This window comes from Hibiscus syriacus, unplaced genomic scaffold (assembly GCF_006381635.1).
Source record: "Hibiscus syriacus cultivar Baekdansim isolate YM2019G1 unplaced genomic scaffold, ASM638163v2 tig00000329_pilon, whole genome shotgun sequence".
NCBI classification, from domain to species: Eukaryota; Viridiplantae; Streptophyta; class Magnoliopsida; order Malvales; family Malvaceae; genus Hibiscus; species Hibiscus syriacus.
In genome coordinates, this window is record NW_024061782.1 from 2,997,039 (window position 1) to 3,069,127 (window position 72,089).

The following is a 72,089-nucleotide window of genomic DNA, read 5'->3' on the forward strand; positions in this document are numbered from 1 at the left end:
TTCTCCCCTCAAAGGATTGTTTCAAGTACCTAGGGTCTATGATACATAAAGATGGGAGTGTAGATAATGACGTTACACACCTTATACAGGTGGGATGGCTAAAGTGGAGGGCTACTACTGGAGTTTTGTGTGACAAGAAGGTGCCTCTAAAACTTAAGGGAAAATTTTATAGAATGGCAATAAGACCAGCGCTGCTGTATGGATCAGAATGTTGGGAAATCAATAAGGATCACGTAAGGAGGATGGAGGCCGCAGAAATGAGAATGCTTCGATGGGAATATGGTAGGACTCTGTGGGACATGACACCAAACTCTACTATTAGGATGTCCTTGGGGGTGGTGCCTATATCCAAAAAATTGAGGGAGGGAATATTACGGTGGTTTGGGCATGTCCTTAGGCGACAACCGTCGGATGCGGTCAGGAGGGTAGAGTCGATTACAATTGACGGTGTCAGAAGGAGAGGTCGACCAAGGCGGAAGTGGGAAGACTGCTTGAGATCTGATTTGAAGGATTTAGCCATAACCGGGGACATGACCTGTGATAGGAAAGTATGGAGACTTAAGATTAGGGTAGCTGAGTAGTACGGGCCACATCCATAGGGTGTATCATCTTTGTCTTCTTTTAATGCCTTTGTAGTAATTTCCATGACTTCTACTTTGTATACATTTCTGTCATTGGAATTTATGAAGGATTAGAACTAGGGTAGCGGAGTAGTGTAGCCTTAGTTTAGGTTTTAACCCACTGGACTTTATTCCTTCTCGTAGCTTGCTATCGTTGACTTCTATGCATCCTTCTCTTCATGTTTCCTCTTTTGAAATTTAGCCAGGTCTTACGTTTCTGCCTATATGCAGAGATTTGTACGTAGGGATTTATTTGCAGGGATTACTTCCCATTACAAACATTCATATGAACACTGGATATGAATATTGTTCAACTATGTATTTATTTATTTTTTTATACATGCATTGCATTTTATCTTTATTTTTAATTTTCTGACTGACGGAGGTCTTTCACGGAAGTTTCTTTCAACCTGGCGTTGGGGACAGCCTACTACCCTACCTCCCCTTACCCCATTGCATATGGGAATAGGGTTTTGTTATTGTTGTTGTTGTTGTATATATTGTCAAATCCCAAATTTTGGACTAAAAATTTTAATTGAGTGTCACTCTTGTTATTTTGTGCAGCTATAGAAGATAACAAATTTATTGACTCTAATGTGGATTGAACTCGAACAAAGTCTAATAGTTGATGCATATGTTATTTGTGTTTACCAATATTATAAGATTTAAAAGCATTGAGTACTCAAGTGTAACTTTTTGAGATAATTTTATTTATTCTTTTATAAATTTTATTAAAAATCAATTTTTTAAAAATATAACTAAATTTGACTGCAGGAATAGTTGAGTGTCAATATTTAACTTAATTTGTATATTCATATCAGTTTTGAATGAAAACTCTTTATTTGATATTTGAATTCAAAATTTATTTTCTTTTAAAACTAACTATAGTTAACTGTCTAAATAATGTGAATTAAAATTATTACATAAATTAAATTTTTTGTTTAATATTTTGAAAAAATTTAGAAGCTATTGAATCAGATATAGAGATTTTCTTTTAAGTATGGAAAGATTATATTGAACCATTAAACTATCACTAAAGTGGTAGTTAAATAGTAATATAATATAAAATGATAATACAATATACATCATTGTACTATTTATCAAATTTTTAAAAAGATAATAATAAATAAATAAACTATTTGTTCACTAAGACTCAATTATCAGGTTAAAATTAGGTCAAAGTTCGATTCAGATAGGATATGGACAAATTAAATTCGAGTTGCTTTCAGTTTAGGTTATTTTCGATTCGAGTTGATTTCGGTTCAATTTGCTTTTTGTCAAACTAAAATTCAGGTCGATTTTCATTCGGTTCGATTGATTTCAAGTTTCAAGTTAATTTTGAGTCATCATATTCGAATCTATATCAAATCTCAAATCAAATAAATCAATTCGAGTAATCAGATATATGTTAAATTTGCGAGGTCTAACATAAATATAAAAGAAATTACAAATAAAATTTTTAATCATGATCTTTCATAGAGATGGTGAGGAAGTTCCTGAAACAAGACAAAAAAAAGTCGCCCCGTTTCAAATTAGGTACCACTCAAAGATTGAAGGGATAGATACATATCTTTGTATAATATTTTTCTACTAAAAAATAAATAAATAAAATTTGGTAGTAGCTTTAATATTAATATAATTATTGGATAAAATAAGTTGGTTCGTGCTTGTTTACTTCGCACGAATGGAGCACTAAGGAAAGAAGGAATCTCTCTCTTTTTTTTTTTTTTTGGTAATATGGTGGTTTTATTAACACTGTTGGTAGCTGGTAAAATCTAATTCTTAGAGACAACCTGTCCTGGCTAAGGCTAAAGCACATCATTATCTAAATTTCGTTTGGAATCGGAACCCTAATTTGTCTTTATTTGGTGTCCCACCTCCTGTTTTGTTGGTAATTTTGCTGTGTTGTTGGGTGTCCAACACAAACAAAGGTCTCATCTTCAAACAAGGTTCCACCAGCTGCTGCAACAATTACATTTAATATTAAATTATTTAAAAAAATATAATTATTATAATATAATTTTTTTAATATTTATATTATTTGATTCATTTAATAAAAAATAAATATTATACTTTTTTATTTATAGAATATAACTTTTTTAAGAATATATTGTATTAAATTAAATTTGCGATAAATTTTATTAACATGTTTAGACCTTATGATAATATTATTTCTATTAGACTCTATTTAAATTTTATATTTATTATATTATTAATTTAATTGATATATATTAAATATTATTTAATTCAAATTTGCAACTGTAGAGGGCGGTTTGTGAGCTTCCCATTTTCCAGTGAAACCGGGGTTGAAAGGTCGGTGAGAGATAGTAATAAGATGCACCCATTTGTAGGCTAATTCAGTGTCTTGTGGATGCTATCTATGAGGTAGTTAGACGCGCCCCTTGGGGGATCTGTTTGGTCATAACCCTCTACTCTTAGAAGAAGATACAAGTTGAAGTTTCATGTTTTATATTTAAAAAAATACTAATTACATTTTACAATTCAGGTTATTTATTTGGGTCACCTCCTATTCGAATTCAAATTAATTTTAAGTTAAATTAATTTCAAATTCAGATTAATTTTGGGTTTGATCAATTTTGAATTCAGATTAATTGGGTCAAGGTTACGCACGGAACAAATCACATCCGACCTACCTTAAGTTACAGTGAAACGGATTACTTTTTAAAACTGATCACAACTGAACAAAATTTGTATCTATTCGTCTTTGCCCTATTTTTGCTTACACAATAATGAGCAAAGAGGGGATTAGATCAACTAGAATGATACATAAATACAAAATAACTATAGACAAACAAGTGCAATACAGAAGCACTGATCTAACGATCCCCAAAGGTGAATTTTGAACACATCTATAAAAGGCGGTTATTAGATACACAGGCTGAAAGGGGGTCACCAGTCTAAATCAAGGTACATGGAGAAATCTTTGTTATGATAATAGCAAATGGTCCAGAAAAAAAATGTATATTTCATTGGACAAGCAAGTTGACCTACACTTAAAATCGAAAATCGTTACCAGCGCCAACGTTAAACATACTGAACAGCGTATAGAAGCCAAGATCATTCCTTCTCCTGAGTCCAGATCCTCACAGTCTTATCGTTGCCAAGTGCAGCCGATGCAATCATGTTGCGGGTGGGGTGACATGCAACCGATATAACAGCATCGGTATGACCTTCCAATTTCTGAACTACCTTCCGGGACTGAAGTTCCCACAAGTATACACAGTTGTCTTCGGAGCCGCTAACGATATACTTCCCATTTGTAATAGAGAATGAAGATGAAATGCAAAACTTTGAATTCACATGGCCGGTGTAAGTTTTCAGAAACTTCCCTGTTTCAAAGTTCCAAAGCCTCTGCAGAGAGAATGTAATGGTAAGAAAAAGTAGTTGAGGACAAAAACACCATTCAAGAAACACACAAAAATCTAACAAGCTATTTTCAGAACATCAAAAAAAAAATACTTCAAAGCCATTTTAATCGGCAGATGAAAGAACTCAAAATAAGAAAACGTACAAGATAATCTTTTGCCTTTGAAACGGCATGTAAAAATAAATTCTATAAGATATAAGCAAAGTCGACTGATAAAGCAATCTAAGGTAAAGTTACTTCAGCTAATCGGGATGTTTACAAATGCAATAGCACTTCATATAAAAAAAATTGTAAACAACGAAACATATAGAAAGGGTGAAAGTGCATTGCAAGCGAGTCGAGTATGACAAATTAACAATCCCTATGGGGCACCCCGGCACTTGCTCTATCCATTTACGGTAATACCAATACATCACCTAACAATTTTCTGAGAAAGGGATCTTTTCCAGCAGCAGTAGTGAGATTTCAGACAAAACAACTGATTCACTGATTCCACAGATAAACAGGGTCGAAAATAAGCAAAATTCTATTAAATTGCCAATATTAAAGGTCATCTAATAAAGAATAAAAAGCCAAATTTACAGTCATCCCAAGATCAACTCTGTTCTTCACATACAACAAACATGAAAACTTACCAAAGTATTATCCAGAGTCCCAACCAGGATAAACTACATAAACTAAAGTAAGCTAAAAGATATAAGATATATGTATGTATATATGCATATATATATATATATATATATATATATATATATAGACATATATGCATACATACATATGTTGAAATGCCATTACATCATTGATACATGCATATATACATACATATGTTGAAAGAAAACATAAACTACAAAAGCATGTTAGATTGAGAACCCGAAACTATCTTGTTAGATTGAGGGTTAAAGTTGACGCAGAAGACAAAGTTGGTGTGGCCGTGAAGGGTTTTTATCAAAGAACCAGTGGGAACATCCCACAGACGGAGAGTTTTGTCGTCGGATGCAGAGACGAGGAACCGGGAGTCGTTGGAGAAGGCCACGTCGGAGACGCCTTGGTCGTGGCCAGAGTATTCATGGATAGGGGTGAGTGTGGCAGCGGTGGGGGAGAGAGAGTAGGTGCGGAGGGTTTTGTCAGCAGAGGAGGAGGCGAGGAGGCTGCCGTCGGAGGAGAATTTGACGGAGGAGATGGAGTTTTTATGTACGGATAGAGTCTGGGAGAGATTGTAGGGCTTGAAAGGCTCCGTTGCCGTCGCGGCCGCCGCCTCAGATGTGGCGGTTGTAGCTTCAGTCGCCATATTTTTAGGGGATTTTGAGGAAGAAAGTTTTGGGGTAGGGTTTAAGGTTTTGAAGTTATTTTTATCTGAATTTTCATTAACGGTAGGAATAAATACCGACGATTACTTTTTAGATTGCGTTTGGTTCACGGAATGTAAGATTATCAGTGTAAATAAAAGATTATCAGGGAATAAGATTACTGTGAATGTTACATTACTTGTTTGGTTGGTTTGACAGGAATGTAAGATTAAATGTTTGATTGAATGAATAAAAGATTACTAGAATGTATATTTTACTAAATTGTCCTTGTTCTATATTTTTTAACAAGTGAAATTTTAAATATTTAAATAAAAATTATTTATATAAAAATTTTATTTATTGATAATATGTTAATTGAGTATTTAAATATATTATGTAATATTTTAATTAAAATATTTTGACCGTTAGAAAGCAACGGTATCGATAACATCCAAGGAGTATCGATACTTCTATATATAGTTGATACTAGACAATAGTATCGGTATCATTTTGAGATTCTAAAAAATTTTAGAGTCAAAATCAAAGGAGTAGTATTGATACTACACTTGTAGTATGTTTTAACAATAATTGGGTGGACCCACTAGAAAGTAATCCTCCATGGATTTGGTTGCATATTGTAAAGTATGTTTTGACAATAATTTGCATCAAAGAACAGACCAATTGCAATACAAATACCTGTCGAAACAATCAAATGGGTATGTACAAAAGCCTTAATACTATTTGCAGCAACAAATTTACAAAAATATCAATCCAAAACCACATTCAAGAATTATTCTGCTTTGGTTCTTTATTTTTCTCATATGTACAGGGATGCGACACTCCATGTACCCTCCAAATACATATGAATACTTAAATATATCAAACATTATGAATTGGACACATCATCCATTTATGAAACTCACACCCGAACCCAAGTAAGATAGTTTATGAATGCACCTTAAGACATCAACATAAGAATACTATCAACAATGGCAATGGATCGATTATAAACCTGAACTTAAAAATAGATGTGAAAGAGGATTAATCAATTCAACCAACCCCTACCCAACGTAGGACCAAACAAACATCGTCAGGAGTTCTTATTCCGTGTACCTCCAAACTCTGGCAGATTTTGAGGTGTTCTAAAGTAAAATTGGAACCTAAAAAGATATTTTGATTAATCTGAAAAATAAACACTGTAATTTATCAAAGCCAGTAGTCTAATATTCCATAATATCTGACTATACTAATTGTTGCTAATAATACAAAAAGCAACCATCTCTCTGAAAACAGTAAAACAACATCTAATACTAAAGAGCTAGAAAAAGAAAAATGACAGTGTTCATACTAATAATTATTTTAAGCCTTAAATAAGTAGCAAATTAATGAAAAATATCCATGATTACTAATCAATGAAGAAGGTGACATTAATGATAAACCATACTGTTTCAATCACATCAAGTAAGAACATCAGTAAACCTCATCACCCAACAGCTTTAACCTGAAGCAAATATAAGATCGGCAAAAACAACTTACAGATTCAGAGCAGAGGGTGTTAACGAAGTTAATAATTGGACTAGGTCTAGGCAACAATAAAGACATTGGTTTGCGACATTCAATTTGATGATGCATACAAGTTTACAATAATTTAGTAATTTTTCTTTCAGTAACATAAGTCATTTCTTCAAGTTTCTACAGACTCACCTCATCCCCTGCAGTTCCGTCATCCGTATGCGGCAAATGAAAATTAGCAGCCATCATCACACTTCTAGAATCAGAAATCAGGAGATTCCCAAGTTTCACCTGACTATGAAAGGAATGTCACTATGCAAGGTATTCAAGAATCATGCTGCAAGGTGTTATGCTCCATGAATACCTTGCATTTCTTCATAGAACAAGGCGATAACTGTGGCTCTTTACGCTGTCCATTTAATAAAAGACCCCTCCTAGTATGACAACTTTTTTTCTCATTGATCATTATATCACTTGTAATTCAACCTTTTCATATATAAAGGATTGCAACCTGGGAGATAAGCAAGAAGAATATTTCCACACTGGCTAGAGTTGTTGCATCTTTTAACTGCTGGAAGAGAAGATAGTTTTCCTTTGGAGCAAGGACGAGGTTTGCCCCATTGACGTAGACTGCAAAATCTTACTTGTCTATAATAAAACTCTTATAAAAGGGAAAAAGACGAATCACAATTAAACAAAAAGATAAGTTTGTACATAGAAAAGTTGAGATAATGCATTATATATTGTAGTAGTCTCACTTGCACATGTCAAATAATTCCACTAATGATGGATATATAGAGATCAAAGTTGTGCATATTTTCATTATCTCTAGTATCTTTGAAGTGTTGATTTTCACTGAGAATTTTTAAGATTCTAAAGCAAGACAATTACTGTGGAAGAATTAAGCATTATTCGGTAGGGTCTTTTGCTCAAGATCAAGAAACAATGAAGTCTATTAATGGTTGTTGCATTACATTACTCGGCCAAATCAAATTTAAAACAAAAACAAATACAAAATTGTTCTGAAATTGTGAATTGTTGAGGTAATTTGCATCATTCTTACAACATAAAAAATTCACTTCCCACTGCTATTCTTTCTCCTCTCAGTGCATGCCTTCAAAGCCTAAACCTCTGCAAAATAAAAAATTAAGAGGAAAAAAACAGAAATTCGGTCAAAGAGCCAAGTTAATTAAGTGATTTTTAATAGAAGTGAGAGAATAAAAGGATTAAAAGCATACCCATTTGACAAGATTTCCAATTTCTATTGCTCACAATCCTGAAAAAAGGAGAAAAAAAGTAGTTGGGTATAACTAAGGTTTAGAGTATGGTTCAAAGAATAAAAAGAGAAGAGGGGATTTTATTAACTTACAAGGATAAGTACAGAGCAGAGCATTCCTTCAGCTGCTTCACGTTCTCATCGTCATCAGCTGCGACGTCTTCATGGAGCACTACAGAAGAAGAAGTTTGTTGGACAAGTGATGGAATCTCCTCGCAACAACTCTCACCAAATCGAAGAAAAGAAGATTTTGTTTCAGTCAGAAACAAGCGGGGAGAAGGGTAATTTAGGCAGTTGGGACGGGAATAAGCAAATACCTAAGGGAGATGAGGGATTAAGATTCTGGGGAAAACAGAAAAAAATAGCACTATTGGTATTGGTTTTTTACTGGCATTTGGGAATGTTACACATCTAAACGTGGATATCTTAATTCCGGGAAAAAACATTCCTCCTAGGAATGAAAGATTCCGTGAACCAAACGGGGTCTTATTGGATTAAAAACAACCTTTTAATACCAATTACAAATGAGACAAAATTATTAATATTTTTTTTATTAATAGTTATAAAAAATTAATATCACTAGTTTTTTATTATGAATTTTTCTTAGATTAAAATTAATATAAAATTAAAAATATGATAACTAAATTCAGATTTGAGTGGAGTAAAAGCGTTTTGAGAAGTATACAAAGACTTTAACTTTATAAATAAATTAATGATATTTTTTTCAGATAATTATAAATAATATTTATTCAAAATCTTTTTTTAATTATTAACAATATCATACACTTTACAAATGTATTTGTTTAAACTTAGGATCCTTGGGATGAGAAATCAATAGTATTTGTACTTCATACCTCAAAATATTTAACAATAAGATTCATCATCACCCACCTTTTCAGTTGAATTTAAAAACCTGGATTAATCCAAATCCAAATTGTTCCGATGAAACCAACTAACCCACATTTAGCAAGAAAAAACCTTTTCAAATAAAATAAATTTAAAGGTCCAACCCAAACCTAAAATATGATTCAACATCCATCTGCAAACTACCGGAGGGGGGGGGGGAAGAATCCAAATAGTGGGGAGAATGAGAGTTAACATGCACCCATGATCAAGTGTATGTCAACTAATGGATTAGTTGATGTATCTACAAATTGATTATATCCAATACCACCAAATTTTCTTTTTGCTTCAACTACTACTGATTTTAGAAGAGACTGCCTCAGAAAAGCTGACTTGAATAAGTTTGGACACTTATACCATGCAGGTCTGTACTTGGACTTCACAAAAAACTTTCATCCACGTTTCCATCAAGCAATGGTTTCGTTCTGGTTGTACATACTTGTTGACTTCCATCATTGGACTTGTCGACGCTATGTACGAAAACACCATTAACAGAAACAACAATTATAAAATCTTCTGTAAAATAACTGATATACAAATAGTAACAAGGTATCATGCAGCATCTGGATTTTTCAGTCTACCATATGAGACAATGTTTTATCCTAAACTAGTAATCCCCAGAAAAACTTCACCTGAAACCACATGGAAATTTCGTTTTTAGTATAATAACCGATATTTGATCCATTGGCTATTTAATCCGAATCGAATATTGCATAGACCGATAATGAGAATGACCCTCCCAACCCAGTTTGCACCATTTATAACCTTAGGATTCGAACCATGGATCTTGTTTACGAGACCTAGCACCTCATCCCACTAAACCATAGTTATAGATCACACGCAAATATAGTTGCACCACGCTGAATTTCTCTCAGAGAAGACGCAGCTTGACCATTGTACCACGGAGACAACTCTTAATCCAGTTATAAATAGGAACATTTTATTAGTCGTCGTCTTTGGACAAGAGATGCATTGTTAGTAGCTTACATAGTATGCTTTAAGGAGGCTTAATTACATAAAAAAAAAAAACAAAATAAAGAATCTATCATCAGATATCAGGGCCGGTCCAATGAGTTTTAATGCCCTGGGCGATATAATAATTTTATGCCCCTATAGCCAGTTTCTTTACCATATAGTTTCCGGGACAAGCTTTAAAGCTTGGGGCATGTACAAATCTTTTGAAGCTGACAAAATGGATTGCAGAAAGCAGAAAGGTCAATTGCAGTAATTTAGTATATCAGATATAATTAAGTTTTTTAATGCTGTATGTGGAAAAAAAATTTGTCAAAAGGGCACTAATTACACATACACCACCAAATCAATGTAACAGTAAAACCAAAACAAACAGTTTCCCTGTATATATATGCTTCTAATAAGAAAGCTTGAGTGACAAATCAACACAATTAGAAGCATTAGCATGAGAAGCTTCACCTCCCAGAGACAAAGAATCATCTTGTGGAGTGTTTGTCATTTTGCTCAGGGAAAAATTCATACTCCGTCACATAATTTCCAGTGCCAACCGAGTTTCCCTTCTTGTGAATAGCCAACACTTCCACAGTCTGCCCCCCAGAGAAAAAAACCCAGAAAAATGAAATTACATCAAAAGAGTTCCAGTAGAAAAGAAATGCGTTTGATTTGATTCAAAACACAATTTCATTTTTACCTCATTGACGTTGTTCATTTGGCCTCCTATTGCTGCTGCATAAGCATAAGCACTCCTTGCAGCTCTAGCACTGAATCCATTCATCTCTTCATTGATGTAATTTTGATTGTTTTCCAGGTTCCTTCCATGAAAATCAGCTTCTTTTCTGGGGGAAATTTGTCCAAATTGGTTAAATATCCCTCCAGTTTCTCCACTGCAACGCTTGATCTTCCGCAACATGTGTAAAAAATTTATCAGTAAGATAAGAATAAAGATGGCCAGGGCCAATACTGGCTAGTTTCTGGATTTGTTATATTTTCTAGCTAACCAAACACAGGACTCAACTCCAAACCAGAAACACAAGTCTACAAACAAAACGAAACCCAGAGCTAAAAAAACTTTGCAGATTAAGAAGAACTATACCTTGAAGCAACCATCACAACGATCAGGTTTACAATGCTGAAACTGATGCCCCTCAAACATGTTGCCCTGGGCTAAGGCCTATCTGGTACATGTATTGAGCCGGGCCTGTCAGATCTTTCCGGAAAACATTATTAAAAACTTATTATTACTCACCTATAACCCATATTCCAGCAGCAAGAAAGAAAATAGTGGTCAAAATAAGTGCAGTGTTCCTCCAATTGGTGATATGATCATGCCCAAAACATAACCGCCAATGATGCAATAAAAAATTGAGTCCATGGAAAAAGAAATAGACAGGTTGAAGTTGCATAGACATGTAATAATTCATAAGATCCCGAATTGAAAGAAATACGAGTATATTCAGATTCATGCATCAAGTATTTGTACGACAAGAGGGATTATAAATAGAAGATACACAACAAGGCAAACTATAAATGTTGTGTTAAGAAATATCCCAGGTAACAAGGCAAAGATAGGCTGAAAGAAGTTTGAAGTTTGAAATATTGTGTTCACAGTTGAAAGATCTATATTTTTCAGAGAAAAATACAAATCATGAAACAGCATATCGATGTAAATAAACAAGTTTACCGCTCTAAACCTGTGCCTAACAAGCTCCAGCGTAAATGAACTCACCTGGAGAATTCCAACAAGTGGTGAGAAAGGCACATCACCGAATATGTGAATTGAGACAGTAGAGATTGCCATAGATAATGGTCTCTGACTCGGCTTTGCACAGTGGAGGCATACATAATTGACAGGAACCTGTAAAATCAATATTCAGTGAGAAAATGACACTACTAGATCAGCAAAACTGCTCAAATATTTCATGATAATCCAAAATAATAAATGTTGCTCCTGTGCTGTTGTATTTACTACAGTGGCAAATATGAACCATAAAAGCTCTTTCTTTTACCAAAGGGGAAATATGATAATATGGTTCCATTTGTATAAACTAATAAGCTATAGGTAAGGGTGATTATTCGATCGAGTCGAGTTAAAAATTTTCGATTTAGTTGAGTTGACAATTCCTATTTTATAGCTCGAACTTTAATTGAAAATTTTTTGAGACGAGTTTTTATTTAAATTTAATTGTAAGAATTTATAATGTTATGGTACTAATAGATTCCAATTTAAAAAACTTTTTATAATCATATACAATATACATATATATTTCTTTATATTTTTTCATATGAGATATACATATCTCATGCAGAGTCGAAGGACTCGACTCGAACTTGAAAACTAATCCACTAATTACTAAAAATTTCAAGTTATTCGAGTTCTATTTTATAACTCAAACTTTATTTTAAATTTTTTCGAGTCGAGTTTTGCTTAACGTTAGGCGCTCTAAAACAAGTGTATAAGACTCATGGAATAGTATCTAACTAAATCTTAATTTTTTTTTTACCAATCTAATCTAATTGGAAAAGGGAAAGAGAGACTCTTTGCACCCGCAGAAATAATATAATGTCATTAATTGATTACGTATGAAAATATCATGTCAATAATATTTGTATTAATAATTAAATTTTAAAATGTTATACGAATAAAATAATTTCAATGGTAAATGAATTATTATTATTCTTTGAAATACCGAATTTAAACACTTAAAATATAATAGATGTGAGCATTTATTGTATTAGACGGTTAAAAGTTATCTTTAAGTACATAGGAAGAATCGTAGTATATATTTATTATAAAGAGAATGCATAAACAATAGGAAAATAAGTTACATGTGTTTGAAAATTAAAAGGATGCATTTATTGGCAAAGTTGCACTTTCAGTTCTAATTAAAAAAAATGATAACTGTATGATATTTCAGTAAATATTAAAATACTTGAATATTACAGACAGATCTTGGTGTTTAAATTGACTTTTGTTTAATAACCATCCCTACTTTCATATAAAATTAATAATCTGATTTATAAATCCTTAAATTCATTCATAATTTATTATTTTTTTAATTGAAAAGTGGAAGCTACAAAACTTTTGTAAAAAAGAACAGCAACAGAGTCTTGTTCCAACAGAGAGATCACTTCAGCTGAAGGGAGGGATAGGAAAATCACTCCAGGGAATGAGGCGTAGCAGTTCTGACAAGATAGTCTGCTAGTTTATTGCATTCTTGAGGGGTCCAAACAACGTCTATAGCCCAAGTGCTACATCTAATAGCAAAATCTGTATTAAGAAATAAAATTTAAAATGTTTAATGTCCCTATTTATAACAAAATTAAGGGAACAAAGAGAGTGGTAAACTGAAGAAATAAGAGGTCATTTGGTTCACTGATATAAGATTATCATTGAGAATAAAAAAAAGAATATTGTATTACCTTATATGGTTTATTTGGCAAGGATGTAATATAATAATGTTCGGTTGAAAGAATATAAAATATAAATGAAATATAATTTTATATTCTTTAATATATATATATATATATATATATATATATATATATTCCAATAAAATTTGTGCAAAAATAACTTAATATTTTTTTATTTTTTTGAAAATACAAAAACATACTTACACCAATATAATTATGTGTTTATTTTTAGGTACTAAGATATTGAGAGATGTATATACTTACACCGGTGTAAATATATGTTAATTGCTAAGATGTTGAGAAATGTACATGCTTAGACCGATGTAAATATTTGTTATTGTTACACATTTTTATTTTATTCATGCTATATGCATGAGTTGTACAACGAAATATTATATCAACTTATTTGACAAAATTAATAGAAAACATAAAAAATTATAATATAGAAAACCTTTTATGAAAATTAATAATAACAAATAATCGCAATAAAATACATATAAAAATAAAACTTGAATCAAACACATATATAATAAATACTTAAAAAACAAAAACATAAATTTAGTATTTTTTATTTTTTTTAATGTATGCATCGTAATATTTTATAATAAGTATTAAAATTTTAGAACCACGATAACAAAGCAAAAGAAATAAAATAAATTTATATCAATGCATGTATGCACAAAGGAATAATCATTTTTAAATAACCACATCGTTTCAAGGGCATTTTTGTCCTAAGTGGTAAAAATTGACTACTATCTAAGAAAACAATGGGAAAGACATTCCCGAAAAAACTTAAAAATACTATTGTAGATAATGTGTTATTATCCCATAGAGGGAATGCTCCTAAACCAAACATGAGAATGTGATTCTGGATAAGATTATTCCCTTGATAATGATTTTTTTCACGAACCAAACACCTCCTAAGTGATATGTGGTGGAGAGAGAGAGATAACATTTTCTTCTTAATCTTACTGAAGGAGTTCACATAATGATTCTTTCTTTCTTAGAGTTGATATTAAATCGAAAGTTATGATGATTACTTGTAAATTAATGGGACGAACAAATATAATTATTTAATAATAGATTTCCCGTGATGTATATAGCTATCAAATCTGCATCATTATTTAATTTTTGGTTAAACTATATTAGTGATCACCTAACTATAGTCCTTATTCATTTTTTACTACTAGTTTTCAATTTTTATCAATCAGGTCATTCAATAATTTAAATGACCGTTAAGTGTTTTAAATGAAATTTTAATTGAAATTCACATATCGTAAAAGAGGACGTGTATGCAAAATTTGTATTAAGAATTAAAATTTAAAATGTTTAATGTTCCTATTTATAACAAAATTTTTATAGACAAAATTACTTGGATATTGTGGTGGAAAAAATAAGCTCGTATGAAATGTTGAAAAATTATTTTCTCAGATGGTATGAATAGTGTATGGTTAAATATGTAGGGAGTGTATAGTATCTTTGGGAAGATGTCTAGATAATGCATTTTCCCCATAATTCCGCTGTTGGAATTTTAGATAAACAAAGAAGAAGCAGCATTGTCTTCCAGGCGTATCTTCAAATACGCTATGCATCCTCTGTTTTTCCACCATGTATGGTTTATACCACCCTAGCTGAGAAAATAATTCTATCCTATTATCATACTCCATCCAAGCAATTTTGTCCGTAATAAAAGCATATAATAATAAATCCGAAAAACATATTATGAAGTGAAATGCAGTTAGAGAGAAAATCCTCAGAATATCAATAAGAGGTAAGTAAGAAAAATTATCAAGACCAAATATGATTTAAAGGAATGATAATTTAAACAAATATGAAGAAACGTTGGATACATTTATTAAACAGAGTGCATAACAACAGAAAAGTAACTTAAAGTGTTGAAAACTAAAAGGATGCATTTAATGGCAAAGTTACACTGTCAGTTATAATTGATCTAGTGGTTGAAGAAGAAGGAAGATCATCCCAGGATTCTATAATCTCATCTACTTCAGATTCTTCATCACCACTTCGTTCAATAACATTATATTCTTCCGATGCTTGTATCAGCTCCAGCTCCATTGCTACTTGTTTCATGGTGGGTCTTCTCTTTCCATCAAGGTTCGAGCATCTTTTTGCTAGTTTAGCCACTGCTGTAATTTCTTTTTCTGGACCATCATTTTGTACAATTGAATCCAGAATGTCAAATAACGAACTCTCCTGCATTGAAAGTAGAAAGCACGCCACCAAGCTTCTCACTTCCTCAGTTTGTTTCGAGATTGGTTTTTGTCCTGTTAAAAGTTCAACAAGGACTACTCCGAAACTGTACACGTCACTTTTCTCTGTAAATTGACTTGATCGAAAGTACTCTGGATCCATGTAACCAAAAGTTCCTTGCACTCGAGTAGTTAAATGAGTTTGTTCAAGTGTAATAGATCTCGAAGTTCCGAAATCTGACACTTTCGCCCGGTACTTATCATCCAAAAGTATGTTGCTTGATTTGATGTCTCGATGAAAAATAGGAACAGAAGCAGCTGAATGCAAATAGAACAAAGCATTTGCAATATCAATTGCAATCCGTAAACGCATTTCCCATGTCACTGGAAATTCGTCATTTTGGTGATGAATGAGATCATACAGTGTTCCATTTGGGATGAACTCAAACACCAGCAAAGGGACTTCATCCTCTAAACAACATCCTAAAAGCTTAACCACATTCCTATGGTTGATTTGACATAAAATTATTACCTCATTGATGAACTGTTCAACCTTCTTTTCATCAAATTTCTGTCCCTTCACCACTTTAGATTTCTTAATAGCCACTATACTCCCATCTGTTAACATTCCTTTATAAACAGTTCCCTGGCCTCCTTGACCAAGGATTCGATTATCATTATAGTAATCCGTCGCCTTTTCCATCTCATTCGAAGTAAACAATTTTACTTTTTCAAAATTACTTTTATTGGTGGACAAATGTAGTTGCAGTAACAGACCTCCATTCTTTTTGAAATATTTCTGCCTCAACATGATGGCGTTTCTTCTTTTCACCACTTTGTAAATTAGCCATATTACAAGTAGCAGACATATTGTCCCAATACTAGTGCTGCAACCCATATACAATAAGAAACATAGTTTTATAAGCCAACCATAAATATATTTCAATGCAGTTTTGCTTATATCTTCTTCACAGAGACGTGACAAAAACAAAAAGAGTATTTCATAGTTGATGAAGATTCATTTGAATACAATGAAAGAATTTTCATTTGCATGCATTCAAATGAAATACGTCAGTGCTTGAACTTTTGATTTTATAAATCGTAATGCTTCCATATGTAGAAAAGAATGAATGAATGAATTCAAGTCATACCTATAATGATGCTTGTCCAGTTCCGAGTATTATGTGGTGGTACTAGTGAAGTAAATCTTCTGGGTTCACAACTAAATGCGGTGGTATTGTATTCATATCCAAGGGGGCAGTCCCGTGGTGAACAATAATTACCAGGAGTATTCAAACAAAGCATGTGACACCAAATATAAGCCCCGCAATTCTTTCCTGACGTTTAATAAAGGAATAAAAAAGGTTAAATTAATGTGAATAAGATATAAGCAGGCAGCTTTTAAAAATATATATATAAGCAGATTTGTTATTGAAACGATATGTTAAATTGTACCTTTGCATAACCTCGAAAAATCCCCGATATCGTAACCCTTGTTGCATACACAGAGATGAGTAGAGCCCAAACTTTGCCAGCAATATTCACGATCACGGCTACAAGTAGTGCTTAAACCTTGCTTCAAATGGCACGCTCCTGTTATCGGCGTGCTCCATTGCAGAGATATTGGAACATACGTCCAATTACTTAAATCAAAACCTTGTGCCTCAGAGGTCAAATCGTAGTAAACATTTGATCCGACTATGGAAGCAAATCCACAAGATCTTCTCCTGCTATAATCACTAGAATCAACCCTTCCACTCATGTTTACAAAGAAAGAAGTGAGACCCTGAGGAACTTTAGTAGGGCAGCCAGTAGCAGAGGAAGCCTCATCGCCATTCCTACAGCTTGGTTGCAAACAGCCACCTATAAAATTACTCGTTTCATTGCCGAAAACAGTCACCAAATTACCGCAACCTGCAGACCAAATTATGTTGTCGAAATCTGAGTAGTAAAAGGGGGTGGCTGTGAGGTTAAGACTCATTCCATTGTTCTTGCTATTGCGACAATTGAAATAAGATATTGTATGGTTCACCACAACGTTGCCGGACAAAAAATTAAAGTCTAGTATCCGCAGGTCCATGCCATTTATGTTTAAGAAAGGCATTGACCCCCCATTGGTTGTTTTCTTGCAGATGAATCTAAACCAGCTACCATTGGGATAATGTTGGTCTTTTATTTCAAATGGGTATTGAAACGTAACGTTCCCACATTGGATTTCACTGTTTAAGATGATCGGTCCTAGTCTTGGTCCTGGTTCGCAACCTGCGTCCTTAGCAAAACGGAGTAAATTGCACCAAGTTAACACCCCTTAAAATCCTATTTATGTACATTCATTCTTTCAGTAAAATAAAAATTTATAATGATATAAAATTGGAAAGTAAAATACCAAAGAAATCTAACTGATTTCTTTTCACGTGCCTGGGAACGCCATTGTTACTTGGCTTCCGATGTTGGATAGACTTTCGACTAAGAGTCATCCATTAGAATGGGGGATTGAAGATGATGACAGCTGTTGTTTCTGTCCGAGGAGATGAAATCAAGGAATCATTTTTTTTAGCTATGATTTCAATAAAGAGGTTTGGAGAAGGTGTTGAGGTTGTGTCGTGATAACTGTTTTATTTGGTTAATATTTTATTATCAATTAATTTGGGTTATCTTTTTATAGTGTTAATTTAAGTTATTTATATTAGATTATGCGTAGGACTCTACTTTTCAAAAAATAACAATTATAAAGCGAATTAAAACAGATTTATCCTGTTTTCTAGGAGTAGTGGTAGAAGACTAATCTAGGCGCCAACTCTAATTAAATAATCCAGTTAGCAAGATCAAAGGAGAAAAGCAAGACGAACTACAGTTCTTTAGGAATTAAAAAGTTGTAATTAAATTCAAACATTCTATATTTTATTATTTAATTAATTAGGATTCTAGTTTGGTAAGGATTTTAATTATTTATTATTAGGATTTTTAGTTTACTATTAATTAGGAATTAAGTGTTTTAATTTTCTTGAGAGTGAATATTTTATTCTCATTAGGATTATCTCAAAGCTATAAATATCCTCTAGGGGTGGAACTTGAGATGACAAGTTCAAAATTCAGTATGGTATTGATTTTGGCTTTTGCTTTGTTTTAGGATTTTATTTCAATAAAATAATTTTATCCTTCATGTTTTCTCTCTTCCACCTTCAAGTATGAATTCTATAATACTTGGCTAAACTTTTACTTAGCAAATAGCTAAGCTACGACTCAATTCGATCTCTGAGAATTGTATAATCGTTTCATATCTTCATATATGTTTCTTGATTTTAGGCAAACAAGTAGAGGCAATTGATCTTTCTTTAATCATCTTAATATTCAGTCCAAAGTGCGCAATTGGCTTGATTGACGTTTTGATCTACAGTTAGGGAGGAGAATTGATTTATAGAAAATTCAATTCCCTAAGAACAAACTTAGCGGCACTCCGCTAAGGGAAATCAAGATCGAGTTCGATTCTCATTTAGACACCATAATCCGAGCACAAACTTTTCCAGTTCCTGAACCAACATTGGCGTTAACATCGATAGCCACTGTTAATCCAAATAAGGGCCAGATTCCAAGGATTGGCTTTTGGAAATTAGATCATCAGAGAGAAGAGTAAGTTACAATGGTTGGACTTTGTAGACTGTAACCGACAATTATCCAAAGTAAAACATATTTCAGTGATCGAGACATATTGAGGCAACGAAGTTGGAGACCATCTCTCATCATAATTAATTTTCTACAATTTATTTTTCTTGCATTTACTGTTTTATTTTATTTTATTCAATTTATTCAATTGTTCTAAACCCCCTTTTCTATTTTTACTGTATTAAATTCTTCATGATCAAGATCAAACCAATTCGAAATTAGAATTTTCTAAATCCCTATGGACCGAGCCTTTCTTTTCTATTATACGTTTATAGCTTACTTATTTGAGAAAAATGACTTATTTATTTGACAATTATGACACTTGTAAAATTGGCACCATTGTCGGGGATCACAACAAATTTACTAATTATAATTTGTTTTGATTTATGACCAGAAAAATTCAGGCGAATTAGTAGATTGGATACCTAAGATCGAAACATTAGCTCGAAAAATACGCACACGTACACTACAAGAAAGGTGACAGTAACAACAAGAACAACAACGATCCAAATCAAATCCAAAACCTAAATCGAAAAAAACCTTTGACACCGAGACTTTCTCTGAAGCCAAAGAAGACTTCGAAGAACTGATTCCAATGGATCAACAGACAATATGAGAATTAGTTGTAGCACATGCCGAACAGCAACCATTATGCATCGGATTCCTTCATGGAGAAGCACCGTTTAAGTTAAAAATAGGTTTGATCCATCTTGTACCTACTTACCATGGATTACCTAGGGAAAGTCCTCACAAGCATCTTATTGAGTTTTATCTGGTTTACTCTAGCATGAAACCACATAAAGTATCTGATGATCAAATTAAACTCCGCGCTTTCCCTTTTTCTTTAATCGACTCAGCTAAAGATTTGTTATTCTATTTACCTCATAATTTTGTCAATACATGGGCTGATATGACTCGTATTTTCCTTGACAGGTTTTTCCCTGTACCAAAAGTGAGTGAATTAAGAAGGAAAATCTTAGAAATACAACAAACAAATGGAGAATCGTTATACGACTACTAGGAACGATTCAAGAAACTCTATGCTAGCTGTCCATAACATGGACTTTCAGACCAAAAGTGATTGGCACTGTCTCAAGAGAAGTTCTGAAATCGATCTGAAGAACATTTACAGGAATTAGATAAAAATGAGTCAGTTGGCTCAAATCGTGGGACGTATGGAATCACAGAGAAAACTACCATATCAAACTGAGGCAAACCCACGAGAAAACGTCAGTGTCATCACCTTTCAGAGTGGCACCGTAATTGTACCAATCCCTAAAGAAAATATCGCAGAATCCAATAAAGAAAAAGAAAAAAAAGAACCAAGATCTCAGAGAAATCAAGAAGATGATGATGCAAAAGAGAAAGAAAAAGAAACAAAAGAAAACTTTCAGGATGAAAAAGAGAAAATTAACACATAACCCAGAGGAAAAAGAAAGATTCAATGCCAAATCATCCTACAATATCTCCCTATGCCATGCCATCTCCCTTCCCCTCGAGGTTAGTAAAACACGAAAAACAAGCCGATGAAAAGAATATTCTTGATGTTTTTTGAAAGGTAAAAATTAATATACCGCTTCTTGAAGTAATCCAAAAAGTGTCACGTTATGCTAGATTTTTTAAAGATCTTTTCACAAACAAAAGGAGACTTACGAGCAATGAAAAAGGTAAATTTAGAAGAGAATGTCTCAGTTGTTTTTCAACGTAGACTTCTACCTAAACTAAAGGACCAACATATGTTTGATATACCGTGCAAAATTGGTAAGGTAGGAATTAAACGTGCTATATGTGATCTTGATGCTTCTATAAATGTTATGTCACTTTTCACTTACAATTTACCTAGTGCAAAGCCATTAAAGGAAACGAGAGTAACTAACCAGCTCACATATAGAACCGTCATTTACCCTGAATGATTTCTTAAAAATGTTTTGGTTAAGGTAAATGAACTGATTTTTCCGGTAGAATTCTATGTAATTAACATGGAAAATGACCGAACCAATTCTTTCTCTGAAATCCTTCTTGGTTGCCTTCCTAAGTACGACACACACCAAAATCGACATGAGAAGTGGAAATCCTACAATTGAGTTTGACGGTGAAGTGGTAAAATTTGATGTTTGCAAAGCGATGAAGCATCATGACTCTATGGCTAATGTTAACTTTGTCGATATAATTAAACCTTCCGTAAATTAATATGTTGAACATAATCTTTTTGATGATTTGTACAGGAATTCGATGGTTGGAACTGATATCGCTTATAACGTGGACTCGTAGACATGTAACGAATAACTAAATAAGAATTTAAATTTTATGCCTTCTCAATCTAATGTTTTTTCTTCTATTTTGAAAGCATTAAATTTGGAATTAAAATCTCTTCTGGAACATTTAAAGAACACATTTTTGGGTGAAGTAGATAATTTATCGATTTTGGATAAACTTTCAAAATTAAAAAGATTCGAAGAAAAGCCCATGAGAATGACAAAATCTATAAGGATAAAAGGAAAAATTCTATGATTGTAGAATTTCTCATAAGGAATTTCTCAATTGGGAAGAGCATATGAAGTAGAGGAAGCATCTCTCGTAGTACCTGTAGTCTGAACCAGGTCGTTGAGCTAAACGACGTTAAATAAAGCGCTTAATGGGAAGCAACCCATTTAATTTGATTTTTGTTTTGAATTTATTTTCAATTTTATTTGTTCCATAATTATTTATTTTTGTTTGAATTTTTTTAGGTACCCCAAATACTTTGATCAAGTTAAAAGTTGAAGCAAATCCGATGAATTTGATCATATCTCACGCGAAACACCACAACGACACACGTTAGCATTGACGACGCACGTTAGCACCCAAGGTGCAGGTTAGCAAAACCCTACCCTACTAATACCCTTTTACCGTCCACCCTCTAATTACCACAAATTCTAACATTTTTTTACCACCTTTTTAGCCAAAACAATCAAATCTTTTTAAACACTTTTTTTTAAATTTTATTATTATTAGTTATTTTATTTCTTTTCATTTCATTTCAAAAATCCTTAATCAACCAAAACCCTTTTTTCTTTTAATTCCCTTATATTAATTAAACTCCTACTCTAACTTAAACTCTCTTTTTTCTCCCCCATTTAAACCCTTTATTTCTTCTTCTTTTAATCTCACACGTCACTTATTTTCTTTAAACATTCAAAACCTTTAAACCTTTTTCTTGATTTCTTTTCTCATCTACACGAGCCCTCCATCGTCAATTACTAAACTCGATACCATCACCATCGCCGACCGTTGCGCATCACCATGTCCACATCGCCGATCACCATCGTTTGCCGATCAACACTCGTGCCACCATTTAGTAGTTCACCATCTTTCTTTCTTTTTTTCATCTTAATTCTTTGCTGCAAAATTTCAAGATGGTGAAAACAAGAAGTTAAAGATTCGCCGCTCTGGAATTCAATCTTAAACCAAGCGATTCCAACTTCTTTCAATCTTCTTGGCCACACAACGATGTTGGTCCTTCACATTCACGAGAACATCAACCCTCACTGGCATCATCATCACATTACCTTACTTTACCACCTAAAGAAGAATTGCAAGGGTACTTCAAAATCGACAATGATGAACAAATTTGATTCATCGATATTCGACTTCGAAACTTACAAGTTTGTAAGTACATTCTTATTCATACTTTAGATACTTTGAATTTGAGAAAATTCATTACACACTATATGAATGCTATTGGCTGGATTTTATATCTTGAAATTAAATGTGGAATGTACTATGAATTGGTATGACAGACTTTAGGATGTCAATTTTTAAATTTAATTTTATCATGGGGTTCATGACAGATGTCACAGACCAAAGCTATTTGACATCTTTGCTTGAGATTTCACAGGATTTTGACACCGACTACGCCTACTCTATATTGTCCGATTCATTAGGAAAAATCTTCAATTTACAAACGGGGAAAGGATGGCACATCTATGATCTCGTACTCCGATACATTTACTAGTTTCTTGTATTCAACTACTCAAGGTATAACAACAATACATCTAGCTTGAGCAAAGTTGAACTATTCATCCCTTGGTGCATGCTTATCGAAACTGAAGTTAACCTAGGATTTTTGGTTTGCACGAGCTTTCGAGCGCGTTGTACGCTCTAAATAACCACTGATTCTCGGCCCTTACATCACTCATCTCGCATATAGACTTTTCCTATCATCTTTTAATTTTGAACAATTTACTTATGCTTTTTCTATGAAAAGTTTAGATTTGCGATGCTTGGACACAATGAGATTACTTGTCAGCACACTCGATGCATCTTTCATTGTACCTTTCGGCACCACGACACCTTGCAGTGAGCGTGTCTTTCTTCGAAGACATAAACCACCACCTACGCCGACAGATGATCCGCGGTCGAACATACAACATCAACTTAACGAGATGCATGATCGTATCAACTCCCTCGAGTTCACTCTTGCTGAGATTTTATCCTATCTTCACCCGACTAACTCTCGTCGAGGTCATAGCCACGACCTTCACTAAACATGGGAATATCTTTATTCCTTCTCCTATGCTTTAATTTTACATATTGGGACAATATGCTTTAAGTGAGGGTAGAGAACACTTGCATCAAATTATCGCTAGCTTATTTACATACTTGAAATTGAGTAGCCTTGGTTTATTTGTTGAAATCCCTTGTTATTAATCTTGAATCTTGTTTTGTTTCATTGATTACCTTATGAGTTCGTGATCACACTTTTATCAAATTTAGAGTGCATGATAGTAAAAATGGCATGATTAGTATTTTTCTTGAAAAATTTATGTTTGATGTTCCATGAATCTGTTGGTTGATATGTTTCTTGATTCAATACACAATACACCTTCTTGTGAGATTTAAGCCTAAACGAGCATACTTGTTCATTCTTGCTCGTTTGTTTGACTAAGTGTGCCGAATTAATTTCGACATTCTAGAACTTCTGATTAAGTGCATATCGAGACCACACATTGAACTTGATGCTTTAAGATGATTAGGGCACTTAGGATTAATCCACATCACTACCCAAATTTCCTACCCATTTATACCAACTAGTAATTCAACTTTGTGCCTTTACCCTTTTCTTTGTTTTTACCACATTACAAAACCCGAAGCCTTTCAATTTTTATTTTTTCCCTCTTTTGTCACCCTTGTCGAGACAAGATATAGATTAGTTCCACGAACGAAAAATCAAGAGAAGAAAGAAGCATTCCAAAAAAATCGATTCGAACAAAGTGTTTGAAGAGAACAAAAAAATAGTTAAAAAAATAGCAAAAAAATTGAAAAAGAAAATGAATAAAGAAGGAAAATTTTGATTGTTTGATTATGTTTCTTCGAGTGTGCTTACATTGTTGAAACCGTAGGTTGAAACTCATATATTTTACATCTCTTGTCTTGACATCTAAACCTAATTTTTTCGGCCTTATCTCTACCCTAAACTAAGCCCCGTTACAATCTGATTAAAGAACCTTTGATTAAATGCATCTTGTTCATTCTAGTGGTGGAGATTTGATTTTCTTACAAGCATATGGTAATGTTTTTAATGATCCTGGATTTGAGCGATTTCTTTTACCCTAAACACTTTGAGTGATAATGAGTGAATTCTTGTGAGGTATTAAGTCTTGTTACATTGAAACTGATGAATTATTGAGATGTCTTGGCTTTTATCTAAACTTGTGCCTATTGTTTATTTGTTACCTTGTTTCAGATGATTGAAGTGATTGTTGACTTGATTGGTTTTCCTTGATATATTATGTTATGAAAGATTGATAATTTGATATTTTAATAATTGATTAAGGAATGCTTGAGGACAAACATTGAATAAGTGAAGGGGAATTTGATGAGTGTTTTATTTGGTTAATATTTTGTTATAAATTAATTTTTTATAATGTTAATTTGGGTTATTTACGTTAGATTCTGTGCATGACTCTACTTTCCAGAAAACAACAACCAAAGAGCGAATTAAAGCAGATGTCTCCTATTTTCTGGGAGTAGTCGTCGCCAACTCTAATTAGAAGATCAATCCAAGAGCCAACTCTAATTAAATAATCCAATCAGCAAGATCAAAGGAGAAAAGCAAGGCGAACCATAGTTCTTTAGGAATTAAACAATTGTAATTAAATTCAAACATTATAGATTTTATTTTTTAATTGATTAGGATTCTAGTTTACTTAGGATTTTAATTATTTATTAAGATTTTTAGTTTACTATTAATTAGGAATTAAGTGTTTAATTTTCTTGAGAGTTAGTATTTTATTCTTAATAGTGTTATCTCAAAACTATAAATACCCTCTAGGGGTGAAGCTTGAGAGGACAAGTTCAAAATTCAATATAGTACTGATTTTGGTTTTTTCTTTGTTTTAGTTTTTTAGTTCAATAAAATAATTTTCTTCTTTATGTTTTATCTCTTCCATACGTCAAGTATGAATTCTATCATACTTGGTTAAACTTTTACTTAGCGGATAGCTAAGATGCGACTCAATTCGATCCCGTGAGAATTACAGAATCGTTTCATATCTTCAGATATCTTTCTTGATTTTTGGCAGGCAAGGAGAGTCAATCGGCCTTTCTTTAAACAACTTAATAACTTTAGTCCAAAGTGCAGAATTGGCTTGATCGACGTTTTGATCTATAGTTGGGGAGGAGAATCGGCTTGTAGCAAAGAACAAACTTGGCAATGGTCCGCCAAGAAAAATCAAGATTGCGTTCGATTCTCATTGAAACACCATAATCTGAGCACGGATTTTTTCAGCTCCTGAACCAGCATTGACGTTAACAACGATAGATGTTGTTAATCCAAATAAGAGCTAGATTCCAAGGTTGGATTTGAGAAATTAGTTCATTAGAGAAAAGAGTAAGTTACAAGAGTTGGGCATCATATACTGTAACTGACAAGTATCCGAAGTAAAATATATTTCAGTGATCGAGACAGATTGAGACAAAGCGAAGCTGAAGGCTATATCTCATCGTAATTAATTTTTTTATAATTAATTTTTCTTGCTTTTACTATTTTATTTTATTTTTATTCAATTTATTTAATTGTTCTAAATCCTCTTTCTATTTTTATTGTTTTCAATTCTTCCTAATCAAGATCAAATCAATTCGAAATTAAAATTTTTTGAATCCATATAGATCAACTCCTTTTTTATTTTGCGTTTATAGCTTACTTATATTAAAAAAAAGATTTATCTATTTGATAATTACGACGCTTGTCATGTCATATGACGAGATACATTAGAATATGACGTCAAGGAGGTTTATTGAGTGATGTCTCGACTTAAGGATAAGTCTTTCTTTTCTACCTTGCTAAAAATTGTCTTGGAATGTTTTTATCTATCACAATTATATTTGATGGGAGAGGAACAACAGAATCTTTGCGCATGGGGGAGGGGTGTTGTTGACTTGGTTCGAGAAATTAAAGATTACGTTCGGTTGAGCCATAGTGGGACTCAAACAAGGATGCACTAATAATATCCTTTTGTTGAATGGAATATACTTTAAGAGGTTGGTAAGTAAATAGTTTTTAGGATAAACTACATATTTAGTACCTAAACTATTTATTTTAGTCTATTTTAGTATCTAAACTTTTAATTTTTCCAAAATCATACCTAACGTTTAGTTTTTATTTCATTTTAATATCGTACTGTTAAAAATTTTGAACGGGGTACTAAATGAAACAAAAACTTAAGTTTTTAAGGTGTGTACTAAAATGAAATAAAAAAAATTAAACTTTAGGTATGATTTTGAAAAAAATAAAAGTTTAAGTATTAAAATAGAACAAAATTAATAGTTTATGTATTAAAGACATAATTTTCCTTAATTTTATTGTTGGTAGTGGGAGTCCAAGGTGGTTTTTGCTGCTTAGCTCTCAAAAAATTGATTAGTTGTTAATTATATTATAGCAGACTTTCTTCTTTTTTGAGTAATAAAATTTCAATTATTTAAAAAAACCCAAAGAAATAAAGGCACTTGTCAAAATGTAATTCTTTAAAAAACCAAGGTAGCGAGTAACTGACCTCCATCAGCGCAATAGTTGAATCCCAGATGAGGGTTGTGGGGACATGCGTGGTGTCAATATTGATGCCACTGCCGATGGCTAATGGGTCATCTGCACGGAAATAGAACCTGGTAAAAAGGAAAGCAGATGCGCATCCCTTAGCACCAGGATACATTGCTGTCATGTTTACGACAGTTGAACTGAAGTTTCCAAAAACTTGATTAATGCAGCCTGATCCAGGTTCAGTTTCAGAAGCCCCGTCGTCACATCTCGGTTGAATGCAGCCGCCAAGGGGTTCACCATCATTACCGAAAATAGTAGCCAGATTCCCGCAACCCACGGACCCGAACATGTTGTAGTCCGTCGAGAAAAAGAATGGAGTGCCCGTCAGATTGACACTGACAGTAGCTTCCTTTTTATGATCACAGTTAACGAAAGTTACTGGTTTTTTTATTAGAATGGTGTCTGGTGAGAACAAGGAACCAAGTACCTCCAGATCCACGCCATTTATGCATATGAAAGGCTTTTCCCCATTGTGGGTTCGTTTGCAACTTATAATAAACCAGGAACGTCTATAGCAGCTTCTATGGATTCCAAATGGGAATGGAATTGTAACATTTCCACAGACTTCTTCCCCGCAATTAGCTTCTTGAGATTCTGCTGACTTTAACATTGAGCATAAAAAGATTAGGAGGATGAAGTAGAACCCTAGATGAAAACCCATTTGGATTGTTAATTTCTTTGATGTAGATTGGGTTAAGTGGATCAAGTTTTAAATATTTTTCTTTCTCACTTTACTTATTTTATTTATGGATGTGTGTGCATGGAAATTAAAGAATAACATCACATGGCATGGATGCTTTACAATTTTATAGTTCATAGTGGAAGTTGGAGATAATTGCATATAGTATTCAGCGCACCATGAAGTTTCAAAGAAATTTCTGGACTCTTACTTCCGGGTAGTTCTGCGGTGCGGCGCTTAAAAAACGGTTAATATACGGCGTGATCGGTTAAACAATTGATCGGTTAAAATTTATACCGATTATGTTATATTATTTAACCGGAAATATTATAAAGTACAATAACATACTAGGTAGCGCTTATATAATGTAATAGATAGCGCTTATATTTACCTATTTTATAAGTAAATCGGTATATTTATACCGATAGTATTACAAATTTACCTATTACATTATATTATATTGAAAGTGTCCATACTTTTTATAAAAAGGATCGATATTTCTTTTAAAGTTATGTAATTTATGTTTCAATTTTTTTTAATAGTGTTTCATGTTTTCCACCTACAATATTAATTTAATAATTTCATTTGCACAAAAAATTATTTGATTTTTTTGATATTTTATAAAATATTATTTAGAATTTTTAATTTAATAATAATATATATCGTAACGTAAAAAATAAATCATTAGACGCCTATAATTACTAAATTAATATCTTAAAACTCACTCAAAAGATAACCTTAAATTAATGTTTTCCACAGTGAAAAAAGTATGGACACTTTTATAAAAAGGATAGACACTTTATAATATAACTACTACCTATTACATTATATAAACGATACCTATTACATTATATAAGCGCTACCTATTACATCATATTTTTACCTATTATATTGAAAGTGTCCATACTTTTTATAAAAAGGATCGATACTTCTTTTAAAGTTATGTAATTTATGTTTCAATTTTTTATAATAGTGTTTCATGTTTTCCACCTACAATATTAATTTAATAATTTCATTTGCACAAAAAATTATTTGATTATTTGATATTTTATAAAATATTATTTAGAATTTTTAATTTAATAATAATATATATCGTAACGTAAAAAATAAATCATTAGACGCCTATAATTACTAAATTAATATCTTAAAACTCACTCAAAAGATAACCTTAAATTAATGTTTTCCACAGTGAAAAAAGTATGGACACTTTTATAAAAAGGATAGACATTTTACAATATAACCACTACCTATTACATTATATAAACGATATCTATTACATTATATAAGCGCTACCTATTACATCATATTTTTACCTATTATATTGAAAGTGTCCATACTTTTTATAAAAATGATCGATACTTCTTTTAAAGTTATGTAATTTATGTTTTAATTTTTTTTAACAGTGTTTCATGTTTTCCACCTACAATATTAATTTAATGATTTCATTTGCACAAAAAATTATTTGATTTTTTGATATTTTATAAAATATTATTTAGAATTTAAATTTAACAATATTAACCAAAGATAATAATAAATATATTTTCACAGTGAAATAAGTATGGATACTTTTATAAAAAGGATAGATACTTTACAATATAACATGTAAAAATATGACAAAACCAAATTCATTATGACAAAACCGGTCAAATTTGCTCCTGCAAAAAATTCGAGACCGTTGGACTTCCGTGTCGCCATCAACTTCACATTTTGAAGCAATTGGACTACACATATTTGCCCGGGACTTTGATTCAAAGTAGGTGGACTAATGATGCGAAGGCTTCTGCACCCAGCTATGTTGATTTGAATGTGTCTCCAGAAGTGATGCAAATGGCAAGGTTCGCTGCTCTACGTTCAACGTCAAGTAGGTTATGCTACATTGCATCAAAGACAGACGAGTCTTTCAAAACCGCAAGAGATGAGATGAAAAAACTAATAGAAGAATTAGAAAACTCGTTTGGTTTGAATCATTCAGTCAACCAGAGCATTGTAGTAAACAATGTTCGTGACCCTCAACGAAAACAACGCAAGCGAAAAGAAGTGCCGAAGAACAAGGTCGAGAAGAAAATTAGGCAATGTGGGTACTGCAACGGTGAGGGGCATAACAAACTAACATGTCCTCAAGTCAAACTCAGTTTGAGTACAAGCACACAGCCTACATCAACTGATTTTTTCGAAGACGGAATGGAATGACAACGATCTCCATATAATATATCGTAAGTATCAACATGACTCCTATTGTATGTACATATAAATATTTTGAATGAAGGAACAAAAACCGCGTTACTTAAAATTACCGACACTTTTTAAATGGTATCGACACATTTTTCTTCCAATCTGGACATAAAGTACCGACACAATATTATAAAGTGTCGATATAGGTTGTAGACCTATTCGCTCATAAAACCGGTATATTTATACCGGTTATATTACAAAATTATCTATTACATTATAAATCTGGGTTCCGATGTGTAAATGTCGATACTTTTTTAAATCGTATTGACACATTTTTCTTCCAATATGGACATAAAGTACCGACACAAGATTAAAAAGTGTCGATATAGGTTGTAGACCTATTCGCGCATAAAACCGGTATATTTATACCGATAGCATTGCAAATTTACCTATTTTATTATAATATGTTGAAAGTGTCCATACTTTTTATAAAAAGGATCGATACTTTTTTTAAAGATATGTAATTTATGTTTCAATTTTTTTTAAGTATGTTTCATGTTTTCCACCTACAATATTAATTTAATAATTTCATTTGCACAAAAAATTAGTTGATTGTTTTGATATTTTATAAAATAATATTAAGAATTTTTAATTTAATAATAATATATATCGTAACATAAAAAATAAATCATTAGACGCCTATAATTACTAAATTAATATCTTAAAACTCACTCAAAATATAATCACACCAAAATATAAATACACAAGAATGTTCAAATAATGTACCGACAAACAAAATTAATCCGATGAAAAAGGGTTGTTTCTAACGAAGTCCGGAACATTAGAGGCCTTCAACAAATTTTCCAAATACTCTCGTATGTTTCCGCCTTTTTCTGAGGACATACATAAATAATTTCAATTATCAAACTAATGAGGTGCAATTTTACTAACAATAAATTAAATTCGCATAAGCATGAATAAATTTGTGTCATACCTAGAGCTTTGTCGTTCGAATGGGAAACAGCGTCAAAGGTATGTGGACATATGTAATTGTATTTCTATATAAATACATAAGTTGTTAAAATAATCAATGTCTGAACACCTGTTCAACTGGAAAAACATATTGCATAAATGCAACTTACCGGATTATAAATCATTTTTTTCCGCTGAATCATCGACCAAAAGTGTATTTAGCTCGTTAAAATCTGGACACGCGTTCCAAACATCATTGAGATCTTTACAGTAGGTAACAGAATCGTATGTTTTGCATTTTTTTGATCATGTTCACAAACAGTCGAACATAAATATGTAGGAATCATATACTTTTGGGTTCGATGATTTTGGGATCGACACTTTTTATATATGGATCGACACTTTATGGTTGCACCCTGTTTTCCATTCATTCTGGAACAAAAATATCGACACAAATTAAATTAGTGTCGACACATTATTTAGACATATTCTCTCATAAAACCGGTAAAATTGTACCGGTTAGATTGAAAAATTAAATATTACATTATACTTTTGGGTTCGATGATTTTGGGATCGACATTTTTTATATATGGATCGACACTTTATGGTTGCACCCTGTTTTCCATTCATTATGGAACAAAAATATCGACACAAACTAAATTAGTGTCGACACATTATTTAGACATATTCTCTCATAAAACCGGTAAACTTGTACCGGTTAGATTGAAAAATTACATATTACATTATACTTTTGGGTTCGATGATTTTGGGATCGACACTTTTTATATATGGATCGACACTTTATGGTTGCGCCCTGTTTTCCATTCATTATGGAACAAAAATATCGACACAAACTAAATTAGTGTCGACACATTATTTAGACATATTCTCTCATAAAACCGGTAAATTTGTACCGGTTAGATTGAAAAATTACATATTACATTATACTTTTGGTTTTCGATGTTTTTGGGATCGACACTTTTATATATGGATCGACACTTTATGGGTGCACCCTGTTTTCCATTCATTCTGGAACAAAAATATCGACACAAACTAAATTAGTGTCGACACATTATTTAGACATATTCTCTCATAAAACCGGTAAACTTGTACCGGTTAGATTGAAAAATTACATATTACATTATACTTTTGGGTTCGTTGATTTTGGGATCGACACTTTTTATATATGGATCGACACTTTATGGTTGCACCCTGTTTTCCATTCATTCTGTAACAAAAATATCGACACAAACTAAATTAGTGTCGACATATTATTTAGACATATTCTCTCATAAAATCGGTAAAAGTGTACCGGTTAGATTGAAAAATTACATATTACATTATACTTTTGGGTTCGATGATTTTGGGATCGACACTTTTTATATATGGATCGACACTTTATGGTTGCACCCTGTTTTCCATTCATTCTGGAACAAAAATATCGACACATTATTTAGACATATTCTCTCATAAAACCGGTAAACTTGTACCGGTTAGATTGAAAAATTACATATTACATTATACTTTTGGTTTTCGATGTTTTTGGGATCGACACTTTTTATATATGGATCGACACTTTATGGGTGCACCCTGTTTTCCATTCATTCTGGAACAAAAATATCGACACAAACTAAATTAGTGTCGACACATTATTTAGACATATTCTCTCATAAAACCGGTAAACTTGTACCGGTTAGATTGAAAAATTACATATTACATTATACTTTTGGGATCGACACTTTTTATATATGGATCGACACTTTATGGTTGCACCCTGTTTTCCATTCATTCTGGAACAAAAATATCGACATAAACTAAATTAGTGTCGACACATTATTTAGACATATTCTCTCATAAAACCGGTAAAATTGTACCGGTTAGATTGAAAAATTACATATTACATTATACTTTTGGGTTCGATGATTTTGGGATCGACACTTTTTATATATGGATCGACACTTTATGGTTGCACCCTGTTTTCCATTCATTCTGGAACAAAAATATCGACACAAACTAAATTAGTGTCGACACATTATTTAGACATATTCTCTCATAAAACCGGTAAACTTGTACCGGTTAGATTGAAAAATTACATATTACATTATACTTGTACCGGTAAACTTTTTATATCTGTATGAATCATTAGGATTAATATGTTGTCATGAAATATTTAAATATCACTCACAAAACAATATATTTCACTTACTCCAATTCTAACTCGCTATTCCATAAATAATCACAAATTGCAGCTTCGATGTCATCAATTCCGCTTGGAATATCCGCTTTTTCAACCTACAATTTTGCATACAAATTTTTGTCACAACAACATAATAAAAATCAAATTAAGTTTTCTTTTATTCAACTTACCTTCTGCTTCTTCTTCTGGGGTGCAGGACATTCCGAATCCAAATATGCTGCTATAACACTCTCCGGTGTATAAATAACATTGACTTCCTTCCTCCTCACTTCTTCCATTTCTTCTTCTTCATCCTCCCTCTTTTCTTCTTCATATTTTTTCAGTTCATCGTATTTTTTTTTCTACATAGCTCTTCATCTCGTTTATTTCACCCTTCAATTGATCTCCTTCATCCAAGTATTTATCAACCACCCCCTTCACCCCCGTAAGTTCACTCCTCAATTCCACAACCTCCTTAACCACTCCCTCAAATTTTTCACCCGTCACCATCTTAATATCACCCCTTAACACCCCAACTTCTTTCACCACTTCACCCCTCAACACCTCTACTTCTTTCACTAATCCATCTATTTTTCCTTCCACTACCCCCTTATGCCTCTCAAGTGTATCTTCGACTCTCTCAAGTTTCTCTTCGACTCTTGATTGTCTCTGCATGATTTCAAATTGGATTTTTTTGATATCAGCCAATTCAGACATCAAAATGTCGAAGTTACTACGTTTTCCCTCACCGTCGTCCCACTCACCGTCATCCCCCAATACAACCATCCCTCCTTTCTTCTCCTCTGCCTTCTCTACATCCTTGCCAATAACCTTCAAAATTAAATTACAATATTAAGACATTGATTATATTCTTAATATTATTTAATTACATTTATTACCCTTTCTTGCTTCTTCGCTCTATCCAACTTCAACTTCACCATCACTCTAACCACCTCTTCCTTCCCCCCATGCACAGATGCGTGCCATTCCGGTTCTTTCATAAGCCGACACTGCCTCACAGCCCGACCAAAAATCGAACAGTGCAACCTGCATTTATAATAAAATTTATATTTTTATATAAAAACACAAAAAAGTTCTTCAACTCATTTACCTCTAAGATTGCTATGCACCCTTTGAGGTATCTCTGGCTGCCCTTTTTAAAGTTGATTATTGATTCAATCAATCTCGAATGGATATATTCAGCCCAATTGAATTCACCCTTCAAGCCTTCATCACAAATGAGCTTCATATGTTCTTTGTTCGTTGACGTATTACCCGTTGGACAAAGAAATATACCGACAAGGTATAATAGAACTCTGGCCTTCAGCTCATCCCCAACGTAAGATCCACTTTTTATTTCCTCTTCAATTTCAGCATATGTCACCTTATGCTTCAAACCATATTTGGAGGCAAGTGCTTTCCAGTCCTTACTCTGACAGACTTCTACAACACTTTTGCCTTCATTTTCTACCCCCAATACGGCTGCAGCACATGGGATCCCGAGAGGAAATGAAAAATCACCATATTTAGCAACACATTGCCTGACATCAAATTGCGCCATCAAGGATCGACACAATTCCCTCCGAATAGGTCGATCCCTTACTCCTACCAACGATCCAAAACCTATTTCTCCCAGCACATTCAACTGACCCTTCTCCTTAAGGTGTTTAATTAATAAATTCACCCTTTTAATGCTGCATCTTGTCGACACTTCCTACATTTTTTAACAATATATAATGTTATAGTTCTTATATATTTTGTATCAACGTATTTACAAGTTTAATGAATACCTTATTTTCATGTGCTTTCCTCCGTTCTTTGTATTCTTTACTATCATTCCTTGACTGTGTGATGTAAGGTTCCTTTTCAGCATCACTCATTGAATTCCATTTGGACCTCACATCTTTTGTCACCTAATATAAAACATAAACGTTTCTTAATCAATACATTAACACTAAATACTACTCAATGTCAATTTCATTTTACATACCGAACCGCTCTGTGTGCCATCTTCCTTCATCCTTTTGCATTCGGCCATACTGTCAACATTTAAAATTTGTAATCAATTTAAAGTTTATCGATACTTTAATCCAATTACCATTTCAACAATAATAACAAAAAGACATTAATACTTACTAGAAGTACATATATCCACCCTTGGGTTGCTTTCGAGTCTCGGCCTCAATTTCAAAGTCATCTGCTCCACCAACAATTTTCCAACCCATTGACTCCATTTTCCTTCATATATCAGTTTACGCAAATCAAATTATTTTGTTACATACACTTTATTCAATATACAAATATAGATAACTACTCTTGTGGTAAAACGGTTTTCTTCAAAAGAATTTGAATGGCCACACCAAAATGTGTCGGCACATTTATACAACCTATAGTATCATTTTCTACCTATAATATTTAATAAAAGTATCGACATTTATATTCTTCCTTGAATATCACTTTCTACCTGCAATCGTTCCCAAATGCTTCTTTACTCCAAAACCCCAAACAACACATAAAAACCCTATCGCGATTACTGTAATAATAAAAAATTAGGGTTTCGACAACATACTTTTCGATTAGACTGCAGCAACAAACAAACAAACTTCGCTTTAGAAACGCCTTCTGAAATGCAGCAACAATTACGCTTCGCTTTCAAAAACTCGTCCGTTCTATCTATTTTAAGAGGAGATTTAGCTTATATTTTGATCGGATATGTTATTTATATTTAATCGATACAAATACAAAAGTGTCGATACTTTTATGTCAGGTTTTATCATATTTTTGATACCGGTTTATCATTTTGATACCGGTTTTATCATATTTTACCTGTTATATCGTTGTGGATCGATATATTTTTTTAAAGTATCGACACATTATAAGCGCTAAAACTGCTTCTCTTTTAAATTCACAAAGTGTCGATCTTTATATAAAGTATCGACACTTTCAATATATCCGGTAACGTTTTACCGGTTTTATCATTTTGTTACCGGTTTTATCATATTTTTACCTGGTATATCGTTTTAATATTTCTTCATGACTTAGACCTACTTTTATACGTATGAACACTTTTATAAAAATGATATATACTTTTTTTAAAGTTATGTAATTTATGTTTCAATTTTTTTAATAGTGTTTCATGTTTTCCACCTACAATATTAATTTAATAATTTCATTTACACAAAAAATTATTTGATTATTTGATATTTTATAAAATATTATTTAGAATTTAAATTTAACAATATTAACCAAAGATAATAATAAATATGTTTTCCACAGTGAAATAAGTATGAACACTTTTATAAAAAATGATATATACTTTTTTTAAAGTTATGTAATTTATGTTTCAATTTTTTTTAATAGTGTTTCATGTTTTCCACCTACAATATTAATTTATTAATTTCATTTACACAAAAAATTATTTGATTATTTGATATTTTATAAAATATTATTTAGAATTTAAATTTAACAATATTAACCAAAGATAATAATAAATATGTTTTCCACAGTGAAATAAGTATGAACACTTTTATAAAAATGATATATATTTTTTTAAAGTTATGTAATTTATGTTTCAATTTTTTTTAATAGTGTTTCATGTTTTACACCTACAATATTAATTTAATAATTTCATTTACACACAAAATTATTTGATTATTTGATATTTTATAAAATATTATTTAGAATTTAAATTTAACAATATTAACCAAAGATAATAATAAATATATTTTCACAGTGAAATAAGTATGGACACTTTTATAAAAAGGATAGATACTTTACAATATAACATGTAAAAATATGACAAAACCGGTCAAATTTACTTGATATGTTAAAAGTATGGACACTTTTATAAAAATGATAGATACTTACCGATAACCAAAGTTTACCGGTTACCAAATTTTTTAATAGTTTTTCATATTTTCTACCTAAAACATTATTAGTTGTCAACATAATAGGTACCACTAAACCGAATTTATTAAATACATTTTAATGTATCCGATATTACCGTATATTAACCGTATATTAACCCGCCTTTCCTGAGACAATCCCTTACTTTCATTTCTCCCTATAATCTAATTGTTTAATTTACTGATTGAAAGGACAGAATTTGCAGAACAGACTTTGACCTTTGTCCATTCAGTAAGAAATTGTTTGCTAGTGGGAAGCAGCTGTCAATTCCAAGTACAGTACAGCTCGATTTTGAGTTGTCAAGTTGTTTTATATATTTATATACATAGAATGGGTGTCTCGTATTTTTGGTTCGCGTCACCTATAAAATGGACTAAAATTGATTCGAGTTAAAAATATTTTTAACTTATATTGTGGCGATTCGAAATAGATTAGAGTAAGAATTGGTGTTGACCTGAATTCGAGTTGAATTTTAAAATTATAGATTTGAACCTGATCTGCACTCGATCTCAGAACGATTTGAACCTGAATTAAACCAAAAATATGATATTCGAACCCAACCTACATCCGATTGATATGAACCCGAACCCGATATTGAGATGGAAAATAACTGATATTACCTGACCTGTTTTCAACCTAAACTGTTTTTAAACTGACCTGTAAATGATTTGAATTGTTATTGACCTAATTTGATATTTACCTAACTTGATATTTATTTAACTTATATATTACCATTAATGAAATTATAAGATTTTAATAAAATTGTGAGATTTTAATTTGTATAATAAAATCATACTAATTAATATGATTAATGTTTTAATGTTATAATAAAAGATTAATTATGATAATTAAATTAATAAATATATTAATTATATTAATTATGATTCTTATATTGTGATTCTTATGTTATAAATCTTCAATATAATTATTAATTTTATTTTATCAAGTAATTTATGTATTGAACATTATTAATTAAATTAATTATAATGATTACAAATTAGAATAATTTATTGGTATTGAACATGATTGATAAAATTATTTTAAATGTAAATTATATAATTTAATTTATGTAAAGAAAATTTATCTAACAATTATAACATATATAAAACATAATATAAAAGATGAATTTAATTGATATTGATAATGTAAATAACATTCGATCTAAAATTTGAATAACATTTAATTTATTACAATTGAATGCAAGAAAATCACAATACAATGAACAAAAACAAAGTATGTTTTTAAGCTCTCGGATCTTATAACAAAAGTTTTATAAGACTAAAAGCAACTTTGCTACCATAAATTTTTTCATCGAGCTTTTGTATCTGTCATCACCCATTTTATCAGAGTGGTGACACATGATGGTTTTAATATTATAATATAGTAATATAATAAATGTGTGGGCATGATTATAATATATAGTATGTATATAATATATAGTTGTCATATTAGATATATCATATATCATATAGTGTATAATTTTTGCTAGGTGATTGCATATTAAATAATAATTAGCATGTTATATAGTACATATTAAATAATAGTTGCATTGCATATCATAAAATTTCATATAAAATAATTGCATATTATAAATAATATTACATATTATATTAGATATTAAATAATTAGTATATTATATAGTTTATATTATATAGTTAGTATATACTATAAAGTTTGCATGTTAGAATAAATAGTCTATATTAGTATAGCCTATTTTAAATAATAAAAACTCAAAATAATAGTCCATTTCATTAGATAATAATCTATTTACATAATTTTTCCAAAGACCCAAATAAATAACCCACATTGTTACAAATATATACATAAATAAATAAATAATATAAAAACAAAAATCCTAAATTGCTTCGTACTTAGCCGCAAATTTTGGGTGCTTTCTAGGTTATAATTTTATTGCTTTGAAGAGTTAAAGATTAATCATTTATGATAGTGTGACTTTTTAGGTGATGACATCACCAATCCATGTGAAAAAAACACAAATTAATCTCCACCCTTGATTATCATTCATCCAAAAGTCACTATTATTTCAATCCATGTAAAAGAAACAAAAATCCATGTGAGCTATTAGATGAGAAACTAGATCCAATGGCTCCCATTAATCTACATCATCCATCCAAGTGAAAAAACAAGAATTAATCTTAACTATTGGATCCAATGGCTAAGATTTCATAATTGAAAGGAGGTGCACTCCCCCACCGATGCGTCCAAATGGGCCAGAAACCTCGTCGGCACATGGGTCACACGTGTCGATCCAATCATCTTCTTCGTCGAGTAGTCGTCGCACCGACACCGTTCCACCTTTGTCGTTGCTCATGTTTCGAGCATGTAAAAAATCAACTATATATTTTGAGTTTAGAGGATTTTGAGAGAATCATAGTACAGAGAGAGCAAAATGAGAAAATGAGAAAAGAATAATTTTTTTTTGAAGTTAGATAATTTTGGGTTTATATATTAGTTTAAATTCGGGTCGGTTGTTCCGTGTGTTTTTTAAGTTTAGTTAGCATTGTAGCGTCGTCCCTTGTTTTAAATTCGTTCAATTTAGTCCAAATGTATAACACAATTTATTAAATTTAAGCTTTATATTTTTTAATTCTTCCAATTTAATCCCTATATATTTTTCAATTCTTTCAATTAATATTATATGTATATAGACATTAATGTGTTCATCTATATAGTATTCGTACATATAGTATATATTTTTGAATTTATATAGTATAAATTATATAAATATAAACTATATTATATAGAGTATAAATATCATCTATAGTATATAATATATAAATATAAACTATAGGTTATATAATATATATATATATAATATATATTATACAAATAGTTTATATATTTCATTAATAAACTATATATATAATTCATATGTAAATTATATAGTTTATACACATAATTCATATATAATAATGTAAACTATATATTATACAATATATAAATATCAAATATAGTATATAGTTTATATATAAATTATAGTTTATATATAATATATAATAATATAAATATAAACTATATAGTTTATATATATATAATACATATACTTTGTATATAAACTATATAGTTTATATATGTTATATTATTATATAGTTTATTTATGTATTATAATTGTTTCATTTTTTTCTCAACTTTTGAAATAAATGCAATTTAGTCCATTTTACAAATTCTCTTCACATTTTACAATTATTTCGATTTGATCCCTTTGTGTTGTTTAATTTATTTAAATTTTTATTTGTAATTTCATATTTGTTCATTTTAGTCCTTAAAATTGTATTTGCATCTGAAATTGTCACATACTTATTACTTATTTATATTTTTTAATTGTCCCATAACTTTTTAAATGGATATAATTTAGTACTTTTTATATTAATTTCAACCTCACATTTTAAAATTATTTCAATTTGGTCCCTCATCAATGCTTGTTGTTTAATTTATTTAAATGTTTACTTGTAATTTCATATTTGTTCAATTTAATCCTTAAAAATATATTTTTATCAAAATTGATCCATAATTATTTATATTTTTAGTAATTTACTCTAAATCATATACAATTACAAATTGCAATTCAACGTTCATGAAAAGCAAAAAATAATTAATCCAAAAATAAAATAATGATCTGACCTAAAGTCAATCCGTATTTGGTAAAGATCTTACATGAATTTTATCTTTCAATGATGTGACCCAATCTGAACAAAATCTGACTGAAGTCTATCTGAAATTGAATTATCCTGGTGTTTAACTGCTCCGCACCTGAACCATTTTGACCTGAAATGACATTGATCCGAACTAAAATTATTTAATTTTAAAATTTATGTAATATTTAATTTTTATTCCGTTACAAAATAATTATTTTATCGTTAACTATTATTAATTGTCGTTAAATAACGATACTTATTAATAATCAGTTGGTGTAATGGGATGAGACATTAGACCCTTAAATAAGATTAGAAATTCAAATCGTATTTGTGAATGAAACAAACTGGATTAATTAATTAATAAATTTATGATTTTTAAATTAAATTTAGGGTAAACTACATAATTGGTCACTTTTGTTTCATTTTTATAAACGTATGATCACTCGATCCAAAAAAATTAATTCATGATTGCTTTTGTTTTATTTTTAATTAAGACGTAATCACTTAACGTATCGACTTTTAAATATTTAGTCACGTAGACTTTAACGGCTGTTAATCCATTAACGAATGTTAATCCATTAACGGATTGATGATTTGACACATTAATAAAAGAGTTAAATTTTATTTTAACCTTTAAACTTTAAGTAAAATATTAATTACGAGTCTTTTTGTAAATCGAAAATATTTTAGGGATAAATTTTTCAGTTACTACTTTCTCTTTTCTTTTCTTCAACCTGCCAATTGCTGGACATCGAAACGGATTGAGCAGGTATTTACATGTTTTTCAAGTTTTAGCTCTTCCCGCCCTGTATTAGTGTTTCCTAGGAAGATCTTCACACTTCTAATAGACGAAGAAAACCTTAGAATATGAAGATTCATAAATCTAATCTTGGGTGGACAATAAAACACATCACTGCATCCATTCTTCAAGCAAAATCCATCATGAATTTCAACAATATCCATCCCTTCGGTTGCCAATGCCATGCAACCGAGATCACCATTTCGGCTGTGATCTCCATTCGACAGAATACCGCACCATCGTCACAAAATGAACTTGAATCCAGACTCTGTTTGCAATATAAAAATAACCCCAATGGCAGATTGATCTAATAATTACTGAATTTGTTTAGGAGAACCGAAAATTGATGGGAATTTCTTCCTTAGCATAAACGAACTGGGTAAAATTACTCTAAATTTTAAAATGAAAATCAATTAAAGCTCGAATTGAACTTCGATCTTTACCAGTTAAGCTTCGCTCCGTTACGTATGACCGGACGTGAAGCACTGAATATTCACTGATTTAGGTTCTTTTCACTGATATGTAAATAGCTGAAAAGCTTTTGGCAGGTTGAAGAACTGCCGTGATTTACCTTGGTGTGATGGTCTTTGGTTGAAGTACGCTTAGGGGTGGTATTTTTTAAGGATCCTCCGTGATTTGGTGGCTCGAGGCAGAACGTGTGGTGGTGGTGGGTTGTTCTGCTGAGGGAATTGGGAGGGAAGGGAAAGGAAGGGTGTCCGGCGGCGCAAGTGGGGAAGCTAGGGAATAAGAAAAGTATGCTAAAAAATGGTAAATTAAAACTTTGTCCTTAAATTACTTTAAATTTATAAAATGATCCCTAATTAGTATTTTATCTAAAATTCGAGGATTAAAGTAAAAATGAAACCCTTTTACTAATATGCCATGTCATAAAATCATTAAGGTTTAACATTCATTTATGTTGAGTGGTCACGCTTAATTAAGATGAAACAAAATACCACATGTTAACTTTTATGGATCGAGTGATCATACATTTATAAAAGTAAAGCAAAATTGAACATCTTTATAGTTTACCCTAAAATTTATCATGATAAATTTCATATTCTTCATCACTCAATTGTATATAAAACCCACAACTTATTTGCTTGATTTTGCATGGCAATCTTGTTGCAGCAATTTACTAGCCTGGTGATTATTATCACTGATCCTCTGAAATAGGATCATCACCTGTTTTCCTTGTGATATTCGATCAGCGATCTATGCTGCTTCACTATTTACTTTGCCATGATCTCTAACTTCTTTTTCATATATTTTTATCTCGTTTATCTGATTTTTCGTCTGCTGTTGTTGTTTTAGCTTTAGAAGGTGGTCTACAAGACTACAATTGCAAGATACTCGTTAGGGAGAACAGATAATGAGAGAAAGAACTATTGGAGAACCCATTTTAAAAAAGAAGGAAAAGTCTTCTCTGAAGCAACAAAAACGAAAAGCTCGAATTCTAAAGCTAAAACAACAGACGAAAAACCAGATAAAAAAATGAAATAAAATATATCAAACAGAAGAAGTTGAAGATATTGGCAAACTAAATAGTGAAGCAGCAGAGATAGCTGATCAAATATCAGAAGGGAAAAAGATGATGGTTTTCCTTCAAAGAATCAATGCTTGTTATACTGCTAATGCTGCTTCTTGGATAGATTAGTATCTGTTGGATGAAGGGTTGTGGGGTGGATGGTGAAACCTAGATTATGATAATGATCATCAAGCTGGTAATTGCTGCAATAAAGTGGAAGCAAGAGTCCGGAAATTATAAAATTTCTTCTAAACTTTAACGTATTAAATTATAAACTATATGTGATAAAGTTGAAGCAAGAGTCCTCAAATTTCTTTCAAACTTTAACGTAATGAATGTTCAAGTTTGGTGGGTTGAATATTGTATGCAATTACCTCCATCTTCCACTATCAATTATAAAATTTAAAAGCATTCATGCCATGTGATACTTGCATGTTATTCTTTAATTTCTGTACACACACATTCATAAATAAAACAAGTAAAGTGAGAAGCAAGAAAATCTTTAAAACTTGATCCACTTAACCCAATCTGCATCAAAGAAATTAACAATTAAAATGGGTATTCATCTAGGGTTTAACTGAACCCAATCTGCTGCATCAGCAGAATCTCAAGAAGCTAATTGCGGGAACGAAGTGTGTGGAAATGTTACAATTCCATTCCCATTTGGAATACTTAGAAGTTGCTATAGTCGTTCCTGGTTTAGAGTAAGTTGCAATGAAGCTACTGTCTGTGTCAATCTCACAGGCACTCCATTTTTGTTCTCGACTGACTACAACATGTTCGGGTCCGTGGGTTGCGGGAATTTGGCTCCTATTTCCAGTAATGATGCTGAACCCCTTGGCGGCTGCATTCAACCGATGTCTGGCGACGGGGCTTCTGAACCTGAACCTGAACCTGAACCTGGCTGATTTAACCAAGTTTTTGGAAATTTCAGTTCAACTATCGTCAACATGACAGCCATGTATCCTGGTGCTAAGGGATGCGCATTTGCTTTTCTGTTTAGCAGGCTCTATTTCCGTGGAGATGACCCATTAGCCATTGGTAGTGGCATCAATATTGAAACCACGCATGTCCCTGCAACACTCACCTGATGACTATTGTATGATTGAATTTAGCTGATTACTATTGTATAGCAAAATTAACTCTTAACTATAAATCTTAGCTTGAATTTAATATAGAAGCAGTACTGCAGCACCAATTAAATTACTAAGTGGTTAAAGAAATGATTATTATTTCTAGAGGTTTCAGGTTCGAACACTAGCAATTGCATCTAGAGTGAATGAACGTTCATTGTCAAATGATTAAGAATATTTAGAACAAATATTATTTTATAATCATCTTACCTTAATCAAGAAAAAATACATATTGCGGAATATGAAAAAAATACCTTGAAGAATTACATTTCGTTTAGTACCTTTATTTCTTTTTTTAGATCATTATAAATTTATGGGAAAACTACGTATATAGTACCTAAATCAACAGTTTTGATCTACTTTAATACCTAAACTTTTATTTTTTTTAAAATTATATCTAACATTTAGTTTTTGTTTCATTTTAGTATTCGTCGTTAAAAACTTAACGCGTTTAGTATATAAATTATCAATTTTGATCCATTTTAATACCTAAACTTTTAATTTTCTAAAAAAAAACTTAAATTTTGAACGATAGTGCTAAAATGAAACAAAAATTAATCTTTAAATATGATTTTGAAAAAATTAAAAGTTTAAGTACTAAAATAGATCAAAATTGATAGTTTAAATACTAAATGCATAATTTACCCTAACTTTATTTCATTGAAAGAATGAAAGTACCCTAAATTTTGATCCTTTTTACTAAATTTGGTTGCGAAGCAGGACTAGGACCGATCAGCTTAAACAGTGAAACCTCTTGTGGGAACGTTACGTTTGAATACCCATTTGAAATAAACGACCAACATTATCCCAAGACAACTGGTTTAGAGTAATTTGCAAGAAAACAACCAATGGGCGGTTCATGCCTTTCTTAAACAGAAATTGCATGGACCTGCAGATACTCGACTTTTCATTTTTGACCAGAACGTTGTGGTGAACTATTCAATAACTTATTTCAACTGTCGCAAGAACAAGAACAATGGGATGAGTCTCAACCTAACATACACTCCCTTTTATCACTCAGATTTGGACAACGTAATTAGGACTCCAGGTTGCGGTAATTTAGTGACAGTTTTCGGCAACGAAACGAGTAATCTCATAGGCGGTTGTTTGGAACCAAATTTTAGGAAGAGTAACGAGGCTTCCTCTCCTACTGGTTGCCCTGCTAATGTTCCTCATGGTTGCCCTATATTATTGATACGAAATTAAATACAAATACGATACTAGCTTCAGTTAGTTTACAAACACTACTATAATTTTGCAAAGCTCTCTAACTATTTTTCTCGTATCTTTTTTCCTCACTTACATTCATTGCACACTTACAAACTAAACTAACAACACACATATATAGTAGTGTAACACCCTAATCCGATCCGACCTGAAATCCGAAGGATTAGAATATTACAAGGATTCACTAAAGTTACTAACCATTTTTTAAAAAAAAATCAATACTCATAACCATCATATAAAAATCAATAGTCCAAAACAGTAATAAAATACTTTTATAAATTGGAGCTCCATGACCCATAGTTTAAATCAAATAATACAACTCAAGGTTTACAAATCCCAATACATAAGTAAGGGTCCTATGAATACACACATCCACTACAAGTAACCAACCAATACTCTGTGAGGAATGTTGAAAATAATGTTGCAACGGTGCTCCTCAAACAGCTCAATATACTAACCTATGAACGGAAACATCTGAACACTGAGCTTACAAGGTCTAGTAGTACAATCACTAATATAGAGCATGATATGAATCTCATAAACATAATCATTCTAGAAGACATAGTAATATGCAGTAGGTACATGCATGATCCTAATCAAGTGCTGCCTACTTAAGGTTCAACAGTTTTACCTCTTTAGTGTAAGTCTAACGCTTCCCTTAGTTTCTACTAAAGGTCTTGCCTAGAGTAAACGTATACTAGGTCTCTAACCTCATCATCCTATAATACATTATCATGCAACTCACAATGATTGTATCTAGTATCACAAAGATGCCATGTACAATCACACAACAACAAGCAAGCATCATGGTGTTGTTCGAGGTCACTTTATCGTCACAAAACTCACACCCTTATTTGCTTACTAGAGGCACTTTGGGCAAGATCTGGGTCACATAGAATCAGCATCTCACAAGTACCCTAGGTGAGGTCCGGGTCACATAGAATCAGCACCTTATAGTATCTTAGGCTAGGTCCGGGTCACATAACATCGGCACCTTGTCAGGCTAGTCTATTCCACTAGAGTACTTGTAACATGTCTGTGTCACATAACACCAATACAATGTCCAACTAGAGTCTAAAGTGCCCTCACACTGACTTGGATATATTTGGATATTTATCAAACAATTGGAAGATCTTCACACATACACAAGTAAATCGGGTGTCCTCAGCGTTTCTCGAGCGACAAACAAAGGCGCAAGTCTTATGAAATCTTACCTCATAAGCTTCTTATGATTTTCTCACATATAATAATGTTAACATATTGTTATCTTGTCTTTATTACCAAGCTCTTCTATAGGGCTAAACGTATCAACACACACGTCAACCAATGCCACACAAAGCAATCAAAGTAGCTCGGCTAATCGCTATCAAACTTATCATAATCAGGTGAGATCATCCTTTCACTCGACACTATCTTGCTTGTTCTCTCATTTAGAACGTTATCTAAGGGATTCTTAGTATTTTAGTGTTTTATTCCCTTAAGGCAATTAATAATCCTTATTGATTCATGGTTGGTTCATTGATAACGACTCCCTAGTCACTCTCATCACACTTCCCATTGGTTCACACTTGAGCCAACAGGGTAACTTGCTCATCTTTGATAGTAGGTGTTCATGTGGTACTTGATTCCTTCTTTCTTGCTCCTCAAGTCATTCATCGACTTACTCTCTAGCTCATCTTTCGATATGATCCTTCATTCGCGATTACTCGATACGTGTTCGATTGAAAATACTTGGGAGTATTATGCCTAATATGGTTTCTTCAATCGTAACCCACTACTAAGAGTGTTTCTAGGCACCCTTTGCCAATTAGGTCCCTTACGGACTAAGACCCATCATTACGAGCCATCCTTAACTTTTACGAGCCTTAACGAAGTCGAATTTAACCATCCAAAATAAGTAGTATCTATACCCTACATGTAGTATCGATACCCTTAAGTCAAGTATCGATACTCCCTTGAGTATCGATACCAAAAACAACTTTTGTTAGCTAAAAATCCTCTCAATATCGATACTAATACCTTCAGTATAGATATCAAGGCTACAGTATCGATACTTCTCCTTAGAGTATCAATACTTCTCCTTAGAGTATCAATACTCCTAACATAAAATGTCCAGAATTCATCCCAGTTAATTCAATATCAATACTATTCATCCAATATCGACACTCTAGCCTAGAAAACCAAGAAATAGGCTTGAGAAACACTTAAAAAATCCCCCAAACACTCTAGTTTGTTCTTAAATTAACTTCTAAAATTTAGGGGAGTTATTTAGGGTTATTTAGCACCATAAAAACACTACATTTACCACAAAACATCATCTAAGCATGAATCAAGCAAAACCTCCAATATGCTCAAAACCCAATCCCCAACAAGCATAATATTTAAGAAGTTCATAACACAAGAAAAGATTAGAAATACACTACCTTAGTTTAGGAATCCAAAATGAAGCTCCTGTCTTCATCTACACTTATTTTCTCATCTCCATTTGCCTTAGAGCTAGGGGTATTCAAAACCAGGTACTCGCATTTTTGGGTACCCAAAATATCGTGTACCCGGACTATCCATGTATCAAAAAATCGGCCCATGACTTGGCTCGTAACATCAGGGTGCCTGCAAGTTGGGTACCCGTATAATCAGGGTACATGCTAATTCGGGTAATAGGGTACCCGGTTCCCTTTTTCTTAAAACAAAATTAGAACAAATTCAGCAACAACACTCGTAATAATATAACATTTTATGAACAATTAAAATCTAATAGTATTAGGACCAAAGCAGCTCAACTCCATAACTTTCTTCATTAAGTATTATAATATTACGCAGAATGCACTTAGTTTAATTTGAAAAAGTTAAAATAATGGATTAAGGCATTCCCAGGATTGAAATTAGGACATGTAAATAAACTAATTAATTTCTACTGGATTCTTATGGTTTAATTTCTACTAGAACAATTATTTAAAAGATGATTTTAGGATATATTTCTCTTGGACTCTGCTACTGTTTCAGAAATTAAAAACACTAAAAGAAGGAAAAATGGGTTACCATTACCACTTACCACTCCAGTCTGTGTCTCTCGCTACGCGTGCTTGCTTGACGAGTGATGGAAGCACTGGTCGTCTGATTGTCCGACGTAAGTGGTAGCTCGTAAGATTGAGGGTCGAAGGGTTATGGATGGATTTTTTTTTCAATTTGGGATTGAGAACTTCTGTTGTGTAATTGCACATATTATTTTAATCAGATATATTAAAAATTAAATTAAAAAGGTACCGGCTATCGGGTCAGTGGGTACCCAGTTAAGTAATATATTATGATCTAGGCCCGACCCGAAAACCCGAAAAAAACAGTTGGCCGAGTACCCAACCTGAAAATTCAGATATTTTCAATATAAATACTCGACAATATTTGAAGGGGTCGGTTAGTCGATGAGTCGGATCATTCGGGTAGAGTATTTTTGAACACCTATACTTTGAGCACTCTATATCCATTTTCTTTAGCTAACAAGAAAAGAAGGGTTATAAATCCTTAAACAATGTTGCTAGAATACTTAAAGACTAATTTAAAGCTAGATGGAACATGGAAGAAGTCCTTACCACCACCATCTTTGATCCATGAAGCTTGAAGAAGAAGATGAAAGAAGAAAATGGAGAAGAAGAAAGGAAGAAAAGAGAATGAGGAAAGTGCTTATTGTTTTCCCCCCAAAATCCCACACTCAAATCTGATATGAAAACCTAGATATCAATCTCATTTTTAACGATGATATAACTACACTTTTAGTCCATCATATTTTACCTTAGGAACAAATACCCTAATTTTATAACTTTTTGGGATCAATTCACATCCAATCAAACCCACACTCGGCCCAACAACTTTAATTACAAACTTCTCAAGGTCCACATATCTCTCAGGTAAATCCAAAGTTACTAGTTCAAAATTTGGGGTGTTATAACTCTACACTCCTAGAAAAAAATTTAGTCATCGAAATTTACTTGGATTGAATAGTGACCTACTCTTGGGTGAAACACTCAGAAGCCTCGAAGCACCTAAACTATTATCAAGTTTGATCCTCTAGGAAAAAGTCCCCATGATATGACATGCAACTCAAAACTCACAAAATAGATCTACGATTTTTCCAAAGGACGTTCCCTACGTTGAACCTTAAGCAAAAACATTAGAGAGGCACAAAGCTAAAGAATCTTATTCTTGTTGTCTAATACTGAAATCTCATAACTTTTCACAAGGACAACGCTACTCCATGATTCAAACTGCTATCGTTAAACCCCTTTTAATTGGCTAACTATACTCAACTGAGTTAAGATACTACACTATTCTGTAAATCTCTGCTACTTGTTGCACGTAGGTAACTCATCGTACCACCCATTAAGATCCTATAGACACTTAACATAAATGGTCTCGAAGTCGACTAACAAAGATATGGTGACGAATCTTAACTTTCTACTCCTCGTTTTTTACGTTTTCGCTGCGCAACTCTGATTTAATATTCATCTACGCTACTTGACTGATTCTTATTTTCCTTGCAATTCAAGCACGCTTTAATCATCAAATCGTGCGTCTAAGGAGGCACTACGAATTCCTTGTGATGTCATTCGAGCTCACCAATTCCCCGATGACATTCATGGATTTAATAAACCATGTTTTCCGCCTGTATCTCGATCAGTTTTTAGTAGTTTCCATTGACGATATTCTTGTGTATTCCTGGTCAGAAGAAGAGCACGACTGTCACCTTCGGATTTTGTCACAAACACTTATAGAACATAAACTTTATGCCAAGTTTGACAAATATGAGTTCTGGTTGTTAAAAGTGAGCTTTCTAAGCCACGTAGTAGCTGCAGACGACATTAGGGTGGATCCCCAAAAGATTCGAGTTGTAGTTGAGTGTGAACCGTCAAGAAATTTGTTAGAGGTATGTAGCTTCTTAGGCCTTGTTGGGTATTACAGTTGTTTTTTCAAGGGTTTCTATATTATAGCAACTCCCTCGACAAATTGCTTCAGAAATGGGTTTGTTTTGATTGAGATTATAAGCGTTAGGTAAACTTTGATAGGTTGAAGACTATCATAAACGAAGCACTTGTTTAACCCAACTGGAGTCTAGCAAGGATTACATTGTGTTTAGTGATGCTTCGTTAAATGATTTAGGGTATGTAATAATGCAAGAAAAAAGGTTGTGGCTTATGCATCCCGACAACTCAAGCCACATGAACGTAACTATCCCACCTATGATTTGGAACTTGCCACAGTAGTTTCTACCTTAAAGATTTGGAGGGAATACTTGTTCGGAGGAAATGCTACATCTTCACTGATCACAAGATCCTCAAGTACTTACACAAACAAAAAGAGTTAAATTTGAGACAACACACAACAAACGTCGAATTTGCGAAATAAAAATAATTCCTAATTCTCAAATAAATAAATAAAGTAATATAAAGAAGCAGGGTCGATTCACAGGGACTAAGGAAGTTTGATAATGTTGTTCCTCGGATTGAATCATCTCTAAGAAAATAAAAAGGGACATTTAAAATTAATAAAAATAAGTGAATAAAATAAATGAATAAAAAATAATAATGAGAAAATAAATAAAGTAGAAGAATTCAATAAAGATGATATAACCTTAAGTTTTGCTTAGCCTCAATTTGATCGATCATCGAAATAAAATTTTCCCTTCATGATGTATGTTAGCTACAGTCAATAAGGCCCAACCATTGCATCTAACTCTTCTCTCCGGTTAATCAAAATTTATAAGTCTATCTTTGAAATTTGATTTTTGTTGGTCTACCCATGTCTATCGCCGTTATATCCAAAATAACTTTAAATTTTGGAAAAGTTGAACTCAAGTTATAGTGTCTCATTGAGAATCGAACTCGATCTTGATTCCCTTTAATGAATCGCCGTTAAGTTTGTTCACAAGAAGACGGATTACGACCAACCGATCCGACTTCCAAACTTCAAGCAAAAACAATATTCAAATCAACGTCCAACTTTTGAGTTGAAGATGTAATAACTTTTAAGAGTGACCGATTGCCACTCCAAGTTTATAGAGAATCAAGAATACGATCTGAAGGTATGAAGATCAAGATTCAATTCTCATGAATAGAATTGAGTTTTGCAAAAACCTTTGGCTAAGTAGAAGTTTAGCTAAGCATGGATTGAATCATACTTAGCATTGTGAAAAGAAAATAATGAAAGAAAATAAAGAAAGAAAGATGGAGATGAAAGAAAAGTAGATATTCAATAAATAACCAAGGAAAATAACTTTCAATATGAGTTTCAACTATTAAACCTGATGGGTATTTATAACCCGATAGTTCTACGCAAATAAAATAACTAATCTCTAAAATAATCAAACTAAAAATTCTAATAAGAGTTCTAATAAAATAACTAATTCTTAAATAAAATACTAATATAATAATCAAACTAAAAATCCTAAATTAAAAAGGTTTATCACAAAAGATAAATCTTTAATTCTTCTGGTTTAATTCTTCTTCATCTTTTAGATAACCTTGTTGGAGGTAAATTCCAAATTAAATATTCAAGGAAGTTCTACTTGTCTTCTATAAGATATTGAATGGACCGTCAAAATCTACTAGTTTTTAGGCAAATTAATCCAATGAATTTCTTGTCCAAAATAAACTCAAAATAAAGATAAATCAGTAATATCCAAGAGATAAATAAGAGGTAAATAATAATAAAAATATGTAATATTAAACTCTCATCAAATTCCCCCTCACTTATTCAATGCTTGTCCTTAAGCATACATCAATTCTAATTAATTTCCATCATTTACCAAAGATTCACTCGAAAGTTTATGTAAAATCTCAAGTACATGCATGAATTGACGAAGCTAGACAAGAAAATCAAACAAAAGTGACAACATAATCAAATAAACAACAATTAACCAAATGAATAAGAGGTAGATATGCAGAGCTTTTGTTATTTGCTTGTGAGACGAAATCAAACCAAATTTAGTTTCCTCATGATAAACGATTGACGGAGTGTAAGTTTTATTTTCCTCCCGTTTTGTATCACTCACTATTTTTTGTCAAGCGTTTATTTTTCCTCTCATTTTTTGTATTTTTTCAAAAAATTCTTCCTTTTTGCGCTTCTTTATATTTTTTAACTTTGTAGTCTCGAAAACGAGATGAAAACCCAAGAACCTTGACCAGGTTATCCAATCCAATCACATTCAAATGATCTACCACTCACAATCGCCTCACAAAGTTACACACCTGAAGATAACATCAATCACTAGCAAAACAAACATAAGCTCATATTTAAGCAACACTAATAATTATACCACAAAGTTGAAAGCTTTCATCAAATTATTTCATCAACACAAATCAATTATTCATGCATAACAAGATCAACTCAAGCTTGAAAACAAGGGATCATGACAAAACTAACAAGTTAACGAAGACAATCAATAGTCATAAAAATCGAGATATTCCATCAAACTAACATAGATATAATAAGGTGAAATTCTCACTCTACCCCCTCACTTAAAGAGTATTGTCCCAATATGAAATAAATAAAGTAAAGGAGAAGAGGTAGAATATTCCTCATGTCTACCGTTGATGGGCTTTCAGGTGGTATAGGAACATTGAACTTTATTCGAATCAACGCCGTGTCCATAATTTTGATCTCGATCAGAAAATATCTGGTGTAGCTAAAAAATATATATAAAAAATAAAGACAAAAACTAAATAAAATAAAATAAAAATAATAAAATGGATTGCCTCCCATTATAGTGTTTTTGTTTAAAGTCGTTAGCTCAATGACCTGATTCATACTACATGTTCCGCGAGAGATACTTCCTCCACTTCATACGCTTTTTCCATCGAAGAAATTTCTTATGATAAATTCTATTATCGAAGAATTTTTTCCTTTTATCCTTGTAGATTTTGTCATTCTCAAAGACTTTTATTCGAATCTTTTTCATCTTTAAAAGTTTATCCAAAATCGATAAATTATCTACTTCACCCAAAAGTGTTTTATTTAAATGTTTCGGAAGCGATTTTAATTCCAAATTTAATGCCTACAAAATAGATGGAAAAATTTAGATTGAGAAGACATCAAATTTAAATTCTTACTTAGCTTTTCTCTAGATAAATGCGAGTCCACATTAGAAGCAATATCAGTTCCAACTTTCGAATTCCTATACAACTCATCAAAAAAATCATGTTCAACATATTCATTCACATAAAGTTTAATTATATCGACAAAGCTAACATTAGCCATAGAATCAGGATGTTTCATCACTTTGTAAAAATCAAATTTTACCACTTCATAGTCAAATTACATGGTAAGAGTTCCGCTTCTAACATCGATTTTAGTGTTAGACATGGTTAGGAAGGGTCTTCCGAGTAGAATTTCTGAAGAGTTATTGGAACGATCATCTTCCATGTCAATTACGTAAAAATCCGTTGGAAAAATAAATTATTTACATTTACCAATACATTTTCAAGATCTCCTTTAGGATACACCACATATCTATCACCAAGTTGGATTTTTACACATGTTTCCTTAAAGACTCAGCACTAAGTTATATATCGAAAGAGGCATAACATTTATTGAATCACCCAAATCACACATAGCTCATTCTATACCTATTTTACCAACTTTACAATGAATAGCAAAAATATCCTGATCCTTGTAATTAGGTGGAATTTTACGTTAAAAGACAAGAGTAATATTTTCACCTAAGTTTGCATTTTCATTTCCGGTAAGATTTCTTTTAATTGTGCAAAGATCCTTAAAAAATCTAGCATACTGTGGAATTTTTTTGATACATCAATGAGGGGTATATTAACCTCGACCTTCTGAAAAACATCAAGTATCTCTTTCTCCTTAGCTTGTTTGTTGCACTTAATTAGTCTAGATGAAAAATGAGGTGGAACAACATAGGGATATGGTGTAGTAGATAACGCGGGGATGATGTAGAAGATGACATTGATGTTTTTGACTATTTCTTATTCTCTTAGGTTATTGCGTCAACTACTTTGGGTGACTCAGTGTCAACGACAGTGCCACATCGAATAGTCATGGCACTGGCGTTTTGCCTTGAATTAGGCTCTTTTTGCTATGGTAACTTCCCTTGAGACTCTAATCACCCCATGGTTTGAGCCAATTGACTCATCTGTTTATCCAACTCTTTTAAGTGTGCTTTGGTTCGATCTGAAACTTATCCTGAGATATCGCCAATCGCTCCACAATCGATTTTAATGATGATTTTGGTGGCTGGTACTGTTGAGGTAGAGGTGACCTTGGTTGATAAGCTTGATTTGGTCTGGAATTATGCCTATAGTTAAAATTTGGATGATCTTGCCACCCCAAATTATAGGTATTGACGTTAGGATTGTGAGGTTTCTAGGGAGGTCCTGTAAAATTTCTCACTATATCCGCATGAGTCGTAGTATCTTCTTGAAGCATTGGACAATAGTCCGTGGGATGATCCGACATCATGCAGATTCCATATAACTTTGATGGTCTTGTTTTACCTACAATGAGATATTGAACAACATTAGTTAACTTATCAAGTTTATCCTCTAAAGAATGAGTACTTATCTCATGGACCCGTCGTGAGGGTTCACTGGATGGGTAATTTTTTTTAGAGTTGGCAGCAATAGTAGAAATCATATATCTGGCCCCTGCGGGAGTCATATTGATGAGATCTCCTCCACTTGTTGCATCATTCATCTTCATCTCTATAATAAGTAAGCCTTCATAGAAGTACTGGAGAAGAGTTTGTTCAGTTAATTAGTGTTATGAACAGCTAGTTCATAGCTTCTTGAACCGTTCCAGTAATCATATAGTGACTCGTTATCTTTCTAGCAAACTTCAAAGATGTTTTTCCTTAATTCACTTATTTTTGCCGCAGGAAAGAACATGTCAAGAAAAAGTTGAGTCATGTTAGTCCACGTAGTAACATAATTTGGTGGTAAATAAAATAACCAATCCTTAACCAAATCAGTTAAAGAAAACGGGAAAAATGTGAAGTTTAATCTAATCCTCAGTTACTCCCTATAATTTCATGCTGAAGAAAACCATATTAAATTCGGTGAGATGTTTATACGGGTTTTCACTTGGTAATCCGTAGAAGGTAGGGAGAAGATGAATTAACCACGTCTTGAGCTCAAAAGATGTTTTCCATAAGAGAATGTGATATATAACGGTGTTATTTCTCAAATTGTCTATTGATCAATTTTCATTGGTTTTTCAAAGTCTTCTTCTGTGTTATAGTAAAGGTTTCTGCTTCGAAGGGTATCTTCAGATTAAGTTCATATTGTTGTGATTGTTGTTGTTGCCACCTTTCTCGTAGTGTACATGTGTGTATTCTTCGAGCTAGTGCTCAATCTCATGTACCGAATCTGCTAATTCATCTGGATTTTTCCTAGTCATAAATCAAAACAAGAAACAATATTAGTAAATTTGTCAAAGCCCTCGCAACATCGCCAATTTGAATAGCATTGAATTTTCCAAATAAAAATAATTCTTAATTCTCAAATAAATAAATAAAGTAATATAGAGAATTAGGGTTGATCTACAGAGACTAAGGAAGTTTGATAATGTTGTTCCTTGGATTGAATCAACTGCAAGAAAAAAAGGAGATTTAAAATTAATGAAAATAAATGAATAAAATAAATAAATAAAAAATAATAATGAGAAAATAAATAAAGTAGAAGAATTCAATAAAGATGATATAGACTCAAGTTTTGCTTAGCCTCAATTTTGATAGATTATCGAAATAAAAATTTTCCTTCGTGATGTATGCCGATTACAGTCAATAAGGCCCACCCAACCCCTCTAACTTACTCTTTTCTTCGGTTAATCAAAATTTCCAAGTCTATCTCCGAAATCCAATCTTTTTTGGTCTAGCCAAATCTATCACTGTTAGATCCAAAATAATTTTAAATTCTGGAAAATTTTGACTCGAGTTATAGTGTCTCACCGAGAATAGAACTTGATCTTGATTCCCCTTAACGGACCACCTCTAAGTTTGTTCACAAGAAGTCGAATTACTACCAATCGATTCGACTTCCAAACTTCAAGCAAAACAGTCTTCAAAACAATATGTAGCTTTTGAGTTGAATATGTAATAACCTTTAAGAGAATAACCGATTGTCACTCCCAGTTTCCAGAGAATCAAGAATACAATATGAAGGTATAAAGATTAAGATTCAATTCTCACGTATAGAATTGAGTTTTGCAAAAACCTTTGGCTAAGTAGAAGTTTAGCCAAGCATGGATTGGATCTTGTTTAGTATTGTGAAAAGAAAATAATGAAAGAAAATAAAGAATGAAAGATGGAGATGAAAGAAAAGTATAACTTCAATAAATAACCAAGGAAAATAAATTTCAATATGAGTTTCAACTATTAAACTTAAGGGTATTTATAACCCGATAGTTCTAAGAAAATAAAATAACTAAATCCTAAAACAATAAAACTAAAAATCCTAATAAGAGTTCTAATAAAATAACTAATTCTTAAATAAAATAATAATAGAATAATCAAACTAAAAATATTAAATTAAAAGGTTTATCACAAAAGATAGATAGAGGCAACCTGCATTTTGGGACTCAATTTTTGACTATAGTAGGCCAGTGGTCTGTTGTCTTGGGATAAGACCACGCCAATTCCAACCCCGTAAGCATCTGTTTCGATCACAAATTCTTTCTCAAAATCAGGCAGACGCAATACTAGAGCTGAACACAAGAGTTGAACGCAAATAAGTTTTTAGAGATCGAAAGCCCCTTGAGCTGCTACAGTCCACTGGAAAGTGTTATCTTTCTTTAATAAATCCGTTAGAGGTGCTTCCAAAGTGGTTTAACCTCGAATGAACCTTCGATAGTACCCTGTAATACCAAAAAAAGTGCGTATGACCCTGGTGAAAGTAGGCACAAACCAAGCTCGAATTGCTTCGATTTTGGTCGAATCGACTGCTAGTCCATTACTAGACACCACATGACCCAAATATTCGACATATTCTTGCCCAAAGGAACACTTCGACCTTTTCGCAACAAGCCCATGGTGTTGTAGTGTCAGTGTTAACTATAGATGAAGCTTAGAAAGAAAGTGCAAGAAAAGGGTGCTAAACATTGAATGTTATTCATTCTTCATTTACAGAGATGTGTAGCTATTTAAAGCTACCAATGAGCTATTGCATGGTTGGTTATAACTAATCTACAACTAATTAACTACTTAACCATATATGGTTTAACATTCACCTTGCTTCTTAAAAACTTCCTCAAACTCAAAAACACACAATTTACTTCTGAAAAAATCAAATTTGATCAAGGGAAGTGGCTTTGTCAGTATATCTTCTACTTGGCTACTAGTTGGAACATAATTGATTTGAACTTCAAGAGCTGCCATCTTTTCTCGCACAAAATGTAAGTCTAGTTCGATATGCTTGCTCTTTGCATGTAGTATGGGGTTTACAACCATAGCTACTGCACTGGTGTTGTCACACCACACCTTGGGCTCTTCGGGCAGTGTGATCTTTATCTCATTCAACACAACCTTACTCCACACAACTTCAGAGGTGGCATCAGCAAGGCTCATGTACTCAACTTCTGCAGTGGACCTGGATACAACACATTGCTTTTTCGAGCTCCATGCCAGCAGATGGTTCCCATTGTAAACATAATATCTAGAAATAGACATTCTGTCATCAGCATCTCCTCCCTAATCGGAGTTCGAGAAGACATTGTGTACCACCAGTTTTTGTGCTTGAGTTGAAAACCAAAGACCATTTTCTAGTATTCCTCGTAAGTACCTCAATATACGCTTGACAACAAGCCAATGTGCCTCAGTGGGCCCTTGCAGGAACTGTGTAGCTTTGTTGACTGTAAATGAAATATTTGTCCTTGTGTGACAGATGTAATGCAGTGTCCCAACTATACTTCTATATTGTTGTGGTTTGCTTAACACTTCTCCATCATTCTTACTAAGTTTGGTTGTTGTTGCCATGGGAGTGGAGGTTGAGTTTACATTCATCATTTGATTCTTTTGCAGTAGCTCAGTAACAAACTTATTTTGGTTGAGGAACAAGCCACTGTCTGATCGATGTACTTCTATACCAAGGAAGTACTTAAGTTGTCCAAGAACCTTCAAGGAAAACTTCTCATGCAGTGCATGAATTATTTGATTAATTTCAAATTGAGAGCTCCCTGTGATGAGGATATCATCCACATACACCACCATGTACACTACTTCATGTTTTTCATGGTGAATAAACAGTGAGGAATCTGCTCTCGAAGGCTTGAACCTTAAGCTAAGCAAGAATTCTCTTAGCTTAAGGAACCAGTTTCTTGGAGCTTGTCTCAGGCCATACAGTGCCTTCTTTAGCTTGCACACTAGAACAGCTCCATCATTGGACTGTTCCTCAAAACCAGGAACATGTTGCATGTATACATCCTCGATTAGATCACCTTTTAGAAAGGAATTGTTCACATCCACCTGCCTTATTTTCCAGTGGCATGAAACAACCAACGAAATCAATATGTTTATTGTGAAAAACCAAACCACAGGACTGAATGTGTCTATAAAATCATAGCCTGGTATTTGAGAATACCCCTTGGCAACCAGTCTAGCCTTCAATCTTTCTACTGAGCCATCAACATTCTTCTTCACCTTGAAGAGTCATTTGTAGCCAATGGCTTTCCTACCAGTTAGTAACTCCACAATGTCCCACGTATTATTGCTAATAAGTGCGTTGTATTCAGCCATAACAGCCATCTTCCAGTCATCATCTTTGAGAGCAACTCGGATATCACCAGGCACTTCTTTGCATTGAACCGAGTAGATTTTTGGCTTAAAAATCCCATGCTTGCTCTGAGTTGTCATAGTGTGAGTGTTGGTCATTCTAGCATTTGGAACATTTTCTTGACTTTGAACTTGCTCACTAGAGGTAGACTGTTCATACTGAGAAGATGCATAGGCAGGAGATTCAAGAGCATGAGAGCCCGATTCATTATTTATTGATTGCTCTTCAGCATGCACATGCAGTTCGTTGTCTGTGGCTGCAGGCTGACCTGCACTGCTTGCTTCTATTCTTTGATCAGTACTGGCCCCAGTATTAACACTTAACCTTTGAACAATCCTGGCTTGCTTGTGTGGACTGAAAGCAACTGGAATGACCCTTGATCGAATTACTTCATTACCACTTCTACTGTGAGCTGCTGGCTTGTGAGCAAAAGGAAAGATACATTCATTGAACACCACACTTCTGGAAACATAAATTCTGCCATGATCATCTATGCATTGATAACCACGATACATAGGAGAGTACCCTAGGAAGACACAAGCCTTGGATCAAAAATCCAATTTGTGTGTATTGAACATCCTAAGATTAGGAAAACACTGACACCCAAAAGTTTTAAAGAAACTATAATCAGGAGTCTTGTTATATAGCTTCTGATAAGGAGAGACATTACCAAGGTTCTTGGAGGGCATTATGTTGATGAGGTATACTGCACTGAGGACTGCATAAGACCAAAAGGTTAGAGGCATTGAAGCTTTTGCTAGTAAAGTCAAAGCAGTTTCTACTATGTGCCTGTGTTTCCTTTCCACCACCCCATTTTGTTGTGAGGTATGTGAACATGATTTCCTGAGCTTAACACCAAGTTTATGTTAGACAACATCCAGAAACCGAAACTCTCCTCCATTGTCTGTTTGTAAACCAAGAATTATTGTTTCAAATTGATTAGAAACCAAGGCAGAAAATATTTCAAAAGAGACAACAAACTCACTTTTATTCCTTAACAGATAAACCCAACTGTTTCTTGAGTACAAATCTACAAAACTCACAAAGTATTTGAAACCACTAGAAACAATAGGATCAGGGCCCTATACATCAACTTTTACTAACTCAAATGGTTTTTGTACACGATTTGAGATATATGAAAGGGTTGAGTTTTGCTTTTTCCCATCTGACAGGTTGCACAAACCTCACTTTTGTCTACACTTAGTCTTTTATTGAGGGTTGTCATCATCACCTCAGCTGTTGGATGACCAAGCCTCTTGTGCTACAACCAGTATTCATTGGTGTTTTTAACAACAGTGTGTTTGAGTGTTGTTGTTTCTTGCATAGTCTTACAATCAAAGCTGTACAATCCTCCATCAAGCTTCCCTTCTACCAGCACGACTCATGTGCTTTCATCCTTAATATAACAAACATTTTCATGAAACTCAAAGAAAACTGAATTGTCTTGAATAAATTTCGAAACTAATAAGAGATTCTTATTAATATTTGGAACAAGTAGTATTTGATCAAGCAAGAGATCCCTAGAGGCAGTCTTTAAAGTATTTCTACCAATATGAGTAATTGGAATAGTGGAACCATCTCCTAGATGAACCTTACCACTGCCAGTGTATGCTTGTTTGCTCGAGAATATAGAGGTGGTGCCAGTCACATGGTGTGTGGCTTCTGAATCAGGAAACCATTTCGCATGGTTCAAAGGACCATTAATCATTAATGCATTGACCTGCACATTGTCATTTGGCTCAATGGCAGATGAATCTTCATCTCCTGCACTGCACTTACAAAGGGACTTTAATGCCAGTAAGATATACGAGGAAAGCATGAACACGTATTTACCTGCATGTCAGTAGGCGAGGAGCTTTGTTGAGCAGTTACTCCTTTGAAGTTTTGATCAAACCTATGCCAGTACCTGTCAACTAGGTGGCCTAGCTTTTCACACAATTGACACTGTTGTTTAGGTCTTCCCTTATACTTGTTACTCGTGGTATTGTTGGGCTTAGAAGTCCCACGATTCTTATATTATTGAGTATCCGAGGCCTGGTTGGTGTTGTAGTGTGTGAAATTAACACCTATTAGAAACCTTGATGAGTCATCAAGAGGAGACTCAACATAAAAAAGAAACGAGACCAGATTATCGAGGGCAAATGGATTTCTACTTGCAGTGATCGCAACCACTGTTGGCTCATATTAGACTGAAAGTCCATTAAGAATGGTGGCATTGTGATCAATGTCTGAAATGGGATTACCACACGTGGCCAAGATATCACATATATCTTTAATGGCCATGGTGTAGTCTCTCATAGACTGAGAGCCTTTCTTCATCGATCTAAGGCGACAATGCAAGGCCATTATTTTTGTGGTAGACAGTTTAGAATATAACCTGGTGATAGTATTCCAGAATGCAGCTGTGGATTCAACACCAACCAATTAAGGCAGAATGTTGGTGCTAACAGTGGAAAGAAGCCAAGAAGCCAAAGAACTATCTTGCTTGACATATCGAAGATAAGCTGGATTAACAACTTGCTCTCCAGCCTCGTTGAGTATCATCTTTGCTGGAACCACCATGGATTCATCAAGAAAGCTTTCAAGTCCAAGCCCTCTGATTGTGAGAATCACTTGTTGCTTCCAAAGAAGATAGTTCGAGTCAATTAAGCATACATCGATTCTTTTATTAGCAAAGGTGTACGAGCTGGCTTCTGTCAGATGCTCATCCTCGACTATCATTGACATGCCTTGGACCATGACTGTTCTTCGAAGACAAACAAGAACCAGAAAGCAAGAACGGAGAAAAAATAGCACATAACAGAGCCTTTTCAGGATCTAATGGTGAATGATACCATGTTAACTATAGATGAAGCTTAGAAAGAAAGTGCAAGAAAAGGGTGCTAAACATTGAATGTTATTCATTCTTCATTTACAGAGATGTGTAGCTATTTAAAGCTACCAATGAGCTGTTGCATGGTTGGTTATAACTAACCTACAACCAATTAACTGCTTAACCATATATGGTTTAACAGTCAGTAATATTTGTCGTAAATGTTGAAGGTGCTCGAGCCAAGTCTGACTGAAAACCAAAATATCGTTCAAGAAAATCAGTACGAACTTCCGCAAGTAAGGGCAAAAAATGTCATTCATCGTGGCTTGAAAAGTCTAGGGAGTGTTCGTCAAGCCGAATGGCATAACGAGAAACTTGTAATGATCATCGTAAGTACTGAATGTTATTTTGTGTGTATCCTCATTGTGCACCCGAATCTGATGATATCCTGCCAATAGATCGAGCTTAGAAAAGAACTGTGCTTTTCCCAATTCGTCAAATAACTCATCAGTTGTAGGAATGGGAAACTTATCTCGGATAGTGATGGCATTGAGGGCGCGATAGTCAACACAAAATCGCCAAGTACCATCCTTTTTGCGCACTAGTAGTACGGGAGAAGAAAATGGGATAGTGCTCTTCCGAATATGTTGGTTGTCAAGCATTTGACGAACCTGTCTCTCGATCTCGGCCTTTTGGATATAGGGATAACGGTATAGGCAAACGTTAACTGGGGAGCTTGTTGTGTTGAGATGAATAGCATGGTCGTTATGAGGTAAGCCGGGCACTGCTTCAAATACAGGTTGAAATTCATTGAGCAATGTGCGAAGATCAGCTTTATCTTCAGTCAGTTCGGAATTCAAATTTCCTTCAAGTTGTAAACGAAAAACTCAGCGACAGCCCCAGTGTCCGATAATCGTCGCAATGCTTGGAATTGAATTTGTTGGGGGTCCAAATCCGGTATCTCCTTGCCAACAAAAACTATCATTCCGTGGGTTGAATTCAAATGTAAGTCTCATGAAGTCCATATTGACCGGTCCTAGTGTGGCCATCCAAGCCACACCCAAAATGACTTCTGTTCCTTTAAGGGGTAGAACGTAGAAATCCGCGATTGATTCAATCCCTTGAACCAACACTTTCACATTCCGAATGTATTCTTCATTGTGCAACCGTTGGCGATTACCCAAGAGAACCTTGAAATTCGGTGCCACTTGCAGCTTCAAACCCAAATGTTTAGCGACCCTTGATTGAATAAAATTGTGGGTGCTACCCCCATCAATCAAAATGCGCACTGGTTTACCTTGAATCGTCCCTTGAACTCGTAGAGTATTCGGATTGTGGCAACCCGCTAGGACGTTGAAGGACATCGTTTACTGTTCATGGATAGAAATGGTTGGAGTCTCAGTCGCCTCAAAATGTACTGGTTGCGTCTCCGTATCATGTTGCCGCTCATCATCAACAGACTCATTGTTTTTTCATATCAAAGTTTAATAGAGATTCATATCAAAGTTTTTTCATTTAGACCCATAAAAGCTTAATTTACGTTGTACACAAATTGGCTTGCTAGTGAAGTTATATTCCTTGTCTGCCTCCACCACTAAGAAATGGTACATTCATATCTGTGTCCAAACATATCTGTGTCTCAAATACATTGAATGTCTCGTCCTGTGCTTGATTTTATTTGCCTTTATGTGCAATCTCATGAAACATTATAGGTTTTCTCATAACACACTATAAACATGTTAAATCCGATGATATAATCACGCAATGCCATTTAATCACAAAGCTATAACTGCAGGCATTTGATTTGAGGGATCTTCTCTAGTTCATGAGATATTATCCCTGCAGGACCCTGGTAATCAGATCAGCTATGGCCTTTCAGTGGGTAAGGAATGGAACTTTTAACCTGAAAATTTTCCTTTTCTTCCTGTATGTTTCTTGTTATCAGCAGTTCATCTTGTTTTCCTTACGCGCTGTCTATGAATACATAAACATGCTAATCAGTTAACTGCATTGAAACTCTTCAATTATGCCTACCAAGAACCCCTATGTTTTGCTGAGAAACTCCGAACATGTGCCTAATGCCCTGATGCCCTGATTCTATTTTGATCAATAAACAACAGGGAGGTGTATTTCTTCTTCCAGATTGTTGTGATCCATTCAATGAGAAGGCACTCATAGCGAGCCGGGGAGCCTCTTTTCAGGTTGTTGTGATAAAGTAGGCACTAAATGCGTAATTTACCTTTTTTATTATTATTTCATCTCAGGAACTGAGTAATTATCTTAGGTTCATTTCTATGTTGTACAGGGTGCTATAGAAGACTTGGGCTAATATACAGTGAAAACTTAGACATGGTGAGTAAAACTAACAAGGGAATTTTTTTTTAATAGTATGGGTGATTATAAGATAATGTTTGTTCAAGATTCTTTTAGTCTATTGACATTGCACACACATTCTGAAAACATAGTTGCTCGAATTAAGATCTTTTAAGAAAAAACATCATTATTAGCTTATCCAGTAATCAAATACTAATATATTGATTTTATTAATGGATAAAGTTCATCTTGACCTTTTCTATATACCAAACGAAACCAAAGATTATTCAAGTGCCGAGGATTTCGTTTATTCTGTTGTGCATGCATTTCGTACTAGAAAGTAGAAACTTCTGGTTCAGATTCTGTAATAGTTAAGATTTGCTTGAGTCGGGTTACGTTTTCAATCACCATTTTCATCAGTTTCTGAAAATCTGACAGATTTGAACCCAACTCCATGGAAAAACTTAAGAAATAAAAGCTCAGCTTGCATTCAATTGAGCTTCATTTTTCGTAAACTGAATTTGGATAACATTTTATTTACCTTTGGTGATAATATCACGTCTTATATTCTTTTAAAATATTACATTAATTTTAAAATATTATTTTTGATCTAAAAATCGAGACAAAATTAGAGCGAGAAAAAACTAACAATCATTGGGGCAAAGCATGATTGAATATAAATAATATATTTTCATATCAGAGTCGGGACAGTTAAAAAAATTAGTATGTCCAATCCTGTGTCGATCCCTGATAAGAGGCCAAAATTTGAGTCGTTTTATTGTTCTTCTATTTTCATTTTTTCTGACCTTCGTTATAGTTTAAAATAAATAACGAATGTTGTAAGTCAAATGCCAAATACTTTACTGGCGTATTGGTAAAGACGTGCATGATTTTTACTATAAACTTAGGTTCAATTCTCTCCGGCTTCTTTGTTTTGATTTATTTTTCTTGCATCAAACGATGCCACATGTCATTATTTGATTGGAGGAAAATTATTTAAATTAAACCAAAAAAACTCTCCAATGATATTGTGGTATTGACACGTGTCTTTATATGATTGGAAGATTAAATATATTGAATTAATTTAAAATTATAACCATTTTGATAGATTGTGTAAGTAATCAGGACATTGACACGTATATTTATATGATTAGAAGATTAGATATATTGAATTAATTTAAAATTATGATCATTTTGATAGATTATGTAAGTTTTTTTAAAGAAAGTTTTGTATGATTTTATTAGAAATCATACAAAACGAGACAATCGTTATAGGCCTCGTTAAAAAATCTTTATAATCCTAAATAGATGAAAAAGAGTGTGATATACCATTTTGATAGATTATGTAAGTAATAAGGATTAAATATGTAACTATATCAATGTCATTAATTGTCACGTCATCACTTCCATTAAATGTTAACGGCAAGTGGTTTGATTAAATTCATTTAAATAGTTGGGTGACCTGATTGATAAAATTGCAAAAATGATGGTCGAAATGAAAAGGGATTACAGTTAGGTGGTCACTACTATAGTTTACTCTTTTTTATTTAATGTAGAGAAGATAAGATGATTTCAAAATGTTATTAGTCATAACTTACAATTAAGGATGGATAAATGATCCAATTATGCAAATGGTATACAAAGGTTGTGAAAATATAAAAAATGAAACAAAATAGATAAATATTTAACCCCAAAAGACAATATGTGTGCAATGTTATAGTTATGGTCGAACAAATTTTGATTTGATTCAAATAAATATATATACAAATTTTGAATTATTCAAGTTAATTTGAATTTTGAGTGTGATTCAAGTTTGAATCTATAAAGTTTAAATAATTAAAAAAAGACTTCCTTTTAATCTTTGGATAAATAATTTAATTATTTACAATAAAATATTTGATTTTTCATTTTGCATCAATATATTAGTAAACGGTGGTTATTGTCGACAAAAGACGGTTAACAGCTAAGACCTAACTAGATTTTGAGTTGAGTAAGATAAGGGGAGCAAGAAAACAGAAGGAAAAAAGAAAAAAAAATTAAGTAAGATAAAATGAGGGAAATCTTGTTTATATAATTCTCCAAAACGATGCATTTTAAGTAATTATATTAAAACAAGGTAGTTTTAGTCATATCATTACTCCATTTAAATTTACAGTCTTATGTTTACTTTGAAATAAAATGGAAGTCCAATGTTATATTTTAATAGAAAAAATAATAATAAAATGATACAAATATTAAGTTTAATGATATCTGACGTAATTTATCTTTAGGATATATTTGAATCAAGTAAAGTATTAAACGTATAAAATCACATTTAATGCACAGATTATAAACTGATAAAATTAAAAGAGAAGTGGTATAATCATATTATTATCTTAATTTGATTATAATCCTATCTTAAAATTTGAACGAAAACAAATCTATTTTAAAATTAAATTTCTACTTTTCTAAATAGTATTCTTTCCATTAGAGTTGATTTGCCATTCACGAAAGTTTCCCAGTAAGTAGTTCAGGTAACCAAAACTCTTGTTTGGAGCCAATTGTGCAGAGCCATACGCAATTAGATGAATATTGCATCAAACAGATGGAGTTGATTGAATGGAAGAAGGCAATAACAGAAATGTAGGTTATTGTCAAGTAAGATTGGTTGACCTCAACTACTCAGCATTCTTAAAAGTTAAATTTTGCTATATTAATATCCCTCGACGGTTGGATTGGTTCAATTAACTGTTTCATTTAAAACACTTGTTCCACTCCTTGTCATTTGTCTTCGACTGCTTGCATGGTCTTGTCGGCTAAAATGTCAGTAAACTAATTTCCCTAAATTTTTGGATATTAATCCCTTTTTTTTGGTTGGGGGATACTTCAGCTAGTTTTTCTTAACTAATTACCCGCATTTTCTATTTTAATGTCGTTGTTTGTTCAACTTAAATACCAATACCAAAATCTGCACTAAAAGAAATATAATATTCTTTGCACAAACCAAATTACTTTAGTGATTAAAATAATGATTGTTATTTATAAAGATTCTTATTTTGAGCACCAGTAATCGCAACATGAATAATTGAACATTCATTAAAAATAATTTAAAATATTTAAAACATATACTATTTTATAATTACCTTAATTTAATAAAAAAATACAACCTTATTTGTACAATTTTATATATACTCACACCCGCACTCGCAATATAGGTAAACTAATTTTTTTATAATAAGTATAGCGGTAAAGAGGTTTATATATCAATTTATTAATTGAGTTTGATTTATAATTATTTTAATAAATATTATATAAAAGTATGAAAAGAGGGAAAAACACTCTTATAATAATATAACCACCATTAATTTAAAAAAAGAGAATTTTAGGTTTTTTATATCAAATTGATGTCGAGTTAACTTGCTTAATGCCTTACTATAACAATATTTTAGAAAAAAAAATAAGGATATTTCACATAGGCTTTTTTATCTAAAAATCACCAAAAAAAATAAAATAATACCGAGTTGGCATCATTTTCCCAATATTTACTGGAGCAAGAGAGGGGGGAGGCGCATTTTATGAAACATGCCTTGCTGATGTGGAGGGAAGGCGCATTGCAGGGGGCAACCCGCCTTCCATGAGTTTTTGCTCTACTGGCGCCACAGTGGAAGCAAGGGACATGCCTTTAAAGGCGCGTTTCGGGACACATGCCTTTTAATATTAGGTTGAATGGTTTAGGGTTTAGGGTTAAAGTAGTTTAGGGTTAGGGTTTTTATGTTTAACTGGTTTAGGGTTATTTAGAATAAAGCGGTTTAGTTTTTTTTGTTTAAATGGTTTAGGGTTAGATTAAAATTAAATTATTGATTGTAAGAAATAAACCTTAAACCAAAAATAATAAATCTTAAACATTAAATTGTAAAAAAATAAGAATATAAGAAAATGATATCTGGTAAAATAAAATAAAATCACATTAATTGAAAGTACAAGAAAATAAAATCACATAAATTGAAATATTATGAAATACAATTACATAAGTAGTGGTCAACGGTTAAGTGATGATAAAAGATATGAACATCTTTTTTTTCTATTGTGGCCTAGGTTTCTGCAATGCCCACATATTTTGTTTTCTTTTGATGTATCTCGAATATCTATATCACAATAAATTGGAGTGGATTTTGGACGACTTGACTGCTTTAATAAGAACGGATTTGGTATAATTGTAAGCCAAGTCTGAATCTTATTTGGGTCTTTTTCATTACATATGTGGGGAAACTCAAATTCATATACCTTGAATGCTTGTGAAAGTTGGTATACAGGATCAACATAACTTATATAGTCCAAATGAGAATATGAGCAAGTTGCTATAACATAGGAGCATGGATACTTCAGAGCTTGAAAAAACCCATAGTCACACCACCTTTCTTGAAGATTAACTCTAAAATAGTTAGATTCAGTCCCTTGAAGAGGTCCTAGAATTTCTATGACAAGAAATAATTCATAGGAGTGAGAAATAATTCATGTTGCAACTTTTTTCTATATATCTACTACTAATCTTGAGTGATAAACATGGTCGTTTTACATCCAAGTTAGAGCTTATCCCCCGAGCTTGAAAAAAGCTTACCCAAACAAAAATATATCGTTTTAACCAAAGCATTTGCTTGTAAATGACACCCCCTTTAAGGTTGAATTGATAGTCTCAACTAAGTTGGTTATCATATGTCCATATCGATATCCAACATTATATGCATTTGTCTATATTTCTTTATTGATGACTCTAATGTAATTGTTTTCTTCCTCATTTTTTCCTTGCAACTCTTGAAGCATAAACTCAAACCTTTGAGGTAAGAGTTCATAACCTAGACCATATGTACTAGTTAGTGTAATCCAGAAATAGATAAAATGAAAATGATTAAGAAAAGAAATTGAAAAAAGTAACATACCCATATGTATAATTAATTGGTGTTCATCATTCTTCTTATAATTTCCATTATAGTTTGCAGCAATATGTCGGATACAGAGACGATGTTGGATATGTGGGGGTTTCCACATTGGACCCAAAGAGTCAATTGTTGCTTTGATCCAAGCTCCTCGGTCTGAAATGATGTAAATGTGTTCCCTAGTGATAACATGTAACCTAGATTTTTTAGGAAAAAACCCCAAGACTTTGTATATTCTCCTTCAACAAGGGCAAAATCCACGGGAATAATATTGTGATTACCATCTTGGACAAATATCAATAATAAAACTTGTTTGTATTTTGCATTTAAGAATGTTTCATTAATTTGGACCACAGGTTTGTGGTATTACACCGCATTAATGCAATATAGGTAAATCCAAAAAACACAATAAAATTGGCATCAATCTCGAAGCATTCGATCATTCTCGTATGCATGGTGAGTTTCGAACTTAATTATCGTCCCAAGATTCAGTCTTTCCATTACTTTAAACAAACTGGGTAGTTTGTTATAAGATGAATCTTACTTGCCGTGTAGTTTTATAATGTCATTCTATTTTGCCTTCCATGCTTTTCTATAGGAGACGCTGTACTCATATTGAGATTGTATAGCAAAACTGAACATTGTAATAGCTTTGTGAGAGCTTGTTTTAACCATGGGCATAATGGCTTGGAAAATAATGTTAAAGTTCAAGTTTGGATGGTCTTGGTTGACCCCCCTTGCACAACATGTATGAGAATTGTAGTTGATAACCGTCGTTTTGTTATCAAAATAATTTCGGCTTCTTAATTAAATAGAAAGAAAAAGGTAGTATAGAGAAGCATGATCGATCCATATGGACTACGGTTTTTGTGATTTAGTAAAACTGTTTCTGTAACACCCCCAACCTGTACCCGATCCGAATACGAGTCTGAGGTGTCACATTGACTTTTCAAAATTTGACTCTTTACAGAATTCAACGAAAATTTAAAACTTTCATTAAAATAAAGGTAATTTATTTACATAAATTGACCAAAATAACCAAAATCGATCAGAGCATTCATAACTGACACTTTTCTTACATGCCAACACATTATACACAACAAAATACATACTTTATCAGTTACTTCTGATCTGATCTTCTAGTAGTGTTGCTGTTCTTGCCACTCCTATTTTTGTTCTTCCCGATTCTTGGTACCTACGTGTAAATCACTTACACGCTAAGTCATAGACTTAGTGAGGCATAATAAAATATAAAAGGAAACTATAGCTATTTAAACATACATGAACATGTAATCTTGTAATGCCATACCAACAATATAACATTAAATATAATGTAAGGTATACATATACCTATCACACGTTGTTTCCATCACAATCCTTATTATCATCTATATCTTGTAATTATAGCCTCTTATACCTAACAATACATACGTCATCATATAAATCATACAATTCATATCACAAAACATATACAACACATGTTATTCCTTTATTAGCCCATGTAGACATGTGAGAATTGTATATATGTGAGTCTATTGAGGTTGTGCACTATGTTGTCACCACAGCTCGTATGGGGTCCCACTTGGGGCATATGAATTTGTCCCGAAAGACCACTATGAAATATCCCGAAGGATCACTGTATGTCCCGAAAGACCACGTAGACCCTCGACTCTTGGCATGCCAACTATACCTATAGCTCTCGTATCATATAACATGGGCATTTTCACTTATATCATTTCACATATACTATTTCATATCACATGTCACTGTTCATATGATTTCATATTCCTATGTCACTTATCTTATAACACTTCTCATGTGTTCATCTAGCATGTATATCATTTCATATATTAATATCGCATAATCATGTATTCAAGTAACTCATAGTCCTATATCTTATCATAAATTCTTATATTATTATATGTATCTGTACACTCATTCACAGTTACCATAACATATATTCACATATATCATATAACATATACAATAACCAATAACACACATATATCATGACAAATATATACTCATATTAATGCATATAAGTCATATCACACAATATCAATTCTAATCATTATTCTACTCATGCAATCATGTATTTCAACATGTAAGAAACAGACTTATTGCAAGTCTAATTTCCCATCAAGTCATATTTAATATCTGTATGCACTCACCTTGGCCTCACTGACTATTAATTATTCCTATGACTTCCTTCCTTTTGATCGGATTCTAACTCGGTGATCGTTCCAAAACTTGCTCGATTTCGGTATCTATATAATCATACATAGATCCATATTAGTATTCTAATTGATATATTCAAATTGCTCACTCCTTAAATTAGAAGAAAGACTGATTACATCTTTAATTTAAGGTATGCATCGGTACACTCTGTAGTGCATCGGTACATTCCTTAACTTGTGCATCGATACACAAATCACATTTGATGTTTTATTCTAAGGGGTATATCGATGCAATCCTCATGCATCGATACACTAATTTCATTCGATGTTCATTTATTTGAGAGTGCATCGATATACATTGTAGATGCATTGATGCACATAACCCAGAAATTTCATTTTAAGCACGAAATTCACTCTCTTTTCATCTCAACTCTTCAGCTTTCACCTCCTTTAATATCCCTAACTTGCATACACTTACTTAAACTAATTTATACCCATTCAATATCTCTTAAACTTCAAAAATTCAATCCTCC

General features: G+C 32.7%; 3 protein-coding genes, 1 long non-coding RNA gene and 1 pseudogene across 4 annotated transcripts; all 5 read right to left on the reverse strand.

Annotated features, from left to right (window-relative positions):
* Nucleotides 1–3,591: 3,591 nt before the first annotated feature.
* On the reverse strand, nucleotides 3,592–5,336 carry LOC120167454 (annotated as a pseudogene).
* Nucleotides 5,337–15,270: 9,934 nt separating this feature from the next.
* LOC120174259 (wall-associated receptor kinase-like 1) lies at nucleotides 15,271–16,476 on the reverse strand. Its single transcript, XM_039181194.1, has one exon. It carries the CDS (start codon nucleotides 16,474–16,476, stop codon nucleotides 15,271–15,273), a length of 1,206 nt encoding a protein of 401 aa, XP_039037125.1.
* A 197-nt stretch (nucleotides 16,477–16,673) lies between these two features.
* LOC120174361 lies at nucleotides 16,674–17,832 on the reverse strand. Its single transcript, XM_039181260.1, has 2 exons — nucleotides 17,034–17,832; nucleotides 16,674–16,915 (listed from the first exon to the last, which is right to left on the reverse strand). Exons 1-2 carry the CDS (start codon nucleotides 17,680–17,682, stop codon nucleotides 16,719–16,721), a joined length of 846 nt encoding a protein of 281 aa, XP_039037191.1. The 5' UTR covers nucleotides 17,683–17,832; the 3' UTR covers nucleotides 16,674–16,718.
* Nucleotides 17,833–20,284: 2,452 nt separating this feature from the next.
* Nucleotides 20,285–27,928, reverse strand: LOC120177999 (wall-associated receptor kinase-like 8). Its single transcript, XM_039183999.1, has 4 exons — nucleotides 27,275–27,928; nucleotides 22,500–22,621; nucleotides 20,459–20,516; nucleotides 20,285–20,356 (listed from the first exon to the last, which is right to left on the reverse strand). Exons 1-4 carry the CDS (start codon nucleotides 27,926–27,928, stop codon nucleotides 20,285–20,287), a joined length of 906 nt encoding a protein of 301 aa, XP_039039930.1.
* A 29,953-nt stretch (nucleotides 27,929–57,881) lies between these two features.
* LOC120167554 lies at nucleotides 57,882–63,914 on the reverse strand. The gene is made up of 4 exons (XR_005520060.1): nucleotides 63,782–63,914; nucleotides 62,323–62,329; nucleotides 61,955–61,960; nucleotides 57,882–57,893 (listed from the first exon to the last, which is right to left on the reverse strand). It is a non-coding gene; the product is annotated as an uncharacterized LOC120167554 (long non-coding RNA).
* Between the last annotated feature and the right edge of the window lie 8,175 nt (nucleotides 63,915–72,089).

Bases quoted from the DNA above. Each gene is read 5' to 3' on its own strand.
- LOC120174361 (XM_039181260.1), bottom strand. From the start codon at position 17,682: ATGCCTTTCTTAAACATAAATGGCATGGACCTGCGGATACTAGACTTT. The intron at 16,916-17,033 runs GTACAATTTAAC...ATTAAACGTCAG, and splicing joins TTTTTCGAGGTTATGCAAAG to GAAAGAATTGCGGGGCTTAT.
- LOC120174259 (XM_039181194.1), bottom strand. From the start codon at position 16,476: ATGGGTTGCAGCACTAGTATTGGGACAATATGTCTGCTACTTGTAATA.
- LOC120177999 (XM_039183999.1), bottom strand. From the start codon at position 27,928: ATGTTAAAGTCAGCAGAATCTCAAGAAGCTAATTGCGGGGAAGAAGTC. The intron at 22,622-27,274 runs GTCAGTTACTCG...GAAATTTTGCAG, and splicing joins CAACTATTGCGCTGATGGAG to CAAAGAATTAAGATGAAAAA. The intron at 20,357-20,458 runs GTTTGCCTCAGT...AATGTTCTTCAG, and splicing joins ACACTGACGTTTTCTCGTGG to ATCGATTTCAGAACTTCTCT.